At 35.2% G+C, this 72,089-nt stretch overlaps 4 protein-coding genes across 4 annotated transcripts; 2 read left to right on the top strand and 2 right to left on the bottom strand.

Moving 5' to 3' along the window:
• Nucleotides 1-23,886: 23,886 nt before the first annotated feature.
• On the top strand, nt 23,887-29,695 carry LOC148554590 (putative pectinesterase 10). The gene is made up of 5 exons (XM_088490391.1): nt 23,887-24,027; nt 25,784-26,010; nt 26,883-27,042; nt 27,628-28,070; nt 29,308-29,695. The coding sequence occupies exons 1-5, from the start codon at nt 23,887-23,889 to the stop codon at nt 29,693-29,695; spliced, it is 1,359 nt and encodes a 452-aa protein (XP_088346517.1).
• Nucleotides 29,696-35,536: 5,841 nt separating this feature from the next.
• On the bottom strand, nt 35,537-47,747 carry LOC107646066 (Carbohydrate-binding-like fold). The gene is made up of 27 exons (XM_088491471.1): nt 47,344-47,747; nt 47,168-47,233; nt 46,967-47,053; nt 46,823-46,879; nt 46,579-46,643; nt 46,270-46,439; nt 45,699-45,760; nt 45,468-45,551; nt 45,011-45,170; nt 44,465-44,580; nt 43,643-43,771; nt 43,501-43,572; nt 43,227-43,322; nt 42,772-42,849; nt 41,489-41,608; nt 40,838-41,014; nt 40,428-40,631; nt 40,232-40,345; nt 39,892-40,133; nt 39,028-39,073; nt 38,695-38,943; nt 37,652-37,882; nt 37,092-37,183; nt 36,750-36,978; nt 36,313-36,666; nt 36,137-36,210; nt 35,537-36,036 (listed from the first exon to the last, which is right to left on the bottom strand). The coding sequence occupies exons 1-27, from the start codon at nt 47,443-47,445 to the stop codon at nt 35,931-35,933; spliced, it is 3,582 nt and encodes a 1,193-aa protein (XP_088347597.1). The 5' UTR covers nt 47,446-47,747; the 3' UTR covers nt 35,537-35,930.
• A 3,148-nt stretch (nt 47,748-50,895) lies between these two features.
• LOC107646067 (P-loop containing nucleoside triphosphate hydrolases superfamily protein) lies at nt 50,896-54,853 on the bottom strand. The gene is made up of 5 exons (XM_016350258.3): nt 53,948-54,853; nt 52,536-53,764; nt 51,837-51,876; nt 51,193-51,604; nt 50,896-51,085 (listed from the first exon to the last, which is right to left on the bottom strand). The coding sequence occupies exons 1-5, from the start codon at nt 54,558-54,560 to the stop codon at nt 51,040-51,042; spliced, it is 2,340 nt and encodes a 779-aa protein (XP_016205744.1). The 5' UTR covers nt 54,561-54,853; the 3' UTR covers nt 50,896-51,039.
• Nucleotides 54,854-64,969: 10,116 nt separating this feature from the next.
• Nucleotides 64,970-65,584, top strand: LOC148554589 (uncharacterized). The gene has a single exon (XM_088490390.1). It carries the CDS (start codon nt 64,970-64,972, stop codon nt 65,582-65,584), a length of 615 nt encoding a protein of 204 aa, XP_088346516.1.
• Nucleotides 65,585-72,089: the final 6,505 nt, after the last annotated feature.

The raw sequence follows: 72,089 nt of genomic DNA, 5'->3' as shown, positions 1-72,089 counted from the left end.
TTTGATCCCTTCTATTTTTTACTTATTTCTTCAGCTACTCTCTTCTTTATTTTTCTCACCACTGTGTTACTACATATTGAAAATAAAAACCTACAAAAAAATATTGGAAACGATTTTGATTTTCACAAAAATTAATTTAAAATTAAAAATTATTATTAAAAATTTTCTATTTAACACAAATTTTTATGTGTAGAACAGTAAAAGGAATTTATATAATTTTTATTTTATTTTTGTCTTTGAAGGATTGTATTTATTCTTTTATTGGCGGCTACAAGATAAAAAGTAATAGTATATATAAAACATTGGAATTCCATAAACATAGAACATGTCCTTGCTTTCTCATTCCCCCTCCCCTTTTTCTCCCATTTTGTACGTCTATTCCGTTATTTCAGGATTTTAAATGGCACGAAATAAGGTTTGCTATGTTATAAAGTAATAAGAATAACAAAAATTATAAGAATTTCGCATGCATTGAGGATTGTCCTTACCACCGTGGTACGTCATTACCATTGAGGACTGTCCTTACCACCGTGGTACGTCATTACCACTTCTTACAAAACCATCACTATCTCAAATACAGCCACACTCACACTCACTACTCGTACAATACATCCCCAAAAATTTTCCTATAAAATTTTGATCCCTTCTGTACATATAAAGCATTGAAATTCCATAAACGTAGAACGTGCCCTTGCTTCCTCATTCCCCCTCTCCTTTTTCTCCCCTTTTATATGTCTATTCTGTTATTTCAGGATTTTAAATGGCACGACATAAAGTTTGCTATGTTATAAAGTAATAAGAATAACATAAATTATAAGAATTTTGCATGCATTGAGGATTGTCCTTACCACCGTGGTACGTCATTACCACTTCCTACAACACCACCACCATCTAAAATACAGCCACACTCACACTCACTATTCGTACAATACATCCCCAAAAATTTTCATATAAAATTTTGATCCCTTCTGTACATATAAAACAATGGAATTCCATAAACGTATAACGTGCCCTTGCTTCCTCATTTCCTCTCCCATTTTTATCCCCTTTTGTACGTCTATTCGGTTATTTCGGGATTTTAAATGGCACGACATAAATTTTACTATGTTATAAAGTAATAAGTATCACAAAAATTATAAGAATTTTGCATGCATTGAGGATTGTCCTTACCACCGTGGTACGTCATTACCACTTCCTACAACACCACCACTATCTCAAATACAGCCACACTCACATACTCGTATAATACATTCCTGAAAATTTTCCTATAAAATTTTGATCCCTTCTGTACATATAAAACATTAGAATTCCATAAACGTAGCACGTACTCTTGCTTTCTCATTCCCCCTCCCCTTTTTCTCCCCTTTTTCTCCCCTTTTGTACGTCTATTCTGTTATTTCAGAATTTTAAATGGCACGACATAAAGTTTGCTATGCTATAAAGTAATAAGAATAACAGAAATTATAAGAATTTTACATTCATTGAGAATTGTCCTTACCATCGTGGTACGTCATTACCATTGAAAATTGTCCTAACCACCGTGGTACGTCATTACCACTTTCTACAACACCACCACTATCTCAAATACAGCCACTCTCACACTCACTACTTGTACAATACATCCCAAAAATTACCCTTTAGAATTTTGATCCCTTCTGTTTTTTACTTATTTCCTCAGCTACTCTCTTCTTTATTTTTCTCATCACTGTGTTACTACATATTGAATGCAAAAACCTACAAAAAAAAATCTTGGGAACGATTTAGATTTTCACAAAAATTAATTTAAAATTAAAAATTATTATTAAAAATTGTCTATTTAACACAAATTTTTATGTGCAAAACAGTAGAAGGAATTTATATAATTTTTACTTTATTTTTGTTTTTGAAGGATTGTATTTATCCTTTAATTGGCGGCTACAAGATAAAAAGTAATAGTACATATAAAACATTGGAATTCCATAAACGTAGAACGTGCCCTTGCTTCCTCATTCCCCCTCCCATTTTTCTCCCCTTTTGTACGTCTATTCTGTTATTTCAGGATTTTAAATGGCACGACATAAAGTTTGCTATGTTATAAGGTAATAAGAATAACATAAATTATAAGAATTTTGCATCCATTGAGGATTGTCCTTACCACCGTGGTACGTCATTACCACTTCCTACAACACCACCACCATCTAAAATACAGCCACACTCACACTCACTACTCGTACAATACATCCCCAAAAATTTTGATCCCTTCTGTACATATAAAACATTGGAATTCCATAAACGTATAACGTGCCCTTGCTTCCTCATTCCCTCTCCCCTTTTTCTCCCCTTTTGTACGCCTATTCTGTTATTTCAAGATTTTAAATGGCACGACATAAAGTTTGCTATGTTATAAAGTAATAAGAATAACAGAAATTATAAGAATTTTGCATGCATTGAGGATTGTCCTTACCACCGTGGTATGTTAATACCACTTCCTACAACACCACCACTATCTCAAATACAGCCACACTCACATACTCGTACAATACATCCCCAAAAATTTTCCTATAAAATTTTGATCCCTTCTGTACATATAAAACATTGGAATTTCATAAATGTAAAACGTGCCCTTGCTTCCTCATTCTCCCTCCCTTTTTTCTCCCCTTTTGTACGTCTATTTTTTTATTTCAGGATTTTAAATGACACGACATAAAGTTTGCTATGTTATAAAGTAATAAGAATAACAAAAATTATAAGAATTTTGCATGCATTTAGGATTGTCCTTACCATCGTGGTATGTCATTACCATTAAAAATTGTCCTTACCACCGTGGTACGTCATTACCACTTCCTACAACACCACCACTATCTCAAATACAGCCACTCTCTCACTCACTACTCGTACAATACATCCCAAAAATTACCCTTTAAAATTTTGATCCCTTCTGTTTTTTACTTATTTCCTCAGCTACTCTCTTCTTTATTTTTCTCATCACTGTGTTACTACATATTGAATGCAAAAACCTATAAAAAAAAATCTTGGGAACGATTTTGATTTTCACAAAAATTAATTTAAAATTAAAAATTATTATTAAAAATTTTCTATTTAACTCAAATTTTTATGTGCAGAACAGTAGAAGGAATTTATATAATTTTTACTTTATTTTTGTTTTTGAAGGATTGTATTTATCCTTTTATTGGCGGCTACAAGATAAAAAGTTATAGTACATATAAAACATTGGAATTCCATAAACGTAGAACGTGTCCTTGCTTCCTCATTTCGCCTCCCCTTTTTCTCTCCTTTTGTACGTCTATTCTGTTATTTCAGGATTTTAAATGGCATGACATAAAGTTTGCTATGTTGTAAAGTAATAAGAATAACAGAAATTATAAGAATTTTGCTTGCATGGAGGATTGTCCTTACCACCGTGGTACGTCATTACCATTGAGGATTGTCCTTACCACCGTGGTACGTCATTACCACTTCCTACAACACCACCACTATCTCAAATACAGCCACACTCACATACTCGTACAATACATTCCCAAAAATTCTCCTATAAAATTTTGATCCCTTCTGTACGTATAAAACATTGAAATTCCATAAACATAGAACGTGCCCTTGCTTCCTCATTCCCCCTCCCCTTTTTCTCCCCTTTTGTACGTCTATTCTGTTATTTCAGGATTTTAAATGGCACGACATAAAGTTTGCTATGTTATAAAGTAAGAAGAATAACAGAAATTATAAGAATTTTGCATGCATTGAAGATTGTCCTTACCACCGTGGTACGTCGTTACCACTTCCTACAACACCACCACTATCTCAAATACAGCTACTCTCACACTCACTACTCGTATAATACATCCCAAAAATTACATTTTAAAATTTTGATCCCTTCTGTTTTTTACTTATTTCCTCAGCTACTCTCTTCTTTATTTTTCTCATCACTGTGTTACTACATATTGAATGCAAAAACCTACAAAAAAATCTTGGGAACGATTTTGATTTTCACAAAAATTAATTTAAAATAAAAAATTATTATTAAAAATTTTCTATTTAACTCAAATTTTTATGTGCAGAACAGTAGAAGGAATTTATATAATTTTTACTTTATTTTTATTTTTTAAGGATTGTATTTATCCTTTTATTGGCGGCTACAAGATAAAAAGTAATAGTACATATAAAATATTGGAATTCCATAAACGTAGAACGTGCCCTTACTTCCTCATTCCCCCTCCCCTTTTTCTCCCCTTTTCTACGTCTATTCTGTTATTTCAGGATTTTAAATGGCACGACATAAAGTTTGCTATGTTATAAAGTAATAAGAATAACAGAAATTATAATAATTTTGCTTGCATGGAGGATTGTTCTTACCACCGTGGTACATCATTACCATTGAGGATTGTCCTTACCACCGTGGTACGTCATTACCACTTCCTACAACACCACCACTATCTCAAATACAGCCACACTCACATACTCGTATAATACATTCCCAAAAATTATCCTATAAAATTTTGATCCCTTCTGTACGTATAAAACATTGAAATTCCATTAACATAGAACGTGCCATTGCTTCCTCATTCCCCCTCCCCTTTTTCTCCCCTTTTGTATGTCTATTCTGTTATTTTAGGATTTTAAATGGCACGACATAAAGTTTGCTATGTTATAAAGTAAGAAGAATAATAGAAATTATAAGAATTTTGCATGCATTGAGGATTGTCCTTACCATCATGGTACGTCATTACCATTGAAAATTTTTCTTTCCACCGTGGTACGTCATTACCACTTCCTACAATACCACCACTATCTCAAATACAGCCACTCTCACACTCACTACTCGTACAATACATCCCCAAAAATTTTCCTATAAAATTTTGATCCCTTCTGTTTTTTACTTATTTCCTCAGCTACTCTCTTCTTTATTTTTTTCATCACCGTGTTACTACATATTGAATACAAAAACCTACAAAAAAAAATTCTTGGAAATAATTTTGATTTTCACAAAAATTAATTTAAAATTAAAAATTATTATTAATAAATTTTCTATTTAACTCAAATTTTTATGTGTAGAACAGAAGAATGAATTTATATAATTTTTATTTTATTTTTGTCTTTGAAGGATTGTATTTATCCTTTTATTGACGGCTACAAGATAAAAAGTAATAGTATATATAAAACATTGAAATTCCATAAACGTAGAACGTGCCCTTGCTTCTTCATTCCCCCTCCCTTTTTCTCCCCTTTTGTATGTCTATTCTGTTATTTCAGGATTTTAAATGGCACGACATAAAGTTTGCTATGTTGTAAAGTAATAAGAATAACAGAAATTATAAGAATTTTGCTTGCATGGCGGATTGTCCTTACCACCGTGGTACGTCATTACCATTGAGCATTGTCCTTACCACCGTGGTACGTCATTACCACTTCCTACAACACCATCACTATCACAAATACAGCCACACTCACATACTCGTACAATACATCCCCAAAAATTCTCCTATAAAATTTTGATCCCTTCTGAACATATAAAACATTGGAATTTCATAAATGTAAAACGTGCCCTTGCTTCCTCATTCTCCCTCCCCTTTTTCTCCTCTTTTGTACGTCTATTCTTTTATTTCAGGATTTTAAATGACACGACATAAAGTTTGCTATGTTATAAAGTAATAAGAATAAAAAAAATTATAAGAATTTTGCATGCATTTAGGATTGTCCTTACCATCGTGGTATGTCATTACCATTAAAAATTGTCCGTACCACCGTGGTACGTCATTACCACTTCCTACAACACCACCACTATCTCAAATACAGCCACTCTCACACTCACTACTCGTACAATACATCCCAAAAATTACCCTTTAAAATTTTGATCCCTTCTATTTTTTACTTATTTCCTCAACTACTCTCTTCTTTATTTTTCTCATCACTGTGTTACTACATATTAAATGCAAAAACCTACAAAAAAATCTTGGGAACGATTTTGATTTTCACAAAAATTAATTTAAAATTAAAAATTATTATTAAAAATTTTCTATTTAACTCAAATTTTTATGTGCAGAACAGTAGAAGAAATTTATATAATTTTTATTTTATTTTTGTCTTTGAAGGATTGTATTTATCCTTTTATTGGCGGCTACAAGATAAAAAGTAATAGTACATATAAAACATTAAAATTCCATAAACGTAGAACGTGCCCTTGCTTCCTCATTCCCCCTCCCCTTTTTCTCCCCTTTTGTACGTCTATTCTGTTAGTTCAGGATTTTAAATGGTACGACATAAAGTTTGCTATGTTATAAAGTAATAAGAATAACAGAAATTATAAGTATTTTGCATGCATTGAGGATTGTCCTTACCACCGTGGTACGTCATTACCACTTCCTACAACACCACCACTATTTCAAATACAGCCACACTCACACTCACTACTCATACAATACATCCCCAAAAGTTCCCCTATAAAATTTTGATCCCTTCTATACATATAAAACATTGGAATTCCATAAACATATAACGTGCCCTTGCTTCCTCATTCCCTCTCTCCTTTTTCTCCCCTTTTGTACGTCTATTCTGTTATTTCAGGATTTTAAATGGCACGACATAAAGTTTGCTATGTTATAAAGTAATAAGAATAACAGAAATTATAAGAATTTTGCATGCATTGAGGATTGTCCTTACCACCGTGGTACGTCACTACCATTGAGGATTGTCCTTACCACCGTGGTACGTCATTACCACTTCCTACAACACCACCACTATCTCAAATACAGCTACACTCACATACTCGTACAATACATTCCCGAGAATTTCCCTATAAAATTTTGATCCCTTCTGTACATGTAAAACATTAGAATTCCATAAACGTAGAACGTGCCCTTGCTTCCTCATTCCCCCTCCCCTTTTTCTCTCCTTTTGTACATCTATTCTGTTATTTCAGGATTTTAAATGGCACGACATAAAGTTTGCTATGTTATAAAGTAATAAGAATAACAAAAATTATAAGAACTTTGCATTCATTGAGGATTGTCCTTACCATCGTGGTACGTCATTACCATTGAAAATTATCCTTACCACTGTGGTACGTCATTACCACTTCCTACAACACCACCACTATTTCAAATACAGCCACTCTCACACTCACTACTCATACAATACATCCCCAAAAATTACCCTATAAAATTTTGATCCCTTCTATTTTTTAATTATTTCCTCAGCTACTCTCTTCTTTATGTTTCTCATCGCTGTGTTACTACATATTGAATACAAAAACTTACAAAAAAATCTTGGAAGCGATTTATTTTGTTGATGAAACATAAATAAATTGTACTAAAAAATAAAAATAAAACAGAGTGCACTCTCATGATTCATTGTTGCTATTTTTAATTTGTAGATGGAAAATTATCCAATGACATTTGTTTTCCATCATGGTGGAAAGTTTAAGAATGATGAAGGTGGATCAAAAATTTATGAACCAGACAATACAAAGGTGTTAGCGAGAGTTGAAGGGGATACACTAGATGTTTTCTTTGTAAAGGGATATTATAAGGAGTTAGGATATTCAGAGGTGGACGGTTGTTGCTGGAAAGTACCCGGAATGTCGCTTGAAGTTGGGTTGAGGAAGTTAGAAGTAGATGCTGATTTGTTGGAAATGGTGAAGGATTGTAGAAGGAATCACAATTCGATCAATATTTATTTTGTGCATAGAGTCTCAGAGCCACACATGGTGGAGTATATGAGTGAGGATGATGATGAGTTAGTTATATTAGAGAACCAGAGCACCTGTAAACCCAAGGCCACAAATACTTTCCAGTTGAATAAGAGATACTGTTTAAGGCCCAAATCACAGCTACTGTCCCAACCCAAACCACAACCCATGTCTACGCCCAACAATACACCACCACAGCCAAAATCCCAGCCCAAATCCCAACCCAAATCACAGGTCATGTCTCAGCCCAAATCACAGCCTGAAACACAATTTGTTCTTCACAACCAGCCCCTGAAGTCCTTATCTCAGCCATCAAGGTCATCTACATAATCCTTAAAAGCTCAGTCCCAACTATTGAAGACTCACAGCCAACCCTCAAGATCTCAGTCTTTCAAGAAGCATGTTGTTGGAGAAAAAAAGAAAGAACTAGTGAAGGGTACCAATGTGACAAGGAGTGGTAGAGTTATTACTCCAGCTCCACTTCAGGAGGATAGTGACTCTCATGATTCGTACGAGAGTACCGAAGATAGTCTGTATAAGCCTCCGAAGATCTTGGGAGATGGATATGAGAGTTCTGGTGATAGTGATAGTGATAGTGGGGTTGTTGCAGGCAAGAAATCAGGTTCAAAGAAATATGGAAACAAGGAGAAGTCTAGGCCTGCATCTCACAAGACCACTGAAAAGGCAATTGATACGGATGACTCTAGTTATGAGGATATTGAAGATGATGAGATATCGGATTCAGGTGACATGCAATTTACTTTGTTATATTATTTATAGTTTTGTGTTAGAAACTTTATTTATGAAACTCTATAGTGGTGTGTTGTGTTACTTTGTAAATACTATTTGTTATATTATTTATAGTTTTGTGTTAGAAACTTTATTGTTGAAACTCTATAGTGGTGTGTTGTGTTACTTTGTAAATACTATTTGCTATCAATTTTTCAGGATCAGAAAGAGGTGTAGATTCTAACAGTGAATCTGATTGTGGATCCTGGCACTCAGAAGATATGAATCAAGCATTGGATTCTGATGAGGAAGACTGTGCGGTTTATCCACCGTATAACGAGAAAGCCAGGTTTGGAGAGCTGAAGCTTGAGGTAGGTATGATCTTCAAGACAAAGCGTGAGTTTATGAATGCCACTAGGGACTACACTATACAGTGGAGTAGGAATATTATTTTTAAGAAGAATGATAATGTGCGGGTTATGGCTGTTTGTAGGGGACAAAAGTGTCCTTGGGTAGTGTATTGTACTTTGCGTGGTCTAGAAATTTGCAGATAAATCCTCGTTGCAAGTATAGTTTCTAAACCTTCAAAAGTCCTTTCATACAAACATTTTGGTTGTCACAAGTAACAAACCCCTTTTAAAATTGATAACCGAGTATTTAAACCTTGGGTCGTCTTCTCAAGGAATTGCAGGGAGGTATGTTCTTATTATTGGTTATGAGTTTGTAAATTAGGGGTTTTAGAAATTAGGGAGCAGTATGTTGAATGGCAAGTAAAATAAAATAATAATAATAAAATATCTTGGCAAGGTATAAGAAATAAGAGATTCTATCCTAGCTATCCTTATCAAAGATGATGACAATTGAATCTTAATTCCTCTTCGTTAACCTTTACTAAAATAAAGGAATATCAAGGGATTAATTAAGTTGATCTTCGAATCTTATTTATTTCCTAAGAAAATATTGGGATTATTGAAGCTCAAATTAACAAAGATAACAATTATCAATTATGCTGTTGAATTGGATAACTCCTGAGTTACTGATTTCTTAACTAAAACCAAAAGAAGGAAAATAAATCTACTGGAATAAAAATGCCTCCAGATGGGAAGCAATAATCATGTAAATAAAAGAAAGCAATAATAACTGAAATACCTCAAATAATATTAATTCAAAGAAAATCATATGTAACATGGAAGAGTTCATGAATTAAATTGGAAAAATAAATAAAAATAAAGAACCTGGGATTGAGAGTCACTCCTAAAACTAAGAGAAGTCTTAAATCTTAATCCTAAGAGAGAGGAGAGAACCTCTCTCTCTAAAAACTACATCTACTCCTAAAATTGTGAATTGTGAAAGCATGATTATGAATGGATGCATTCCCCCACTTTATAGCCTCTAATCTGTGTTTTCTAGGCCGCAAACTGGGTCGAGAACAGCCCAGAAATCGCTGGAGAAGAATTCAAACACGCTGATTTCCGTCACTGCGATGCGGCCGCATGGAGCACGCGGTCGCGTCGCCCAGCGTCATGGCAACTATGGCATATTATATATCAAATCGAAGCCCCGGACGTTAGCTTTCCAACGCAACTAGAACCGCATCGTTTGGACCTCTGTAGCTAAAGTTATAGCTGTTTGAGTGCAAAGAGGTCAGGCTGGACAGCTTAGCAATTTCTCCAACTTCTTGTATTTCTTCCACTTTTGCATGCTTCTTTTCCATCCTCTGAGCCATTCCTGCCCTGTAATCTCTGAAATCACTTAACACACATATCAAGATATCTAATGGTAATAAGAGAGGATTAATATTAGCAAATATAAGGTCAAAGAAGCATGTTTTCAATCATAGCACAAAATCAGGAAGGAGAATGTAAACCCATGAAAATAGTATGAATAAGTGGGTAAAGAGTTGATAAAAACCACTCAATTGAGCACAAGATAAACCATAAAATAGAGGTTTATCAACCTCCCCACACTTAAACATTAGCATGTCCTCATGCTAAGCTCAAGAGAAGCTATAAGAGAGTGAAGAGGAATGGTAGAATGTATGAAATGCAACCTATGAATGCAACTACATGCAAAATGTTTCTACCTACTTGGTTAAAAGTAAATAAATCTTTTAAGAACAAATATGAACTGGATTTCACTAATTCAAATCACAAAAATAAAGTACAAATAGACTTGCAAGAAGAAAATAGCTCATGAAAGCCGGGAACAAAGAATCGAGTATCGAACCCTCACTGGAAGTGTATACACTCTAATCACTCATGTGTTTAAGGTTCGATTCTCTCAATTCCCTACTATCCTTGCTTTCTAAGGCTTGCTCTTCATCTAACAATCAACATAAATTTAATGCACAGATACACATATCAAGAGGTCTTTTAAGGGTTGTAATGGGGTTAGGGTCAAGGTAGGATTGTATTTGGCCAAGTGGACTAAAATCTGAATCCTTAATTAACTTAAACTTTCCACCTAACTTAAACAATCCATGTAATCAAAATACAAAACCTAACTGTCCATTAACCATATTTTCCACATATTCATGCATTCTAATTTCAAGTACAGTACATATGCATTGCTTTCACTACTTACTTTGGGGTATTTTGTCCCCCTTTATTTGCTCTTTTTCTCTTTTTCTTCTTCTCTCTCTCTTATATATATATATATATATATTTTTTTTTTCTTTTATTTTTTTTCAATGCATATGATTAAATTATTGAATGCATGAACATGTCCTATTTCTTTCACATTTTTAGAAAATTCTAACATACTCAATTCTCAAACCAAATATTTTCAATCCCAATTTTCCCACACTTAAATTATAAGCACTCTCACTAGTCTAAGCTAACCAAGGATTCAAATTAAGGACATTATTGTTTTCCGCTTAGAGTTAGTGATGAGTTAAAGTAAAGAACAAAGGGGTAAAATAGGCTCAAAATTGGTTTGCAATGGATAATAAAAGGGTTAAGGCCATATGGGTATGTAAGCTCAGTGAAATAAGGCCTCAATCATGTAAGTGTATGCATACATTAAATAATAGAAATATAGAATTAAGCAAGACAAAGATCACAATTTTAGAGAGAAAAATACACACTAAAACAGAATTTTGGTTGATAAAATGCAACCAATTCAAATAGGCTCAAAAATCTCACAGGTTTTGTGTGTTCGAGTTCTATACCATGTTCCAGTATAATATTTCTTCAAACAAGTGTAACATTAAATTTTATTCAAATTAGTGAAATGCTCTAAAAGGTTTCTTGAAAAAGAAAATATTACTTTAACAAAGTGGTAAAATATGCAAAAAAATCAAACAAATATGCAAATGCAACAACTAATAAGGAGAATAAATCATTGGTGTTGAGATAGGAAGGTACTAACCCACGGAGATCGGTATCGACCTCCCCACACTTAAAGATTGCACCGTCCTCGGTGCATGCTAAGATGTGCAAGTGGATGGGGGTTGTGGTTCCTCAGCTGGGGCTCTTTTCGTTCCTTTCCTTGCCGGTGGTTTGGGAGTAGCTTTCTCCTTTCCTTTCTTGGTGGCCATCCTGAAAAAGAGAAGAGAAAGTAAAATAAATTTAAAGAGATAGAGCAAGGAAGAGGGTGGTGTAAGTGATAATCGATGCACAATAAAGAAGAATGATGTTAACACATGGTCCGGATGACATGTGAAAAGTTCATCAATGGAGATATAGCAAGTGCATATAGGGACAAGTAAATGCAAGGGGTTTATTGGCATGCAGGCAAAGGCATGAGTAGCATAAATCAAGCATTCAATGTCCAATTGAAATATGTTATCACTCGTAACGAACCATCACGTTTGTATTGACAATTAAATTCAATTAATAAAATAGTAAAGGGAATTTGTGTAAAGTAAGCATTTAGTGTAGTAGAATAAAAGAAATCTAAAAATAGTGCAGAATGTCATACGGGCGTTTTCACAAACACATAGCATGTATGGTAAATAAGCTATTGAAAATAATAAATTGAACATGCAAGCAACCCTTAAAAATTGGTATATAATTGCCAAACAATTCCTTAATAATCCATAAAAATATAGAAAATAATGACCCAAATAAATTTCTAACACCAATGAAAATAATGCAATGAATGAAAGTATGCAAATAAATTAAATGAAATAGAATGGAAGTGAAAGAAAATAAGAAAGGAAGAAGAAAGAAATAAGAAAAGATAAGAAAAATAAGGATTAGAGAAGAAAAAGATAAGAAAATTGGCTGATCTGGATATTCTGTGCGCCGCTTGTGACGCGGACGCGTGAGTGACGCGGTCGCGTGGTGCGTGATAAGGTCAGGTGACGCGGACGCGTGGGTCACGCGATCGCGTGGCCTGTTTTGTGCGATTGGCGCGAGTGTAGCCTCGCGGTCGCGTAACTCTCTGTTCGAAACTCTTTTGCCAAAAATCTGGGAGACGCGATCGCGTGGGGCATGCCATCGCGTGAATGGCCATCTTTTAAAAACGACGCGGACGCGTGGTGCACGCGTTCGCGTGGTGAGGCTTGGGCTTCCAGCACGAGTCCAGCCCAACTCTAGCTCAACTTTCTACCATACACCCATTTACGTCGATTCCACAGAACCACGCGTTCGCGTGGGTGACGCGGACGCGTGGGTGACGCGGACGCGTGGGGAAGCTATTTTTCAAATGACGCGGCCGCATCGGCGACGCGGTCGCGTGGATCAGTTTGTGCCATTAGCGCGCCTCCAGCCACGCTTTCACGTGACTTTCTGTTTACTTTCTTTTCTTCACAATGCACATACGACGCGGACGCGTCGGCGACGCTGTCGCGTCGTGTGCGAAAATCCCCCTTTTTTTTAATATCTGAAAAAAAATGCAGAATGCAGTGTTAATATGAATGTGATGAAAAACTCCAGGTTCAATATAATAAAATAAAATGAAATTCAAAAACAAATAAAACTAAATAAAAATGAAAAAGGAACGATTATACCATGGTGGGTTATTTCCCACCTAGCACTTTTAGTTAGAGTCCTTAAGTTGGACATTTGGTGAGCTCCCTGTTATGGTGGCTTATGCTTGTATTCATCCAGGAATCTCCACCAATTTTTGTGATTCCAATGGCCTCCGGGATCCTAAACTAGGCATGTAAAGCCCTTAAGAAGCTTCAAACAGATTCTTAGGTTCCCGGGGTGACAAATGTCAGAGCAGATTCCAGGATCCCAAATCTTGCTTTTACACCCAGTTTTGTCGGGATCTGTATTTTTCCAGCCGGGTGATAAGTAATTTGAATTCTCATTGCAGTTACCAAACGGCTTCCTAGACCCATTCAATTGAGCTCTATACCAACATTTGCATTTAAACTTAAAGCTTCCAACCATAATGAACCTTGCAGGATAATTCTTACCACTGACCATCTTCCTCTTACTCTTAATACCACAAAGAGCTCTAAGTTGACCATCCGTCTCCAGTAGCCCATATTCAAGTGGAATTAGAAAGCTAAGGGGTATGAATTTTACCCACTTGAATGTTGTGAAGGATGATGGCAACTTAGGGGGAGGTGTTTTTAATGAAATTGCAAGCTCCACTCCCTTGTGCTCTTCTCTGATAATTACCACCTCTTTGCAAGCTTCTTCAATTTCAACCTCTTCCTCTTGGTAGCTTTCTTCCAATTCGATAACCTCTTCATTGCTTTTCAAATGCATGGGAGGTTGTGCTTCTTCTTCTTGAATCTCCATCTCTTGATCAACCTCTTTCAAGTCTTCAACTGTGATATGCCTTGGAGGTTGTACACCCTCCTCAACATCAAATGCAACCGTCTTGGAAGGAGGTTCTATGTCTTGACTTTCCCATGGAGGTTCAGCATCTCCTAAGTCTGCAACCACTTCTTCTTCTTCGATAATTACAGCTTCCTCCACTTGTTCCAGTACAAAGTCATGCTCCGTATTGTCCACTGGAGTTTCTAATATCTCCTTCATGCTACGTTCTTCATTAGATTGCCCACGTGAAGCCATGGGAGCACTTTGAGTGTCCGAGCGTCGGGAACCTAATTGACTTATCGCTTGATTTAGTTGATATAGAGTTGCATGAAATCGATCTGCTGCTTCCTTGAGATGATCCCTTGATTCTTCCTTCACTAATTCTTCAACCACTCCTTCAACTTCAAGGGTTTTTACTACCTTCACCTTTAGGGTCTCCTCTAGCTCCTTATGAAGTGTGGATTCGCAAAGATGATTCCTTCTCTCTTGTTCCATGTCAATAGCATCATTGAGATCATGTTGCTCTTGGATTGATGGATGTGGATGCTCTTCCATGGATAGTGGTGATGGGATGGAGAGATCATTCTGTGGTTGACAAGGAAGTGCACTAGAGCTTGAGGGTTGATTGTTGAAGGCATTTGGTAGTCCGATTTGGGCGAAGAGAGCTTGTATAGTAGAGTTTAGATCGGCAAGTGCTTTCTCCATGGAGGTTTGGGGTGGATAGGAGGGTTCATTTGGTTCATAGGGTGGTTTGTATGGTGGATACGGGTTAGGGTCATATGGAGGTGAATGGTTTTAGGTGGCTTGTGAGTATGGTGGTTCAAAGCTGTGTTGAGGAGAGGCTTTATAGGCATATGGTGGTGGTTGTTGATAGTCCATTGGAGGTGGTTGTTACCATGAGGGTTGATCAAATCCTTGTGGCTCCTCCCATCTTTGATTGTTCCAACCTTGATGCCTGTTCTCATAGTAATTTTTTCTTCCTGCAACATAATTGTAACCAGACTCATAGCCAAAGGGGTGAGAGTTCATAGTAGCAATTAAAAATTAAAAATGAAAATAAAGATTGAAATTAAAAGGTTATTTAAATTTTGAATTTGAAAATTAAATTTTTGAAATTTGAAATTTTGAAATTTTGAATTTTAAATTTTTGAAAATTGAATTTTTAAAATTTGGAATTTGAAAAATTTTTAGATTTGAATTTTGAAATTTGACTTTTAAATTTTGAATTTTTGAATTTAATAAGGAAAGAGAAAAACGATAAAATGACACCAAACTTAAAATTTTTAGATCAAAACGAAGAAAACAACTAAGAACAACTTGAAGGTCAAGATGAACACGAAGAACAACTTGAAGATCAAGATGAACTCCAAGAAAAAAAAATTCTTGAAAATTTTTTTTAATAGTTAAATAAAAACCAATAACCTCTTAATTTATAAAAAAGCAAAAATAAAAACAAAAATAAAAATAAATAAATAGGTAAAAAGCAAATATTTACAATAACCAATAATAAGGCACACGTTTGCAATTCCCCGGCAACGGCGCCATTTTGATGAGAGGAACTTTTGCGTGGTCTAGAAATTTGCAGATAAATCCTCGTTGCAAGTATAGTTTCTAAACCTTCAAAAGTCCTTTCATACAAACGTTTTGGTTGTCACAAGTAACAAACCCCTTTTAAAATTGATAACCGAGTATTTAAACCTCGGGTCGTCTTCTCAAGGAATTGCAGGGAGGTATGTTCTTATTATTGGTTATGAGTTTGTAAATTAGGGGTTTTAGAAATTAGGGAGCAGTATGTTGAATGGCAAGTAAAATAAAATAATAATAATAAAATCTCTTGGCAAGGTATAAGAAATAAGAGATCCTATCCTAGCTATCCTTATCAAAGATGATGACAATTGAATCTTAATTCCTCTTCGTTAACCTTTACTAAAATAAAGGAATATCAAGGGATTAATTAAGTTGATCTTCGAATATTATTTATTTCCTAAGAAAAGATTGGGATTATTGAAGCTCAAATTAACAAAGATAACAATTATCAATTATGCTGTTGAATTGGATAACTCCTGAGTTACTGATTTCTTAACTAAAACCAAAAGAAGGAAAATAAATCTACTGGAATAAAAATGCCTCCAGATGGGAAGCAATAATCATGTAAATAAAAGAAAGCAATAATAACTGAAATACCTCAAATAATATTAATTCAAAGAAAATCATATGTAACATGGAAGAGTTCATGAATTAAATTGAAAAAATAAATAAAAATAAAGAACCTGGGATTGAGAGTCACTCCTAAAACTAAGAGAAGTCTTAAATCCTAATCCTAAGAGAGAGGAGAGAACCTCTCTCTCTAAAAACTACATCTACTCCTAAAATTGTGAATTGTGAAAGCATGATTATGAATGAATATATTCCTCCACTTTATAGCCTCTAATCTGTGTTTTCTAGGCCGCAAACTGGGTCGAGAACAGCCCAGAAATCGCTGGAGAAGAATTCAAACACGCTGATTTCCGTCACTGCGACGTGGCCGCATGGAGCACGCGGTCGCGTCGCCCAGCGTCATGGCAACTATGGCATATTATATATCAAATCGAAGCCACGGACGTTAGCTTTCTAACGCAACTGGAACCGCGTCGTTTGGACCTTTGTAGCTAAAGTTATAGCCGTTTGAGTGCGAAGAGGTCAGGCTGGACAGCTTAGCAATTTCTCCAACTTCTTGTATTCCTTCCACTTTTGCATGCTTCCTTTCCATCCTCTGAGCCATTCCTGCCCTGTAATATCTGAAATCACTTAACACACATATCAAGGCATCTAATGGTAATAAGAGAGGATTAATATTAGCAAATATAAGGTCAAAGAAGCATGTTTTCAATCATAGCACAAAATCAGGAAGGAGAATGTAAACCCATGCAAATAATATGAATAAGTGGGTAAAGAGTTGATAAAAACCACTCAATTGAGCACAAGATAAACCATGAAATAGAGGTTTATCAGAAAGCTAGGAAGGTTGTTGAAGGAGATGAGATTGCACAATATGGTCTGATTTGGGATTATGCCCATCAACTGTATACCACTAATCCAGGTTCAACAATTCAGATTGGAGTGACTCCGATGCCCGAGGGCCCTCATAGTTTCAGAGATTCTATGTGTGCCTCGACGCTTGTAAGAAAGGGTTTAAGGGCCGGTGTAGACCGTTGATCGGATTAGATGGGGCATTTTTGAAGAATCTACATGGGGGGAAGATTTTGACTGCATGTGGGCAGGATGCCAACAATCACGTTTACGTGATTGTTTATGCAATTGTGGGAGTTGAGAACAAAGACAATTGGAGTTGGTTCTTGGAACTTCTCCACAATGACCTCGGTGACACACAGCATGGCTGGGCATTTATCTCAGACATGCAAAAGGTAAGGACTATTCTGATTTTCAAAAAGATTTTTAAGGACTAAATTGATTTAATGATGATCATTTAAGGACTATTTTAACTCATTATCTTTTCGAGTTTTGATGTTTACGCAGGGGCTAATTCCAGCTGTGAAAGAAGTCATGCCAAATGCTCACCACAGATTCTGTGTTTGGCATCTATGGAGGAATTTTTCGAAGCAATGGGGCAGCATCGAATTGAAGGATATGGTATGGGAATGCGCTAGATCAAGAACCGTGTCAGGATTTGAAAGAAACATGAGCAAGGTAAAAAATATTAGTGAGCCAGCTTGGGCATACCTTGATAAATGGCCAAAAGAAGCATAGACGAAGGCACACTTCAAAGAGGAGCCGAAGATGGACACAATATACAACAACGCGTGTGAGTCGTTCAACGCAAAAATAAAGCATTACAGGGCAAAGCCCATCTTGACACTATCTGAAGAAGTCAGGAGGATCATCATGAAGAGCATGATTGAGAATAGGTGAAAGTTATTGCACTATCAGGGAATTCTTACTCCAGTTCAACAAAGCCGGTTAGAGGCAATGACAAAGCTATCTTCTATTATAAATTATAATGTTCCATAATGTGAACATGATTAGTCAATTGACTTTATCCTTCATGATGATAAAATACAGGATAAAGTTAGAGCAAGGCCTCCAAAGCTTCATGTTAAAAAAGGAAAAGCAACAATCCCAGCCTCACCACAATCGGCTGCAGCTACAACAATTCCAATTTCAGCTGAAACAATCAAGGGCACCAGTTCTGCTACTGCGAAGAAACTTGCTAGCTTCATGACTTTTGTACCAACTCCCGGATTCAAACACCCGAGGAAGAAAGACAACGATGTTTGAGTTGTGTTGTTCATTAAGTTATGACTTGTGTATTTTGTAAAGGGCTGCTACTTTACAATCTTTATGCATTATAGACATATTGAAGTATTTTGTACAACCTTGTTCATATTTTGGTATAGCCCAAAATTAGGTAACTTATGTTTGATATTATGAAGACTTCATTAATAGGTTTAGTATTATTGTGAAGACTATGTTAGCATGCTTTTATGGACATGCAAATGCTTTGATTTTAATACATATGGTTAGACTTAATTTATCTTATGCAAAAATGTTTAGACTTATTTTTTATTCACTTGTTTTTAGAATTGTGTAAAAATTTGTTAAGCTAATGTCAAAATATGTAGCTAATGTCAAAATATTCAAACTGATCTATTACATTTCCCCAATGCTCTTAAGAAGATCCAACAAAACAACATCACCAATGCTTTTACAAGTTATTCACTTTCCCACTGATTTGACATAAAATGCTCCAACCACTAATATAAGCATTATTACTAGGACAAACATGAAAAAAAAAAATAACATCTTCACTACTTTGACTTCAGCTTCCAAACTACCCATTCTCTAACCTAGTTTCACTTTCCAATCTTCATAATCACTTTCAACTTCAAACTCTGCTTCTGCCCCACCATTTGTAACTTCAAAAGCTTCATATTCATTATCATCTACCCAACTAAAGTAGTTACAATGGCTGCCTTTCTACACATGTGAAGTGATAAATTTGAATCTCATATTAATGGTGAAAGGGGGGTTCAAGAAACTATGGTTCATACCAATTTAAACTCACCCGATATCTTGGACAAGTATGAAACAACCTTCCTGGGTTTTCTGGTATTCCGGATTTCTTGATCACAGTTTTCAGCCCACAGAAGCAGGTTCTGTCCATCTTCATCCTCCTTTTTTGCATGGAGGAGCTAGGACCGAAGCTACCAACCGATCGCGGTGATAACCCAGCATTTCGTCCTCCCCCGGCGCTCTGCATCTAGCTTCTGAACCTGGGTGATGTCTTTGCACCACTGCAACACCACTCCTTAATGTTTCCGTTCAATTTGGGGTTAGGGTTTATAAAATGGGAATAGGAATTATTTTGACATAATAAGGAGAACATATCTTGTTAGCTTCCAACTAGGTACACACCTGTTAACACACATGTCACTTAACGGTCCACCTGTACTGCCGTTAACGGAATCTGTGAACCCATAAACAGAAGGACAAACGTGATCAATGTCAAATCTTTCGAGGATTAATTTGATTAAAAATTTCTTTCGGAGACTAATTTGACGATCGTGCAATCTTTCGGGGACCAATTTGAACATTAACCCGTTAATCATTCAATTTAACTTTGTTATAAATTTTCATTTATAAACTCTAATACAAATGATTTCCACAAGTATCTATTTTGACTTTTTTTCCTTCCCTGAAATAAGATCTTATCAGGTATTTGAAAATCCCTTCAATTCAATTTCTCTATATATTAAATTTAATTCTAGTGTTTGAAATAAAAATAATTAAATAAATTTAGATAGAATTTAATTTAATTCCATTGTTTTTTTTAAATTAATTTTAATCTAAATAGGTTTGATTTGAAATTTTATTTTATTAGAATTTTACTTAAAATTTAAAATTTAAAATATTCTTATAATCTAATTACTTCTTAATTTTTTTGACTCAATTTTTTTTAATATCTTTCACCTTTCAACGCACACTCTCTCTTCATTAATTCTCTCACCACCTTTACTTCCTTTTCTTCTCTTTTCTTCAACTCACTTAATATAATATATACCTTTATTTTTTGGAAGATCTACTATGTAGATCTAAAAAAAATAAACACACGTATAGATTTTATGTGTTTAACTTAGATTAACGACACCAAACATTTATCAATACGTCTGAACATTTTAAGTGAAGTTGTGTCAATCAAGTGACATAATTTTGTTCCATTTGAACAACATGAATTAATTGCTATAATTTGTTGTAAATAACTAACTTTTTTTTACTTGTTATGTCATTAAACCACTCAATATGTTGGTTCTTGATAGTTCATGTTTGTTTTTTGTTGTTGGTTTGTCATTGGAATTAATTATGGACTTAAATTCTTTTATTAATAAAAATGATTTTAAATTTAATATTTTTAGATTTATCCAATTTTTTATTTTTTAAATACTATAAGAAAAACGCTTAGTAATCATCGGAAAGAATCAGACGGTATAAACCTCACCCGTAAATATTTATCGTCGAATTTTTTTTGTCCGACAGTAATTATCGTTGGATTCTGCGACGGATTACTTGCTCGAAAAATCATTTTTATCGGCGGATTTTCCTATGGTAATGTTGGCACCACAATATGTTATTTTTTTCACACTATTACCGTCAAATTATTTCTTCGATAAATCCGACGGTAATGTCAACTTTTTTTTAAAAAAAAGTTGTGACATAAATGGTCAATTTATAAATACTAGAAACCTATTATTTAAATTAAATTATCAAATGTTTAAATAAATTAAAAGTAAAGTAAATCAAATAAATATAATAAAATAATAAAAGGAAGCACTAATCACTAAAGATCCAGGTAGTCTTCGTCGTCATCATCGTCGTTCCCATGGCGCTGATGAGGCGGTGGTGATGTCTGTGTGCCACCAGCAGCAGTGCTGCCACAAGCAGGGATGATGCCAGCAGCGCGCATCTGAGTCTAATACACCTTCATCTGAGCCTCCATCCGCTGAAACCGCTCCAGTTGCTCCCTCTACTCCAGTCTGAGGTCATCTATATCTGTCAGACGTGTGAGGATCTCCTAATAACTCTCCCGATCATCGTTCAGCTCCTAAGCTATTGGTGAAGGCTGCGAGTGAGATCCTACACTTGCAGCCTCAAATCCATACCTTTTTCGTGTTCGACGGCTCGACTGGTGGCAGAGGCAGACCACGGCCTCAACGTGGAGATGTGGAGGTTACTGGCGAAGAACGACCCCATCCCGTAGACGCAATTCTTGTACGGTGCTGATGCAGTCTCGCACCAAACCGCATCGGGATCGACGACTGAAGCAATAGAGCCATCGGCGTCCTTCCCACTTTGTTGAGATTGCTGAGTCGCGACCTCTAGTTTTTGCGTGTAAGACTCCTGTGTAACACATGTTATTATGATTAGTACAACAACTATACAGTTAATCTCTAATTTTATATCAGAAGATCAGATGTATGTTTACTCACATAATGATCCTGAGACTGCTGATCAGCAAATCTTGCTTTGTTCTCCTTCAACGTGTGGGTGTACTTGAATGTCTCCGCCAATGTCACCTCGCGATCTAACGACTTCAACTATATATGTTGCATTGAAACAATATGATTATGATGCCTAGTAATGATATATAAAAGAATATAAATAAGTTAATAAAAAAATTAAAGAAACTACATACCAACCTAGCCTTAATCTTCATGAAGGTCGCCGAGCCGCCGGTATACTTGGACGACCTGGTCGATGTCCTGTTAGCTCTGTTGGTGAGACGCCGATGCCTGAACCCCTCACCGGTCTCCCAGTGAACTAACAGAGCCTTCTTTATTTTCGCTCGGAGCTAGGTCGTCAGGTGGTCCTGCCCCTCACGAACATCCTCCAGCATCTGCTGGAGCCGTCGACCCATTCGATGGTCGTATATCTTCCTAATGAGGGCATCGTGTTCAGCTTCCCATATAAAGTGCAGCTGCACAAAGAAACTTTATAAAATTAGTTAATCAAAATAGAAGAAATAAACTAGCTAAAAAAGTTTGAACTAAACAAAATAATTACCGTCTATTTCTGAAACTATCTCTCTCTGGTCTCACATGGATCTTCTTGTAGCTGGGCCAGGAATGGTTATACATCATCTTGATGACATTAGTCATCTCCTGAGTACATACATTGTTGTTCGATGCAAACCTATCAACAATCCACAAACAAACCAATATGGCAATATAAATTAAAACTTCAAAAACAAATAACCATAATATATAGAGATTTTTATAGAAATTTTGACAGAGTTTCATCTATAACTGGAATGCACCACAAACTCTATCTATCAACAATTAACTTAAACAACACCAAATGTCAACAATCAATGAACAACAACCAATAAATTTACTAAACTAGAATCAATAATTGGACACTTTATTTTCAGCAATTCAATAATCAGGAAACATGAAACACTTTCAGCCATTCAAACCTACAACCCTAAATCCACTAAACTAGAATCAATAATCAGACACTTTAATTTCAGCAATTCAATAATCAGTAAACATGAATCCTAAATTAAATCCACTAAACTAGAATCAATAATCAGACACTTTTAGTAATTTAATAATCAAGAAATATAGAAGACTTAAAGTGATACTTATCCCGTGCTGCCATCAGACTAAATCGTCAACTGTACGATGGGAGGTGGTGGAGGGACATCAGCTGCCTCACTTCCGTGAGAGGACTCTGGGACTGCGACTTTCATCGCTGGAGGTAGCGTCGTCGTGGCAACGGGCTGCTAAGTAATTGGAGGCGGTGTCATCACCGTAGACAGGGGGACGTAGTTGGGGTTAGGGATCATGATAAACGGCTAGTTTGATAAACCCGCAACCTGTGACGTCACCAGGTAGTTGGAGAGGAATTTATCCCAAGTGTACCAGAAGAAACCTTCTCTCTACCACAACCATGACCATGTCCACGACTAGTATCCTGATTCACAGTACCTCTATCTGTCATCATGTTTGCAAATAGCATACCAATTAACAGAAATTCAGAACAACAAATCAACAATAAATTATAATAATACCAATGTAATTCTTATAACTAATACCACAACATTAAGTTCAACATTTGAAATTTATTCTTAATATAAGTTCAAACACCAATTAAACATACAAAGTTGATATAATTGGGTTAAAAAGGACTAAATTAATTTTGTACTATTAAATAAATGCCTCAATCATGCAAAATCAAGATCAAATATCAATGGATAGCCCCAATTTTAAATCTATAATCAACACTAGCAACAAATAATTCAAAACCAGAAACAACCAAGTATAATCCAAATAATCCATCAATCAAATCTCAGTAAAATCAGCCGTAACACAGTGAATCAACATAATTCAGACAATTTCAAAGAACTCCAACAACAATATTCAGCAATTCAGTTCAATAATCCAAACACTTTTCAACAATTTAAAATCCTAATAACTTAATCTAACATATCCTAACCACCTAAAATTCACTAACAAAAAATTAAATCTAACTAAAGCATAATACTAATTAACAACTAAAACCTAAACTAATAATAATTCTAACTAAAACATAATATGAATTAGCAGTTTGAACAAAAACCTGGAGTGGTGAGCAAAACGAAGAGACAGGAATCGAGCTAGAGTGGCCGAGAGTGAGAAGGAGGGAAGAAGGAGGGAACTAGCCGCGGTGGCACTTGGTAGACGGCGGCGGCAGTGAGATCAAAGGGAGGCAGGGACTGGAGCTTTGATGGTCTCTGGAATAGCAAAGGTGGTTCGACCAGAGGAAGAACAAGAGGAAGGAAAAGAAGAAGAAAATGGGCGACGTCGCAGTGGATCTGTGGTTGCCGGCGACAACAGAGAAGATGGAATAGAGGTGGTGCCAGTGACAGTGGGTGGCTGTTCGTGAGGGCTAGGGTGCGACCAAAGGGAAAGAAGAGAAGAAGGTCTCGGCGGTGGGTTGACGGCGACGGAGAGAGGGGCTGTGATGGTGGTGGTTTTGACGGCGGCAGATGGTGGTGTTGAGGAGAGGGGAGGAAATAGATGAGTGAGAGAGACAGTGAAATTTGAATGAAGGGAAAAGAGGTTTCACACTTTGAATTTACGGCCTAGTTATCGTTGGATTTAATGTCAAAAAAATTCGATGATAAACCATTGCGGGTTACCAAAACACAGGGTTTCACTAAGTGGGTTTACCGTCGAAATGGTAAATCCAACCCAAAAAGATGCGCCAATTTATTTTTGTTTCCCTCCAAATATTACCGGTGAATTTACTATTGGAAACGTAAATCCGCCGGTAATTGCTTAACCTTACGAATTCGATGCCGTTATCGCCAGTAAATCCGCCTCTATTCTTCGATACTAAATCCGATAATACTCAACGTTTTTTTTTGTAGTGAAAAGAGGTGAAAAAGTTTTAGTTGAAAAATACTTTAGTTAAAAAAATAATTTTTTAATTATTTCATATAATTTAATAAATAAGTATATTTATGACTTAAATATATGATGTTATATTAATAAAGGATAAAGTTGTCCAATATAAAACTTTAATTTATTTGATAAATATTCCAAATACTCGAATTCAATTCAATTCTATAATTTTACTAATTCATTCCAAACACTATAATTTAATTCAATTCTAATAGGAATTCAATTCTTGATAAAATTTAATTCAATTCTATATCATTAAAAATTTTTAAACATACTGTAATAAGTTTTTTTAAAATATGTTTTATTTTTTTATTTTTGTAGAGATATAATAATAGTATATAGAATTCTATGTTGTAACATTTATATAATAAGTTAATTAAATGATATATGGATTGGATCAAAATATTTTTGTTACAATATTTCATAACCAAGATTTGATTTTAAGGTGTTTCATTTTTGTTCATATAGCTAAAATGACAAATAAAATGAATTGAACAGATTTCCTTTATTTACCTATTCAGACTTTTGTTTAGATAGGTAAGTTATCCGATCCTTCTCGAGAAACAAATATTTTATTTACATATTCTAGATGCGAATATACGAATCTATTTTCATGAGGCTACTAAATAAGTATATTCTTCTATAATCATATTATTAGGTATATATAAAAAATTAATTATTAATATAAAATATATATTAAAATATAAAATATATATATTTACAATAAATTAAATAATACGTATTTATATATAAATATATAATAACTAATTTAATAATTAATTTTTTTTATGTATATAGAATTTTTTACTTTCCTAAAACACATAAATAAGCACTAAATAGTGCATCAGCAATAACATCCTAAATATATAAAAATAAAAGTATATACCCAATGAATTGTATACTGGATATTGTACCAAAAAATGTAGACTGAATAGAGTAAAAAAAATATAATATCATTAATTTGATATCCGATCTTTATCTGAGCATTAGTAAACACCTTTGGGAGAAAATAGAAAAAATAGACATTGGTAAATCACCTATCAATAATTATTTTTCAACTCTTAATTTGTCGAAGTATTTTGGTATAAATTAAATAAAAAAAAAAAAGTTTACCTTATAATGTTTAAATTTTTATTTTAAAAAATCCGTACTCGCCTTTATTTAAGGATTTGTGGCAGTGCCTAGATTATTAGCACTACATTTATTATTGCATGCAGGAGAAAAAAAAAATGCAGGTTCCTAAATTCTTTTTCTTCAACTTGTCAATGCTAATAATTGGTCTTACAACTGTTTGTAAATGCAAGGATTGTAGCAAACCACCCAAGACGATTACTGTTAGTCAATCAGGAAATGCAAACTTCAAAACAGTTCAAAGTGCCATTGATTCTGTCCCCTCAGGAAACTCTCAATGGGTTCATATCCAAATTTCCCCAGGCGTTTACAGGTCATCTTTTTTTTCTCTTATGATAAGTTCCCTAAATTCGTCTCTCACTCTCTCTAGAATGTGATTACATTATTATATACGTCATTTTGATAAATAAAAAAGTCATTTTATTATGTATATATAAATATCTTAACAATATATTAGGTACACCAATGACCAAACTAAACAATAGATAAAGTTGTAACTTATAGTTGATTTTTCACGGTATCGTTCAACCTAACAATTATGACGTGTAATTTATCTTATATTATGTCTAAAATAATGAGTCAAATGCCTCTTGTATCCTTTTAATCCGTTAATTTTGTTTGAATTTTCTAAAAGACTTCTAGCTTCTAATCACTTTAAACCAGCAAATTTATGTTTATAATTGATAAATAAATATGCAATTTTGTCTCCTTAATTAAATTTCATACATAAATAAAATTAATCATTTATATCATTTTGGACCTCTCAAGTAATTAACATTTTAAATTTTTTCACCGTCTCTTAAATTTGCTATAGTGAATATAATTTTAAATATAATCATTTTACGTATATATAAAAATATCGGCGATTCCATATGAAATGTATTTAATATTCCATAAACAGTTCTATTATACTCATGTAAACATATTTAATTATTATATTATCATAGATTTGATTATTTTAATAACTGATTTTTAGTTAAAAAATAATATAAACTAATATATATATATATACAAATATATAATAATGACTGATCTGATAATTAATTTTTAACGTGGGCTCAATATTTTTGTTTTGAATATTTACTCTCCTACAACAATTTTGGAAGATTAAACTAGTACTTTATTTTTTTTTTATTTGAGAATGTGATAAAAAGAGGAGGATGCATAATATGATTATATATGCAGAGAAAAGGTGCTAATTGAGAGAGACAAACCTTGCATATATCTTAAAGGAGGCGGCGGGGGTTCCACCAGTATTGAATGGAATGACCACGGCAATGCACATTTCACTGCTACTTTCAACATTAAAGCATCTAACATTGTTGCAAAGGGCATTGCCTTCAAGGTAGTTAACTGAACTATCAAATACGGACTTTTTTCTTTTAATTTGTAATGTTCGCATATCCGACATATTTTGATTACAACACATATTAATATTTGTTTGATATACGTATTTTTTGTATTTAATTGTGTTTTAATAAAAAATAAAAAAATTTTCTTCGAATATATTTGAACACACTTAAATATCATATTAAAAATAATTAAAAATTAATTTATATTTTAATATCAATAAAATATTAAAATATCATTACAATTTATCTAAAAAATATTTTATATTTTATATATGTTGTGTTCCTATATCTTATAAAAAATTTAAATTTGTATATCTATATGTTCGTATCGTATCCTGTCCCATGTCTATATTAATATTTATGTATCATAGTAACTAACTAATATATATTTAAAAAAAAGTCCAATACCAAATTAACGTTGATTGCATGAAATTAAATTAAATGAACCATGCCATGCATATGAATCTCAAAGTTTTATGATTACTTATCTGAAACTTATGATGATATAGGACAATACTATGCAAGTATAATGATATAGGTTTAGTAAAATGTTAACACTAAAAGTTTTCATGATGCAGAACACATATAACACTGTAGACACAGGCAAGGTGCTTCAAGCAGTAGCAGCAAGGGTTCATGAAGACAAAATTGCTTTCTACGATTGTGAATTTATAGGGGTACAAGATACCCTGTTCGATTCATATGGCCGCCATTACTATAAGGGTTGTTACATTCAGGGTGGAGTTGACTTCATCTTTGGGAGTGCTCAATCAATGTTTGAGGGAAGCACGCTATTTTTCTCAATGGGACTTGGTCCCAAAGTAGATGGGGTTTTCACAGCAAGCGAAAGGGAAGAAGATGACAACAGCGGCTATGTGTTTAAGAATTGCAACATAACTGGAACTGGAGGAAAAGCCATTCTTGGAAGATCTTTGAATGCTTATGGCAGAGTTATTGTTGCCAATTCTGTGCTTTCAGATGTCGTTAGACCCGAAGGTTGGGAATCTTTGCACCACAATGTGTAAGATTCATGCATCCCTCATACATACTTTTATTTATTAAAGGAAACACTAGTTTCTTTGCAAGTCTGGAAAATAAAAATCTTTAAAAATTACATCTTTTATTTTCGTATTGTAGATTATAATATAAAAAGTTTATAAAATTAAACAATTGTAAAAGACAAAATTTTTTATCCATTATAAATTTTATAATGGATAAAAATTAAATAATAAATTTTAGTTATTATTTTTATGTTAAAGAGTTTAATTTTTTACTAATAATTAATTTTAGTATTTATTGTCTAAAATTTGAAATAATTTAATATGTATATTATTTTTATATTTGATCAGGTATTAATTTTGTTGCACAAATAAAAATAATTAATTATTATATTTATTATTTAAAAATAAATTTTTTTCTTTATATATATAATATATAATTAGATATTGGTATAAAAAAAATTTATCTTGATAATTATAAAATTAACTCAACATCAATTGTTTTTGAAACAATTGAATCTTAATTCTAATTATTAATCACAACATTAGTATTTTCTATAAATTAAAAAAATAACCGGTAAAAATTTAAAATTAAATAAAAAATTAAAAAATATATATAATAATATATTTATTATGTGAATAATATTACGAATTTTTTTTAATTATATTTAATTATAAATTTAATGTATTTTTTTATAATTTTATGAATTTATTTAAATTATTTTATTTTATTAATTTTATTTTTATAAAATAGAAAGGTAGAGAGAGGTAGAGAATGAAAAGAAAGATAAAAAAAATGAGAGAAAGAGTTTGTTAACTTTAGAGAAAAAAAATTTATTTTAATTGTAACGAAAGAATATTTTTTAATACATTTTTGTTTGTCAAATTAGTAATATAAAATATAAATTATAAGTTATATACAGAGTGTGAAGGAGAGAGAGAAATAGAGAAAGAGAGAGAGGTAGATAAGAAAATAGAAAAATGGAGTTTATTAATTTTGGAGAGAAATATTTCATCTCAATTTTAATGCAAGAGTGTCATATGACACATTTTAATTGTTAAATTAGTAAAATAATATAGGGTTAAGTACGATTTTGGTCCCTAACATAAAGGTCGAAAATTTATTTCGTCTCCGGCCTTTTATCGCAACAAAATGGTCCCAAATGTTTCAGTTTGTTTTAAAATCGTTTTTTTTACCAAATTTTTTATTTATATTACCAAATTACCCTTAATAAAAAAATTTAAAAAAAATAAAAAAAGAAAGAAAACGTGTAAAGGAAAAAGGGGGAAGGGAAAACGCGAAGGGAGAAGGGCGGGGGGATTCGAGAAAAAGAGGGGGAAGGGAAGGGGAGGGGTCCTCGCCGCGACAGTCGCCGCTCTTCACTGCCACTGCCGCCGCCGCCGTTGCTCCTCATCGTTCGGTCCTCGTCGTCGTCTCCTCTGGATCTCACCGCCAGATCTTGCCACTGCTCCTCTTCCTGACTCGACGTCGACGGCAGCAGATCCCCGAGGGTGGACGTCGCGCGCCGCTCGCCGTTTCTGCTCCTCCTCGCTCGGTCATCGGTTGTCGTTGCTCCTCGCCGGTTTCTGGTTTCTTATGGTTTCTTCTGATTCTGCTGCTTCTGCTTCTGATTATCAATTCTTCTAGTTTCTGTTCTTTTGTTGTTATTCTTTTGATTCCATGCATTATTCATTATTTTTTTGAGTTCTGAGTTCTGATTGTTTTTCTAAGTTATGGGTTCTAAGGTTCTGAGTTTTGACGATGATGATGATTTTTTGAGTTATGCGTTCTTGTTGTTTTTGTTGTTGTTGTTCTTGTGCTTGTAGCTGCTTTTGTTGTTGTTGTTCTTTTGATTCCATTGTTGTTCTTTGTTTCTGGTCATTGGTGTTGCTTCTGTTCTGCTTCAGCTTCTGGTTCAGCTTCTGCATTTGGTTGATTTTGGAGAAAAAGGGGGAAAGTTATTTTCGTCCGAAGGACGATTTTAAAATAAACTGAAATTTTCGGGATCATTTTGTTACGAAAAAAGGCCGGAAATAAAATAAATTTTCGACCTTTGCGTTAGAAACTAAAATCGTACTTAATCCTATAATATAACTATATTTTAATATTTTAATTTTAATTTTAGTTTAATTTTAATTATAATTAAAAATATCATGTTATATATTTTAAATGTCAAATTTATAATTAGTAATTATAAATAATAATATATAAGAGAGATATAATGTGTAAAAGGTAAAAAGATAGAGAAATGAATAATAGAGACTATAGAACCAAAAAAGAGGAGAAAAATTTTTAATTTAAAAAAATTAATTTTAATTATAAAAAAATAATAAATAACATAGTTTAATTATAAAATTAGTAATATATAATAGATATTCACCGTTATAATCCAAATCGCACTTAATCTTAGCAATGAATTTGATTAGTTTAATAACACATAAAATCCTTTACTAAAAATGACATCGCTAACTGTTACTGTTAAATTTTATAATTTTCTGCTAATTCAGGGTGAACGGTATTAACGAATTTTTTAGTCATATTTGTTGCTAATGAGATGTTGAAGGCGCTAATAATATGAAAAATTTTAGTAATGATTACTGAATCATAAATTATCAATTATATTTAGATATATATTAAAATTAATTATTAATATAAAATACATATTAAATTATAAAATATAATTAAAAATGAGTTAAAATTAATTTTAATAACTGATTTTAGTATACACCTAATATTTATGATGAATCATAAACCCTGAAATAAATATGATTATTATTACAGATCAAAGATAACGTTTGTAGAAGAGGGAAACGCAGGACCAGGAGCAAACACATGGCATCGTGTGCCATGGACGAAACATCTAAGCGGCTCTGGGCTTCATCAATTCTTGGACATGTCTTATATTGACAAAGAAGGCTGGATTGCTAATATTCCCTCATTATGATGATTTATGATTTAGTGATTGTTATAAACTTATAATGTATAAAAAGTAATATCTAACTTATTAAAAAAAAGTTAAAAATTGTTATTTAATTTAAAAAATATAAAAATATATCATCTTTTAAAATTTAAAATATATTATAAAAAATAAATTAAATAAAAATTATTTATAAACTTAGGCTTTTATATATATTATCTCAATATAATACATGCACGCACGTAACAAAAACGATTCAAATGAATGGAGCAATAAGTATGAAAATGTAAACTTAACTAGAAGACATCATGAAACTTAGATCACGTATAACAAAAGGAGGATCAGCATAATGGACTAGTTAGTTCTTCTATTCATTTATAATCGATTATGTCATGTATATATTAAAATTAAAAAAATTATTTAAATAAAAATGTTTAAAATATTATTTTTAAGATATTTTTTAATTTAATAATTAAAATTTAATATAATATTAAAATTAATCATTTATATAAAATATATGTTAATATATAAATACACATTAAATATAATTAATAATTAATTTTAATATATAAATATCTTTTTAGTAATCGATTAGATAATAAAAATATTAAATAATATATGCAACCAAATTAATAACGCATGCATGCATAACAACGTAGCAATGGAAGAATTGTCGTTATTTATTACAATCCATCGAGAAACTGAGGATAAACATACAAAAAGATAACCAATTTTAATTTTTATGGTCTCATAATCAATTCTGTAAGATACGACAAACATAACATTTCTACAACAATATTAATACATGATCATGGGCCATGTTTTATTCATTAACAATACAATAATGTTCCCGTCATTTATATATATATTACATCAATGGACCATTTTACTAAGCTTTCTTTTGTTTAAAATTTTCCATCGTTTCCTTCGATTCTGTTATTTCTTCTGCCATTTGTACCGGCACCACCCCCGGCACCGGCACCGGCTCCGGCTCCGGCACCACCTCCGGCGCCAACACCAGCCCCTGCTCCTACACCAACACCTGCGCTAACCCCAGCACCTCCACCTGCCCCAACACCTGCTCCTCCACCAGCCCCTGCACCTCCACCGGCGCCTCCGCCTGCACCAAGACCAGCACCTCCGCCTGCACCGACACCAACTCCAACACTTCCACCAACCCCAACACCTCCCCCTGCACCTAGACCGGCACCTCCACCTCCACCGCCACCAGCCCCAGCTCCTGCACCTCCACCAGCCCCTCCTCCAACTCCAGCGCCACCACCTCCTCCTACACCTACACCGCCGCCAGCACCGGCACCGGCACCACCACCAACGCCAGCACCTGCCCCTGCACCCGCACCCACACCTCCTCCACCACCACCTCTTCCACCTCCACCTCCCCCGCCACCCCCTCGACCACCTCCACCAGCACCACCACCACCTCGACCACCTCCACCTCCACCACCTCTTCCTCCTGCACCAGCTCCTCCTCCTGCACCTGCACCTACACCAACCCCAGCACCACCACCTGCTCCAATCCCAGCACCACCTCCTCCACCAGCTCCAATCCCAGCACCTCCTCCTCCACCGCCACCAACTCTGCCGCCGCCGCCACCACCACCACCTGCACCTGCACCTCCTCCTCCACCTACACCAGCACCAACTCCAACACCTCCACCTACACCTGCACCAAGACCTGCACCTCCCCCGCCACCTACACCAGCCCCAGCACCTCCACCTCCACCACCACCAACTCGACCACCTCCACCTCCACCTCCGCCAACACCAGCACCTCCTCCTCCACCTGCACCAACTCCAGCACCTCCACCTGCACCAACACCGGCCCCAGCACCTCCACCTCCACCACCACCACCAACTCGTCCACCTCCACCTCCACCTCCGCCAACACCGGCACCTCCTCCTCCACCTACACCAACTCCAGCACCTCCACCTGCACCAACACCAGCTCCAGCACCACCACCTCCACCTCCACCAACTCGACCACCTCCTCCTCCACCTGCACCACCTCCACCCCCAACACCAGCACCACCTCCTGCACCTACACCAACTCCCACGCTTCCCCCACCACCTGCACCACCACCACCACCTCCTCTTCCTCCTCCTCCTCCACTTGCACCACCTCCACCACCAACACCAGCACCACCTCCTGCACCTACACCAACTCCCACACTTCCCCCACCACCTGCACCACCATCACCACCTCCTCTTCCTCCTCCTCCTCCACCAAAACTTCCACCTCCACCTCCACCTACACCACCACCTCCACCTCCACTAAATCCACCTCCTCCTCCTCCACCAAATTGACCACCACCACCTCCTCCTCCTCCTTTGTCACTACCACCACCACCAAAACTTCCACCTTCTTCACCACCACCTTTTCCATAGCCACCACAAAAATATTGGATATTCCGCGCTTCTATTCCAATGACCATAACAATCAACAATAAGAAAACATGCAATTTGAAGTTGCGTGAGAATGTGGCCATATTTGCTACGAAGTGAAAGAATCTAACTAAAAGCTGATAAGAGAATATGTTCGGGGAAGAGGGAAAATCAAGTAGATTGGAAAATGCTTGCAGTTCGATGATGGGATTTGATTTGATGAGCAACGGTATTTATAGTAGAGAGGTTCCAATGGAAGGTAATGATGTAGTGACTGGCACTTAGGTCCCGAGAATTTTCTACTAGCTTTGTTTTACGTATAGCTGATTATCCATTGGCCCCAGCTGCAACCTGTAATTGCACTTGAAATCTCGACCACAGTTAGTGCCTCTGCCGCCATGATTTTATATACACTAAAATATACGTGTCGTTACACCTTCAATTTATGTAGAATTTGGCTGTCACATTTACTTGCAGGCAAGTTTGTAACTCCGATCCTAAGCACTACATGTAATTCTCCATTAACTTGCCCAATAAAGCGTGTTACGTGCCCTTAATACACGCTATGCTATTGACACATCGTAACACTATCCCTCAATTATGGCAAGTTCGTCAACGCATGCATATACTTTCACATACACTTCGCCACACTTCGCACATCTGGTTATCAATGCAATGTTGTGTGTGCTTCAGTGACAGTGAATTGCAACGTAAAGGGTCAAGTCATGCTCTTTGTAGTTAGTGGGGTGTGTTTAAATGTGAAAGCACCAACGAATACATTACCCAAAATAAGCACTTAGTTTATTCTATGCATGACGAGCTTTATTAAAAGAGCAAGCTTGCCTTTCACTTCATTTGCAAGTTCCGAATGCTACTCACAATTAAAATTGACAATGAAGGATAAAAATATAATATTAATTGATTAAACCCTACATTTCATATCAGAGACCAACAAAATGTATGTAAAATGTGACAACGTTGGGAAGTATTCCTTCTCTTAATCATCTCTTGAAGCAACATCTCACGGCAGTTTTTATAAGGGAAAAGAGAACTGTTAGTCCGCAAAACCAAACGAAAGTTAAACCTTATCATGGCTGAATTTCTGATGCATAATGAGAAAAAAGGTAAAAATTTAAATCAGCTAATAATCAACCAATATTTTCTCTTTTTTAACATTTTCCCCCTCCTTTAACCTTTATTCACCCACTACTTTGTTGATTAAAAAAAAAATTGACTTCCTAAAAGAATCACAAAGAAAATAAGAAAAAGGGAGTGAGCTGTGCTTATCTTATTTTAATTGAGTCATAGCTTAAGAACTAATATAAAAGTAAGTTTTAGCTTGTATGTATTTAAACAAGGGGAGTGTTATTAGGTAAACAACGAGCATTTTGAACAACATGAATAACCATCAATTAAATAAAAATATATTACACCCTAATTTAATACTACTAATTAAATTACTCTTTTAATCTTATTAATTCACATTGTTCACGTATTGTTTAAAAATGTTGTTAGTTACCTATACTTTTCTTTTAACAAGCATCATCATATAATACCGGAAAAAAATTACAATATTTTTAAAATAAACTATATTAGATATACACAAAAATTAACTACTAAAATTAGTCATTACATATTTATATATAAATATATATTGTTTAATTCATTTTTCACATATTCTTTATATTCTAATATATATTTTATTTATATTCTAATATATATTTTATATTAATAGTTAATTTGATAACTAATTTTAACGTATAAATAATATTTTTATTTTAAAATTTAATAAAAATTGAATAAGCTTAGCTTAACCTCAAAATTTACAATTATATTAAATGTATATAAAAAATTAACTACTAAATCAATTATTCATATAAAATACATATTAAAATATAAAATATATATTTCTAAATAAATTAAAAATCTCTATTAGTTAAAATTCCCTTATATACTATAAAAACTATATCCTTAATAGATTTGCAGCTTGTAATAAATTTTTGTGATCATATATATTTGTGTTATAAATTTTATAAAAAGCATTTCAAACTAATTTGTGTATAATACGATACCATATAAATTAAATGTTCACTCAAAAAGAAATTCAATGATATGACAGTAAAATCCTTGTTTCCAGCAGAAGAGCTCGATATAGATAGAAATCAATGTTAAACTAACTTGAATAATTTAATTTCCCATTAAATGCAGAAAATACATGATGCATGTAATGAGCAGCATCGATTCATTAGTAACAAAATTGGAAAACCTAATTCTTTGGTCAAAACGTTGAAGCATAACACCTTTGCCTTACTGCAAAAAAAAAATCCCAAGCAACAAATACATATGGCTTCTATATGCATTTGCTCCTTGAATGACAAGTTAGAAATAACGTACTACCATGTAACAAAAAATTAATAATTACATTCTTCTATTTCCCTGTTGCCTCTCCAGAATAATAAAAACAGACATCTCAACCTACCAGAGAACGTGAACGCAGAAAAACTAACTCTACCAAGTGCAGTTATAACTACCATGCATGCCATCTGCAGTAGGAAAGGGAATCTAATATGTCTTCTTCCGCATCGTTGTCTTCCTTGTGTCTTTTCTTGAAGTAGCAGTGAGTCCTGGTGTGGGTATATCTACAGTTGCTTGATACAGATCCTTCAATCTTCATAGACAATAAGGATAAGGAGATCAATAAAGATAAATCACCATAGAATCCAAGTCCAAAACTAGTTACCCAGTGAAAAAGAATACAGGAAACCTACCTTGGAATGCTGAGGAATAGTGCAATGAAAAATAATCCAGCTATAAGAGGGAATACTGGTGCGGGCGTCAGCTCCTGCATTGCAGAAGAGGAAAGAATGAAACAATAAGTGCCAAAGCAACAGAAGGTAAATGATGAATTTTTAAAAATAAGGAAAAGGTGGTGACAAGAGGAAACCTGCTTCATCTGATCGTCGATCTTGTATCTCAGTGGGCCTACATGGATTTGAGTATCTTTCTCCAAATCTACCTCAATGATATCGGATTCAAATTTAAGGGAACCCAAAGGGAGGCCAGACCGGAGTTGCAGAAGGTGTCTGCCTTTAGATAAACCCTTCACTTGAAAGTAGTTAGAAATTGGTAGGGGGAAGACAGACTCTATCTTATTTGGGTCACTAGCTGACTTAATTTCTACCATCAGGTGTTTATGCAGTTCCTTCGTACCATTTCCTTCAACATGGCAACTAACAATTGTAATTTCTGGCTCCTCAAAAACTACGAAATCTAAACCCCCGATATCCTCAGTTCCAACCTGGAAACATCAACCAACAAGTTGGCATTATAGGATATTCACATTGACGGAAACGCCAAGAAAGATAGCTACAAATGACTAACCTTGACAGGAATAGAATTAGGAGATGCACGCTCTATGTTTGAACTGCCTAGAACATCCCTTTTAGCTACTTTAACAGCATAGACTGTATCAGGCAGTAGTCCTCTGAGACGGTAATTCCCAGAAGAATCTGTCACAGCTTCCTCGAAATAACCTTTTGACTCTGCCCGAGCTTCAACTGACACTCCTCCTTTGGGCTGGCCAGACAACAGTGTGACGAAGCCAGTAGCACTGCAGGAGTGGATATAACTCAGCATCTTCCAGAATAGAAGTATGCCCAAATTGGAAAGTGAAAAGAATGGGAATAGAAGGAAAGTTTATAGGGTGAAATAATGCATTCAAACCTGTAAGCTACACGAGTCGCCTGAAAAACAACTTCTTTAAATTCCCCTCCTCCAAGCTCTATTGCCTGTGCTGAAGGTGAGAAAGCATACTCCTAGGAAATGTGATTAAACAAAGCTGAATAAGGCAGTTGATCACTACACAGAGACGAGCACCCAAAAATTCTCAATAATCATAAACTTTTTACGAAAGTCCTTATATTTTACAAACACAAGGATGCCAGAAAACAGCAACAACTTAGTACAAGCCTAGAGATACAACTTATTGAGCTGCACAAGAACACATGAAGATGCTCTACAAGAAAGCAACACAACATGGCTGAAAACAATCTTCAGCTATCCATTTCTTTTTCTCATTTTGTTTCTTTGGTCAAGCATAATCAGGCTCCTACTCCCTTTTGGAAGGTTAGAGATGATTTTGATCGTGAACGAAACAAATTACATTGTTAATTGCAAGTGCAGAAGCACATGAACCAGAACATACTGATAGCAAAGTCATGTAATCAAGTATAACAGAATGGCAGTAAAATGAAATGCCATAAGAGTTATGTTCAGAGAAGTACCTTCAAAACAGGACGCAAATAGAATGTTCCAGGAAACAAATTATCAAACAGGAATGACCCTCCATCACCAGATACCGAGTTGTTTCTATAACCATTGTCACCACTCAAAGATAGCAGAACAGAAGGAATGGGTTCTCTAACATCATCTTTGTGATGTATACGCACTGAAATTTGACTAAGCTTCTGACAACTAAAGGAATAAGGTCCAACTTGTTTTAAATGATAGCCAGGCTGCATATTAAAAAAAAAAAAAAAAAAAAAAAAAAAAAAAAAAAAAAAACTAAGCCTTTTCCCAGGAATAAATGTAAGAAAACATAATGGCAATAATGGGAAAAACAAAATATAACAACATGCCTTGTACATTTAGTGCAAAGTATAACAATAAGTATTAATAAAAGGGAAGCTGATTGGTATTAATATAATAAGAAAATTGTACAGTACAAATTATGATATGAAAATGTTTATTTATGTGATTTTCCTCCATTTTTGAGCACACACCATGCTTTCAGATGAAATTGGAAACTATTGACAATCTGTTTGGGCAAGAACGAGAACTATCAACACAAACATCATGGAAATGCATAGAAACAGCCAACACCACTTAAAATGGTGAAAACTCAGGTGAAGTCGACTTCACGTGAAGTTGATACCTGAGAGCCGTTGGATGAAAATTTAGTCAAATCAGTCAAATCATCTAACGGCTCTCAGGTATCAACTTCACGTGAAGTCGACTTCACCTGAGTTTCCACCATATTATTTCTAATTTGACCGTTATTGTAGGTAGTTTGACATAGCTTTGGTGTTGTAGTATAAATTTCATATTTGGCTTCTATTTGGCCTAAAGCTCATGATTTTTTTGGAGGGATTTCCGTAGCAAATATGTTGAGAGATTGGAAACCTTAAATTTATTGATAAATTATCTTTTGTTGTAAAAAAAAAAAAAAAATCCCTTTTACTCTCTCCTTTCTTTTTTATTTTATTCTTTTGAATTCTTCATGTATATATCCTGAAAAAAGGTATAATAATGATAATAATATAACTACCTTTGAGGCTTCAACATTGTAACCAACATCATCATACAGAGGACCTGCCACAAAGTTGCCATCAGCCCCAGTTGATGTTTCAAGTACTATTTCACCACTTTTAAGTGCAGTAATGCTACTATCTCCAGCTGCAACAAGCCTGATATGGACTCCAGAAAGAGGAGGAGAAACTGATCCTTCAATATATACTCCCGGTCGAGAAGAAAATGTAGGAATATAAGTTTGACAATTATCATCTGCCACTGATATCTGAGGAAATGGAATTTTCAAATGAAAATTTTAGTGATTGTCCCAAGGAATGGTGTTTACACATATTTATCTTTTAATACTTACATGATGCTCTCTAGGGTAAAACAGAAGTTTTTTCTCCCCATCATTCCTGTAAACAAACCAAAAGAATAAGTCAACAATACAAATTTGGCACATGCAGTCAACTTTGTTTGACCTCAAGACTGAGGAGGGGAAGGAATGAAGAAAGGGAATAACTAGTTACAACATCAGCAGATGCAGTCGAGCATACATCATGTGGGGTTGGCTGCATAAATCAAACTAGACCAATAGACCATCCTATCTTATCATAACTCATGTCTATAGATAAGGTGTTTAGATTAAAGTCATTCTTATTGGTTTCATATATTCTTGATAAATTTCGACCTCTAGATTAATGAGGTGTTCTCCATCCGATCACCTCTTATCGCAGGGTTTTCTCTAAGTATTCTCTAAGTATTCTCTTCATGTATTCAAATAACCTAAGGTAAGCCTTTACCATCTTCTTCAATGCATGTATTGCTTAATGCAATATATCGTGCATATATTGCTAGTTCTATCTTATCTAGTGTTCTCACTTATATAATGAAGCATTCTAATCTCCACGACATTGCCTTATAAGGTTTTTACTGTCAACATTCGATAACATAGGAGCACAAATGGAAAGTATTCAATCCCATAAGACCTTAATGTTGTATGGAATTGAAGGATGTAAATGTCAAACTGCAATTTCATGAACTCATTTATTAAAGGCTGTATGCAGTCCGTCCTCTCTCAATAAATAGACAGATGTCATGAGATAGTTAGAATCTCTAGTGTGTATTCACACAAATAATCTTGTTTTGATCCTACCTCTTTCTATTGAAAGCCTTCTAACTAAAATAGATATTTAATCAAATACCATTTGAACAACCAACCAGAAAGTTGTACCTTGAGTCCCGAGGAATAAAGGTAAGCTTTTCTCCAAGATTGGCCCAAACAGAGTACTCGTAGATAGCAGTATTTGTTTGATCTTTTTCATGGGATTTAAGTTTGGCTGTAGCAGAATCAACACCACCAGCTCCACCATTTTTAATGTCCACAACTATGTTCTTGGGTAATGAATCAAGTGAGCTGGGCTGCACATTTATTTGTCCTTTAAGAAGATACTTCTCTCCTTTTAGATGGACAGGCTACAAAAAATTAATTCAAACACATTGGAATAAAATACCACAAAGAAACAATCCACATCAATCAACCAAAAATATAGCTGTGTCTGAGTTGTCCATACCGACAGAACAGATGTATCAATTTTCACAGATGAGCTCCCAAAGAAGACACACGAGTCTACATATTTAAATTCATGTACTCCTGGATATTCTACACATATATTCTGGGAACCTTTCTGCAAAGAATAGAAAATGAACTTTGTGAAGCTGCAATTTCATGACATAACTAATATGGACTATAATTGTCAGACACTGTACCTTGATCTTCAAATTCACATTTGACCCATCGGGTTGAGTCAAGTAACCATCAACATTATGAGTTGAGATAATATTGACCCAGTAGCCTTTCTGAACAAATGTAATTCCTTCTAAGTCCTCGGCTCCAAGATTTACATCAATGAAGCTCTGCTCCCAGCACCAATCATCCTTTGAAGTCACTGCTTCAGGAGAACTATGTTTGACCTAAAACAACAATTATCAAACAGCAAGAGACGGGGGGTAACACCACATGAATCAGAACAGTTCAACAAACAACTTATGTTGAAACCAAAGTAGAAAATTATTTGAAAAGATAAGTCTTCATGCAATAGAATTTTAAAAGCCAATAAGAATGCTAATTGGGTTAGATAAAATACACAAGTAAAATGGAAATGTAAAAGAGGACAAACCTCAAGCCTATACTTTCCAGGAATAACATCTGAAAACAGAAATTCACTACTCTCGGTGGTCAATTTAATTGTCTTTCTATCTTCATTATGTTTGTCAACCTTTCTGACAAGAGTAACAGATACGGATGGACCACATTTCTCCTTGCAGGATACAGCACCGCGAATATTGACCAGAGCCTACAATCATCCAGCAACAAATCAGAATAAAACATGTTTATCAGGAAAAGGAAAAAAAATGATATTATACTGAATCAGGGCCTAAATCACGGTCCCTGTGAGAAGAAGGAAAAAGGATTCTCAAAGGAAAAGAAAAAAATTTTAAGGAATCAAATAAAAGTCAACAATATAGGGAATTATATTGACATTTGTAATGCATTCAAAATCACAACATTCTATTTTCCCTTATAAGCAGTGGGCCTTTGGCTCAGAATAACCACACAAATATTAGTTATATAATCCCATGAGTAACACAACCAGATGATGGATGATTCATGCTTAAGTATGTTGACAAAGGACTAATTTATAGATTTTGAGCATCAGATTGCAGTATGCAATTAATAGAATAGAGATTATAAAATAAAAAATAAATTAAAAAAAAAAGAACTAACAAGTTCGTAAGACACCCTATAGTTAGTATCTACGAAAAATTACCTGTGAAAATTCTACATTTAACAATGGACTTTTGACCACAACATCAATATATGACGGCATAAACATGAGCCCAGGTGCATTCTCAGCAATAGCTGATAACCGATATTCACCAGGCACAACCTAAAAAATAAACAAACATGTTACATGTCAGTATTAAGGCTGGAAAAATAACAATTCAGCAAATACAATTAGGGAATCAGATATTTGACTACACGATGTAGGAATAATTCCGAGCAAATCACAGAAGAAAACTTCCTCTCACTCAGTCAGAGAAAATACCCAATAAATAAAGAAGCAGAAAAAATGATAGAGACAATGCAGAGGCTCTATGGATCTGATCCCTTCCCACCCACAGGCCCCAAGATTCGCAAGGGATTGCCTACCAGCCATTCCTCTTCTCTTCATTCTCTTTGCATTTATTCCCATTCACCTATAAATGAATTTTCCCCCTCGCTCATTTTCCATTAGTGTTGCCATTCTGTTATGCTATAGGTTAGCCTTGAAACTTCCCGTCTTACCCTTACCAGAAGTTGTGAGCAAATCCTTACCATACCCCATCTTTCTAACCTTCCTCAAACACACCCCTCAATACCAGCGGTCTATCAACGCTCTAAAAGCATAAATAAAGAAACAATAAAACAATTTTTATCACCTAGTTGATATTTTATAAGGTAAACATAATTTGGACACCTATTCACAGAACATTGTTGTTTAACAAACTGCAAGCACTGAAAATTAGCTGCTGTTTTTTAATTATTATTTTAACATTTGAACAATGTTTGATATAAGATTGCACTATCTAGCCAGAATCCCTTCAAAACTTATCACTTTTTATATTCTATTTGTTCAAACAAAGAACTATATAACAAATTAGAAGAACAAATAAAAAGTAGTAAGCTCAAGTCTGCAACCACAAATTCTCAGGTTTCTCTTATACATGGTTATTGCTTTCTGTCATCCCCTGTATAGCTCATTTAAAAAGATAGTTATCACAAATTGCATAGTCCTAAATTTCAGAAAATTCCTTATCAAAGCTTGTGACCACAGGATACAAAAATACAACAAATTGAGACATATCGAAGGCAACATGCTGCTTCCTAAACTAATTAACTGGCAATAAAACCTAAAACACTCAAACCATACTGTAGAAACTCTCATTTGCCATCCTAAGCCACTGCTTCCTTTCGCCTTTAGTTAAACATACCACATATCCATGATAACTTGAGGAACTCTACAAAGGGAGGGGGGAAATGACTAAACCATTGCTCTTTGAGCAAACATACCTCAAAGCAGAATCTTCCATTTCCATCTGTTTGCTTCTTTTGTGGTTTCACATTCTCGGGTCCATGAGTCAAAGCCACCTATTACAATTAACAAAAGATCAGCTTTCATTAATACAGGCTGAGTTAGGAGCTAGTTTCACTGTATTCTTGACTCTCTTTTCGCTCTTTCGTTTATTTATATTTTTAACCTTCAGGTTTCTTAGCACGCAAGTAATTCCAGTTCTTGAGCGTTGCGCTTTTCATTTTGCGATTTTGATTTACCCATTTTTCAAGACTCCTAGTTTATTATATCATTTTTATTAATATATGTATGTATTTTATTTTTAGAGGTCGTAGCGCCTCGCCACCTCTATTTTACATCCTAGGTGTGAAGCTCTGTGTGGTAGGGTGTTACATTGTGGTATCATTTAACATGCGAATATCACTGTAATAAATAAATGAGAGCAGAAGCATACCTTGGCTTTCGGACCACCACTAACTGACCTAACTAAGCCACAAAGGTCATATGAAATGGCATTAATGTCTTCTATTGAAGCCATATTTGGCAAAACCTGATCATGAAAGCAATCCTTAAGAAAAGTGCTATAATAGCAACGGTATTCATTACACAAAGTATCAATGCTAAATTTCATGCTTTTATCAACAATTGAGAATTTATTTATCATGTTACCACTAGAGCAATCTATTGAACTCAAATAAATCTAATATGATGTTAATGCTATAATTTACCATATAATTCTCCAACTTCCTGAATTTGTAATGCTCCTTTTTGGCTTCAATGGTATAATGCTTGGATGTCACCTAAGAAGTGCAAAAACATAGATAAGAGGAGGAAATACACACACACACACATAAGACTCTACTTTGATACCTGATCAAGCTTATAATATCCTTGATTATCCGTAATAGACCTTTCATGACCATCCACTATGATTTTAACACCCTCCACTCCCATTTCATTTCCATCAACCACACGGCCTCCAAGAGAAAACCCAGTTACCTGTATAATAATTGACATAAACAGATAATTGAAAAAACCAGAACACAAAAAACACTGAATAAAAATTCAAATACGCTCATTGTTACCACAAACTTGTGACAACATACTAAGTATTTTTATTTATTTATTTATTTATTGATAAAAGAAGAATTCATTAAGGTGAAGAGAAGGATAATACAAATTGGGGGATAAGGAACCCGTACACAAAAGCAAAAGCAAAAAACAAAGATTTATCTATAAAGCATAGCTTTCCAATCTATCAACATGACCAAGAGGGCAAGTCCCCTATGAAGATCACGAGCTTTACACCAACTAGATGCTAGGCGTCTAATTCTATCCCATAAAACATGCTTGTCAAAAAATCTGTCGTTGAAGTTGCATGCATTACACTCCAACCAAATAGTCCAAGTAGTCATATATATATTTGACACCTAGATGTTTAGCAATTCAAAATTTTCATTTGCAATTCTTTTCCAGTTTGGTTTCTCTTATATTTTTTCATATCTTCTCAGAGGCAATATGAACTTTTGAAACTGATAGCAAGCAAATTTTTTCATCAGCATTTTCAGTGATGCATCATTAAATAACTAGTTTTACCACACAGTGATAGACCTTTTGTTTACTTTTTGAATGCCAAAGAAAGAAACTAAAAAGATGGTATGTACATGCTACATTTTCATCTATATATTTTACCTGGAATTTCTGAGGCACCGTTACATGTTGATGCTTAACATTAACCGAGACGCTGGACGGTGAAACATCAAATACTGTATTTTCACCCTTATAGTAAGGTACAAGTTCATAACTTCCTGTAGATTAATAACAAGGGTGAGCACCCATTTAAGCAATAGGTTATAGTAGAAGGTGATAATAACAAGAAATTTTCATACAATACAAAATGACAAATAATCAATACAAGAAAAAGAAGAAAAAATTGAAGTGAAGTTTCATTCTATCATTACCCAAGAGAGAAAATGGCAACAGACAGGTGCATTGTGAAGTTTCCAAAAGCTTGAAAAACTAAGTTATATCTTTCCACATACATAATTATAGATTGTCATTGGTTCAAAAATTTAAATGCACAAACTAAAAAACATGATGGAAATAATACTGGGAAATGATATACGTGTGTCAGAAATTCTAAAGAGTGCTCCAACTAGAGCAGAAAAAAAATTAAAATCCACAATGGCACACACCAAAGGAGGAGAAAAGAGAATAAGCATTTAAAAAGCGAGTTACCACAAGGTACAGAATTGAATGTGAACTTTCCATCAGCATCTGACACAGCATGACAGAGAGCTACCCCTTCTCGTGGACCATTTGGAGAACCTTGTAAACATTCTATCTCAGAAACATCATCTGAATATAGGAAAACATGTACCCCTAATATTGGATTTCCCTGTAAAAGGAAGAACCAAAATAAAAGAAACCATTACAAGAGAAATGATTCAATTAAACCGTCAAGTAGAAAAAACAAAGCCACAACATTGGTTTGGAAGTTCAAGTTGATTGAGAGCTACCCTCAACTCACTCATAGATATATGTATAATTGAATATATGAAGCATTTGAGGTAATCAATAATTTAGTCTTGATTCTATATGTAACAGGCATTCTTCACTAAATTATCATATAGGATTAATAGCTCAAGTGATAATACAGAAATCAACATACATAAGTCCCTTTAGAAAACATTACCTGAGCAACAACAAAACCACTGATACTATAGCCAGGGACAAAGAACACATCATCAACTACACCATTTCCAAAGCCCAACTCCACCTGCAAGAAGCACATTATTAGAAACATTGCAAGCAGCATATCGAAGCTCATTAAATGCATTATGAAACTAAATTTAACACAGGGAAAGCATGGGTATTAACACAAATAACATGCCAAAATATAGCAACATAAAATAATGATTCAGACCTGGGTTGAACCTTTAACTTCAACTTTCATATTAGGACTTGAAGCTCGTAGTTCATATTTTCCTGCACATCAGATGTATTTCCCATATGTTGGAACCACAACTAGAAGGAGAATTGGAAATAATACAAATAATGACAGAAATGAATAGTTTTACGAACAAATCCTCTGGACCAATGATAATACCTTTAGAACACATTGGTACTATCACAGGATGTGCACAATGTATTTTTTATATCCAATCAGCTGAATTTCCATTTCAACTTATTCAATCTAAACATCCTGATTAGCATGCTATATGACTTAGGTCCCCCCCCCCCCCCCCTCTTCTCTCTTTTCTCTGGCCATTATCCTTATCTAACTCAATTCACAAATCTCAACCAATTAATCTTGTTTAACTACAGTAACATCATATTTTATGATGTCGAATCTCGGAATCAATTTTACCCAACCGTAAAATATCAAAAAAAATTTCATGACTTCTTTATAACTTTGTACAAAGAGTTCCCCCCCTACAAGATATTAGAATTTAAACACAAAGATCTCAGCATAAGTAAAGAAAAAACTTCCCTACCTGGAATTATATTTTTAAACAAGTAATTCCCTGATGGAGAAGTTAAGACAGCAGAGACAACATCCCCAGCAGGGGACAATAGCTCAACTTTTACATTTGAAGGACCACCATTTTTAACTGAACAGCTTCCTCCACCTACAGCTCCAACAACTCTACCAGATATAGTAAACCTACAGAACAGAAACTTATGCAGGTAATTTAAAAAGGCAGAGTATCATCAAGTTAAGAAAATAGAAACTTTAAACTTAAAAACAAAAATTAAGAAAAGAAAAAGAAAAAGAGTGAATGAAAAATAGAACAATAACCCACCCTGTGAAATGAAAATTGATATCTTCATTACCATTACAACCTTTATCATCAACCACCACTGGAACCTACAGGGATGGGGGGAAACAGAGTGACATAGACCACAAGCATGCATCAAATATTAATTTTATCAAGATTCAGAAAATATAATAGATAAACATATCATGCATACAGATGAAGCATTAAAAAGAAAATAAACAAACAGATCCCCATAAGAAAATTCCATAATAAGCAAGAAATAACTAACCTTCTCTGGATCCCATGCCCATCCTTCAGGTCCATTAATTTTAATTACAAAGGAACCCTACAGTGAACACACTTGCATTGAGAAGAACAGACTAATGCATCGAATATATAAAGACTTTGAGCACGAAGATCATGCAAGTTTTACCTTGTCATAAACTGGAATAAAGTAGTATCCATTTGGAGCACACTGTGTTCTATCCTTTACAAGTCCATCCACTGTTTGAAGCTCAACCTATAACAAATATATATTGTTGAAACAACTAATATGCATAATTTTTATGTTTCCACTTCGTTTTAGGTTTGCAACATAGTCATTCAGTAAAAACCAAAGTTTACAAGCACTCACCGTGACATGAGAATAATCCAATTTGGAATCACTTTGCCTCCTCGATTTTACCAGCGATGAGCTCGCCTATAAGAAAACAAAATAACATTCAGCTGATATAAAGAAAAGCAGAGATTCAGATCCATGTATTGCATCTACAAGTAAAAAAAGAAGCAGAGGTAGATTGCTTTGTTTACCTCGACGAAGCCGCCGCAGCCATAGATGGAATCAGCAGAAGCAGCTGAAATAGAATGAAGTGCGATGAAGAACGATAAGCATAGGGCGAATCTGATCGACATATCGGATCTGAGATGAATTCAATCAAAACAGATCTCCACGATCATGTGATTTTTCTTTTTTAATCCTATCTTATTATAATACTAATAAACAGTGCTTGAATCAAAGTGTGAAGTGTTACTGTTAAGTGAAGATGGATGGAGGAGGGTTTATGGGTTTAGTAGGACGGAAGAATCACAGCAACAAGAACGGGCGGCTGCTAACTCTACCGCGCAGTAGCTGTGATTCTAATATTTTGTTTACTGGACTCGGCTATCAGTTTAGCCTTAAAGATTTCTTTTTCATTTTAATTTTATTTTTTACTGATATATCAATATCAGAGTTGTTTAATTATTGAAACATTTTTTTTTATTTTGATTATTCCATATTTTTTATTTTCAACTTAATTAATGTCACATATATTTAAAAGCCAAAATAATACAATATGACCTAAATATTGGATTTTTTCAAATAAATAAAATAAATATTAAAATTACTGTGAGATACGTAATTTGTGAAATTTTTACCTGTTTTCATTTTTATCCTTATCTCGTTTACCATGTAAATGAATAAGACTTAGTTTGGTAAAATTTTTATTTTTCAGAAGTAGCTTATAAAAGTTAACTTTTAAAAGATGACTTTTTAAAGTGGAAAAACTATCAAAAGTACCTATGAAGTTTATGAACGCTGACAAAAGTACTCATAAACTAAGGAAATTAATGATGTATCCACGAAAGATGGATTCTATATGACAAAAGTATCCAAACCCTAATTTTTTGTTAATTTTTTAATAAAATTTTCAAACTATCCCACCATCAACCTCAACTCACTTTTTCAATCTTCTATAACTCAACATGCACCTTTAAAACCCTTACTATGGATTCCAAAATTACTCATACAACAGACGAAATGAACCTTTATGGTGTGAGTTTTGGATAGTAATGCAACAGAGGATTGCACGCCGAGATTAACAAAAGAATCAATCAATACCGATGAAGAGAAAGAATCATAAAGGAACAATTTTTAATCGTTTTAGTTGTTTTCTCCTTTTTTTTTTTTTTTAATTGGGGACTTTCTTTGTGTGAAAACATGTGGTGAAAAAAATGGAAAAGAACTTACCATACTAAATTTATTTGTTAGGAACCGGTCGAAGTCCTCTACCACCACCACCACCATTGATTGTCTATTATAGAAGTAGTTTTGGACTCCATGACAAAGGTTTTAAAGGTGCATGTTAGGTTATGCAAGGTTGTAAAGTGAGTTGAGATTGAGAGTGGAGGTAGTTTGAGAATTTTATTAAAAAATAAACAAAAAATTAGGGTTTGGATACTTTTGTCATACGAAACCCATCTTCCATGGGTACATCGTTAATTTCCTTAGTTTATGGGTACTTTTGTCAGCGTTCGTAAACTTCATGGGTACTTTTAGTAGTTTTTCCTTTTAAAGTTGTAGCATTTATATTTGGTAAATCAAATCAAAAATAACTTTTAATAAATACAAGCAACATTATAAGGAACTTGAGCTTTTAAAAAGCACAAACACCTCTTCAAAAAGCTTTACCAAACCAAGTCTAAGGCTTAGTTTGGTAAAGCTTTTACTTTTTAAAAATAGCTTATAAAAGCTAACTTTTAAAAGATGGCTTTTTAAAAGTTGTAGCATTTATGTTTGGTAAATTAAATTAAAAATTGCTTTTAATAAATACAAGCAACAATAACTGCATTTGGTAAAATAGCTTTTAAAATTTAAAAATACTATAATAGACATAAATGCAAGTATTAAATTTAAAAATTAGTTAACATGTGAGGTTATATTAGACTTTTAAATTTTGAAAAGCACAAGCTAACTTTGAAAAGCTCTATCTTAGGTGCTTTCAAAAGTACCTCGATCTTTTAAAAGCTGCAAGCACAAGCACATGATCTTTTTTATTTACCAAATATAAAATGAGATGCTTGAGCTTTTAAAAAGCACAAGCACCTCTTCGAAAAGCTTTACCAAACCAAGCCTAAATATCACCGTTTATAAACGCGTTGTGATACATGCTTTATGGCAGTAAACAATATACAGTCATAATTATCTCCTTTACAGTGTAAACGAGATAAGGTTAAAAATAGAAAACAACACAAATGCGTATTTTAATCATTTTAATATTTATTTTATTTATTTAAAAAAATTCCTAAAATTCAAAAATTTTAGCTAAATTATATCTAGACTCTACTACTACGAATCAGTTAATTTTGATTGAATTTTGTAGTTCTCTCTCTCAATACAAATTTTTCCCTTTTTTGCTACTCTTCTTGGGCTAAAAAATCTCATTTATCTCACATGAGGAAGACAATATTATACTTCTAATAAATACTCCTTTTCAAACGAGGGTTTTGATACCAAAGAATAAATAAAAGAATAATTTTAGAATAATACTACACATTCAAATTTTTTTGTTAATTAAATTTAACTAAATTAAACAATAAAATTTAAAATAATACTAGCCATAACTAATAAACTTAGAATAATGCTAATCATAACTAATTTTTATTATGTTAGACTAACTCAATTAAATTTGATTAACAAAAAAAATTAAATATGTAGCATTACTCATCATTTTAACATGCAAAATATGGCATATGGCATAGTTAAAAAATGGTAACCAATCACTTAACAAGAATTCAATTCTGCACGGGTTTTATTAATTTATTTATTTAAAAAATTAAAACACTTTGTCCCTATTTTATTTTGGAAAATGTTTTTGGTACAAGTAAGACATTAACTTTCTTTCTGGTTTGGCCAAAAAGAATAAATATAGAACCTAGGAATTTTTTTTCTTTATTATCAAAATACTGTTTAGAAATAAATTTTTATACTTGATTCTAAAAAGCTTTTCTTTTATTCGTTTGGCCAAAAAATGCAAAGATAAGTTTTATCAAAAATAAGGTTTATTCTAATTTTTTTTATATGCATTTTTTTTGTCTTTCTTTTTATGAATTTTTTATTTAAATTAAATAAATACAATATTTATTAAAATATATAACATCCAGACAATTTATAATTTTAAATACACGTACACATCTGACAAAAAAACTTTAAAATTATAAATTATCCAAGTATTATACATTTCGATAAATATTATATTTATTTAATTTAAATTAAAAATCCTTTACGTCTGTCGTTGTTTATTAATCACTTCTAATTTTTTTTTTGTTTTTACCAAAGATAGGAGACTCGAACCGCAACCTCTTAATTGAGTATGGAGAGACTATGCCATTTGAGCTATTACTCATTGGCATTAATCACTTCTAATTAAAAAATAAAAAACGTGGTGCATAATTGTGGTGTATCGTACAAAACTTCCCTTCCTAGTTCCTAGTAGTAGTAGCTAGTAGCCTAGTAGCATTAATTGATCAATGTAATCGTTGACATGCATTCGGCTCTCTCGCTCTGCAAAACTCTCGTCTAAAATAGAAAATTGAAAACGACAATAAAACCGAACAGAGCAACCTTTCTATAATTTAGGCTAAAAGCATTGAGAAATTATTATTTATACAAATAAAATCATATCAAGACTCGACCTACAAATATAGAAACATTGATACACTTGAGAGTGATGTCACTCAAATAAGAAACTACCTATCCCAGCCTGATGGCCTCCTCCTTTCTCTGGGTTTAGAGCTGCAGCACAAGTTATACAAGAGCTCTATCAGCAACCAAATCGTTTCAACATGTTGCAATTCAGAGAAAGATAAAAATTCAAAAACTTAGCTTCGAAAACTACTAACCTGTTTGAGTTGTTCTGAGCAGGGTTTACACCGGAATTTGGGCCACCGGAGTTTACTGCTGCTATAGCAGGACTGGGTGAAGCAGCATTATTATGAGAAGTTATATCCCCGCCAATTGATCCACCAGATACAAAACCGCGAAGTGCAGGTCTCTTATTTGCAGCCATACTTGTATTGTTAGTATATCCTTGATTTTGGGAGTTAGAGGAAGCAGCAACAAAGCTACTCCGAAACTGTGACATCATTCCTGTTCGTAAAGAATTTACAGCAGCAGAGCGGCTCGGAGGGGTGTTAGATGAAGCACTGTTGGACTCGGGATTATATCCAATACCAAGGCCAAAATCAACTCCACGCACACCCCGGCCACCGCCACCACCACCACCACCTCCTCTCCCTTTGCCTTTTTTCCCACCTGTGCACAATACACAACACGTTCAGATAATATAGATTATTTAATCAAACAACTACCGACATCAAGGTCCTACTGTGTTAAGGTGGAAAATAATGCAGCTTATGACAAGTGCATAGAGTGGTACGTTGCAAGAAAATCACATCACCAATTTTTTTTTTTTAATAATTTTGTCTGCTCAGCAAATCTGTTATTGTCCCATAGACATAATATAATGCAAAGTATTATCTCATACCTCCTTTTCTTGCATCACGTTTTGACCTGAACCTCCCATCCTATTAAAATACAAGACAACAGCTATCAAATAAAATCATGACACAGGTGCAATCTGAACTTTTAAACAGCATCTTCAACATTAAGAACCAGATTAAAAGGTTTCAAACAGAGAGTTTAAAAACAAAGAACAATAATATGAGAAAAAATAAATATATTACTATAGGAGCCAAGCACTTCCAAGATTACTAGAGTATCTCCATAGAGTTAATAAGTAATAAATATGGCTAAGAGAATTGATATATTCTTCTCCACATGTTCAATATTTAAGTAAGACAGTTTTTCAGGATTCAAATTTCAATATAACAATCCAAGTAGCTGCAATGAAGAAGTTATAATGAGAAAATTAACAATATATATTTTACTACACATTTGTTAACTCCTTAACCTCTTAACAAAATACTCCAAGAAGAATCACTCGTAGAACTCTGTTAGTTAAAATTAATTATGGGCATCAAAGTAGTGGTATTATATCAAAAACACATGCAGTGAACCAACAAAATATACAAGAATGTCATAAATAGGAGAGCCTACAGAATCTTTCAATGATATGAACCAACAGCAAAATTACAAACTATTGGCAAAATATTTGAACAGCATGACAAATTGTATAAACACCAAGGTATAAAATATTGTTGAAACAATTAAGGGATATAATAACCTTCATAGCAAGATCCATCAACTCCATGGATACATTCTGACCAGCAGCAATCAAGCTATTAACCAGTTCGCCAGCAAAGCGTGCTTCTTTTTGAGTTATAAGAGTGTATGCAACCCCATCCTTGTCACCAGCACGGCCTGTTCTCCCAATCCGATGGACATGCATATCCATATCTTTTGCAATATCAAAGTTCACCACAGATTTAATTGACTTGATATCAAGACCACGAGCAGCAACATCAGTTGCAATAAGCACATGGTAGACACCAGCTTTAAACTTCTGCAAAGTTTCCATGCGAGACGCTTGATCTTTATCACCATGCAGGGCAGCAACTTTAAAGCCTCTCTGAGCCAATTGTGATTCAATTTCATCCACAGTAGCCTTCTTGGAAGCAAATACTAGGACATCACCTTGATCGATCATCTCGGGCAACTTCTCCAAAAGCCAAGGCAATTTTTCAGCATCAGAAGGAATTACATGGACAACTTGAGTAATGTCTTCATTTGCCATTCCCACCTCCCCAACTGTTACTCTAACAGGATCACTAAGGATCTCTCTAGCCAACTTTTCAACTTTACGAGGCATTGTCGCAGAAAAAAGTAAAGTCTGGCGATCCGGCCTAATCTGACCAACAATGGACCTTACTTGTGGCTCAAATCCAAGATCAAACATCCGGTCAGCCTCATCAAGCACCAGGTAAGTTGCTCTAGTCATTGTCAATGCCTTCATTTTTAGCATGTCTATCAACCTCCCAGGGGTGGCAACTACTATCTCACAACCTGCCTTGAGTTCTTTGAACTGTTCAAGTTTTGACATTCCACCATAGACAGCAGACACACGTATACCATATGCTTTTGCAAATTTCTTGGACTCAAGATATATCTGATGTGCCAATTCTCTTGTAGGTGCGCATATAACTCCTATAGGACCCTCTTCCTTCTGAAGCTCAGGCTGATCCATGATATGCACAATCATAGGAAGCACAAAAGCAGCAGTTTTTCCAGAACCAGTTTTTGCAATGCCAATGATATCTCTACCGGAAAGAATAACTGGTAAAGCTTGGCACTGTATAGACGTTGGTTTCTCATAACCTTGTTTCTTTATAGCACCCATAATTTGCTGAGAGAACCCACAGTCCTCAAATGTCTTTATTGGCTTAGGCACATCAAATCCCGACACACGAATAGCCAAACTCTTCCGGTATTCAGTGACATCTTGCTCACTCATACCTGAAGGGGAAAATCTCAGTTAACTCGCAGGACACACCTCAATGCCACCCTCTTCCGTTATAATTATTACTACTTTTTAACATTAACAATTATGCAAATAGAGTTTGGTTTTAGCCATTAAAGCATCATAAAATATAAGCTAACAAGTAATACATTATCGATATAATTAGGGTCCGGAATTACCTGAAATTGAAGGTGCCTCCTCATAGAAATCCTTATTGAAGGGCTCATAATCAATAGAACTGTGATCAAGTGCAGGAATGGGTTCGATCTTCTTCTTGTCAAGAACTATAGGATTATCATCAGAATCATACTCTATCATACCGGCATCCACAGCCTTAGCAGCAGCATAAACCTCTTCATCAGAATCGTAGCCAGCGTGCAGAGCCTCCGAGGCCAACGTCAACCCTAGGTCCTTCTTCGCCCTCAAGAAGCTCTCCATTGGATCATCCTCCTCATCGTCCTTGTACCTGTCCTCCGCCTTCTCCTTTGGCTTCGGAGGCACCGCCGTCCTCATCTCTTCGTGAATCCCTTCCATGAAGGCGTCGAGCGGATCGATTTCCTCGTCGCCACCATTATTGCCACCTCCGCCATCGCCGGCAGCTTTGTTGTCGTTTCCGGCGGCGTCGTTGTCGTCGTAATCGATGTTGTCGAGGTCGGTGTCCTCGTAATTGTCGTGGCCGTGGCGTGAAGAGGGAGGGACGTAGAGGCGCTGAGGAGCTTGGGATCGCTCGAAGTTGTAGGTGGATTGGCGGTTTATGCCGAAACCGTCAAATCCGAACTTCCTCTTCGACATGGTTTCGATTTGTTGCAGAAAAGAAACGCAGAGGATGACAAAACCCTAGCTGAGCTTCCGGGAAGCTGAAGAAGATGATGCAGGAAAAAAAATAATAATAAATAGTGTATAATAATAATGAGAAGAAAATTAGGTTTGTGAGAAATGGAATTTGGCGGGTTCGAGTGTTTGCATAGTGAGTATTGAAGCAGCGAGGAGTGAAGGGTCGGTGTGTGGGGTGGAAGTTGGAACCAGCAATTTGGGGCACCAATTCCTGGTTAAGGAAAAGAGGTGATGATTGAATAGGGGTCGACAGTTTGGTTGGTTTGTACCCGAAATAATTGAAGCCCAAACAAAACTTGGCAGGCCTAGACCAGGACAAAGTAGGCCCATATCAAAGAATTGCTACTCACATCCAAAGAATCGAGGCGAGTGTTGCAATATGGATAACGATCTAATAAACACCCATGATTTATTCCTCCAATCAAAATTATTTCGGCGGTTCAATCTTTAATGATACACGGTATAAATTTTTTAAAACTTCAAAAAATTAACTTTATACGTGTATAAATAGGCACATATATGTTGTAAAATAAATAAATAAAGAAGAGAAATAATTATAAAATATAAAAATATAAATATACTTGTATCTCACTATAATGTAAGAAATTTATCTATTTATTTAATATTATATAATGTAATGTATATAAAATAAAAGCGAAACTAGAAAATACAAGTATTAATATTAGCCAATAATAATCTCATTATAATAGGAATAATTAATGTATTTATATATTAAAGGCCAGAGAAATGTTAGCAGTGTAAAAGAAGAGTATTATAGTAAAAGAGGAGAGGAATACTTTATTGCTGTGTAATATCAACGAAGGTTTAACCTCCTTTTATAGGCATATAGAAGGAATATTTTTCAACCTTCATTAATTTTATTCTCTCTTGAGAATGTAATCCTCATATAGGAAATGGGCATCCACGTGCCATACTTATCACAACACTCCCCCTTGGATGAGCATTTAGGATTATTGCCTCGTTAAAACCTTACTAAAGAAAAATCTAGTGGGAAAAAATCTTAGTGAAGAAAAAAGAGTACAATATCCTTTGTGATGGGGTTGCCTCATTAAAAACCTTATCAAGAAAAACCCAATAGGAAAAAAACCTGACCAAGGAAAAAAGAGTATAGTCTCCCCCTCTTGCCGACATCATTTAATGTCTCGAAATCGGCGCATCCCAATCTCATGTACCAATCTTTCAAAGGAGGATTTTGGGAGTGACTTTGTGAATAAATCTGCCAGATTGTCACTTGAACGGATCTCTTGGATATCAATTGTCCCTTGATTTTGAAGATCATGAGTAAAGAAGAATTTTGGAGAAATATGCTTTGTTCTATCACCTTTGATGTATCCACCCTTAAGTTGAGCAATGCATGCTGTATTATCTTCAAACAGGACAGTTGGAGCTATCTTATGATCAATCAGTCCACATGATGACAAAATATATTGAATCAAACTCCTCAGCCAAAAACACTCGCGACTAGCTTCATGAATCGCCAGTATTTCAGCATGATTAGAGGAGGTTGCTGCTATCGTTTGTTTTGTGGACCTCCATGATATAGCTGTATCACCATATGTGAATACGTATCCTGTTTGTGATCTTCCTTTATGTGGATCAGACAAGTATCCGGCATCTGCATAGCCAACTAGTTGTGACTTGGATCTATATGGATAAAACAATCCCATATCAACCGTTTCATGAAGATATCGAAAGATTTGCTTGATTCCACTCCAATGTCTTCTAGTTGGAGAGGAACTATACCTTGCTAGTAAATTCACCACGAATGATATGTCAGGTCGCGTATTATTAGCAAGATACATTAGTGCTCCAATGGAACTAAGATATGGTACTTCAGGACCAAGGATATCTTCATTTTCTTCTTTAGGACGAAATTGATCCTTCTCCACATCCAAAGATCTTACGATCATTGGGGTACTCAAGGGATGTGACTTATCCATATAAAATCTCTTCAAGATCTTTTCTGTGTATGTTGTTTGATGAATAAAGATCCCATTTTTTATATGCTCGATCTGCAGGTCGAGACAAAATTTAGTCCTTCCAAGATCTTTCATCTCAAACTCTTCTTTTAGAGTTTTTATTATTGTTGGAATCTCTTCAGGAGTCCCAATGATATTTAAATCATCAACGTACACAGCAATAATAATGAATCCAAATGTAGTTTTCTTTATGAAAATACATGGACAGATATCATCATTCTTCAATCCATTTTTGGCCAGATAATCAGTAAGACGATTATACAACATTCGTCCAGATTGATTCAGACCATATAAAGATCTTTGCAATTTGACTGAGTATAACCCTTGCGAATATTCATTGGATGGTTTAGATATCTTTAGTCCTTCAGGGACTTTCATATAGATATCCCGATCTAATGAGCCGTATAAATAGGCTATTACCACATCCATTAAATGCATATGCAGTTTATGATATGCAGATAAACTGACCAAATAACGTAATGTTATCACATCCACTACAGGGGAATACGTTTCTTCATAATCTATACCGGGCCTTTGTGAAAAACCTTGTGCCACAAGTCGGGCTTTATAGCGCACAACTTCATTTTTCTCATTTCGTTTTCTCACAAATACCCATCGGTATCCAACAGGTTTTACATCTTCTGGTGTACGGACTACAGGTCTAAAGACTTCACGTTTTGCAAGTGAGTCTAATTCAGCCTTCATGCCTTCTTTCCATTTTGGCCAATCATTCCTTTGTCGACATTCTTCGACTGATCTTGGCTCAAGATCCTTACTTTCATGCATGATATTTAATGCCACATTATATGCAAATATTTCATTGACAATTGTCTTATTTCGGTCCCATTTCTCTCCTGTAAAGACATAATTTATCGAGATCTCATCATTTTCACAATTTTCAAGTACCTGAACGTCTTCTGGCGTTAAAATTATATCAGAATTTTGGACAACTGCTGGTGTCTTTACTGTGTCTTTTTCAACAGGAATAGTATTTACCTCTTTTCTCTTTCGAGGATTTTTATCTTTGGAATCGACAGGCCTGCCACGCTTCTGGCGTGTATTTGCTTCAGTGGCTATTTGTCCTACTGGGACATCAATTCGAATTGGGGCATTTTTTGCCCTGCCACGCTTCTGGCGTGAATTTTCTTTAGTGGCTACTTGTCCTACTGGATATCAATTCGAATTGGGGCATTTTCCACTGGTATATAAGATTTGGTTATCCTCTTTGTATCAAAAATGCATCAGGCAATTCATTTGCTATTCTTTGCAAATGTATAATCTTTTGAACTTCTAGTTCACATTGCCCTGATCGAGGATCTAAATGCATCAACGATGATGCATTCCAATTAAGTTCCTTTTCAGGAAGCTTATTCTCTCCTCCTAATGTTGAAAATTTTGATTCATCAAAATGACTATCTGCAAATCTAACTTTAAATACATTTCCAGTTTGTATCTCAAGATATCTCACTATAGAGGGAGAATCATATCCAACATATATCCCCAATTTTTTTGGGGTCCCATTTTGGTGCGATTAGGTGGTGCAATGGGAACATATATCGCACACCCAAATATTCTTAAATGGGAAACATTTGGCTGCTGGCCAAAAGCTAGTTGCATAGGAGAGAACTGATGGTAACTCGTTAGCTTCAAATGAATAAGTGCTGCGGCATGTAAAATAGCATGCCCCAAACCGAAGTTGGGAGATTCGTTCTCATAAGTAAGGGTCTAGCAATCAATTGGAGGCGTTTAATAAGTGATTCTGCTAACCCATTTTGTGTGTGAACATAAGCTACTGGATGTTCAACACTTATTCCATTAGCCATACAATAAGCATCAAAAGCTTGGGAAGTAAATTCACCAGCATTATCAAGACGAATTGCTTTGATTGTATTTTATAGAAATTGTACTTTTAATTGAATAATTTGAGCCAGTAATCTCGCAAACGCTAGGTTGCGAGAAGATAATAAGTACACATGTGACCATCTCGAAGATGCGTCTATTAGGATCATAAGATATCTAAAAGATCCACATGGTGGATGAATAGGTCCACATATATAACCTTGAATCCTTTCTAGGAATTCAGGAAACTCAAATCCAATCTTTACTGGTGATGACCTCAAAAATAACTTCCCTTGAGAACATGCAGCACAACAAAATTCACTAGATTTAAGAATCTTCTGGTTCTTTAGTGATTGTCCATGAGAGTTTTCAATAATTCTCCTCATCATAGTTGTTCGCGGATGACCCAATCTATCATGCCAAGTTATGAATTCATTTGGGCTAGTAAACTTCTGGTTTACAATGGCATGTGGTTCAATTGCACTAATCTTGGTATAATACAATCCAGATGAAAGTGAGGGTAACTTTTCTAATATAACCTTTTTATTTAAATCATGAGTTGTAATACATAAATACTCATGATTTTTCTTATTCATTATCTCAACATGATATCCATTTCGACGAATATATTTGAAACTCAACAAGTTCCTCAGGGACTTGGTAGATAATAGTGCATTATTTATTATAAATTTTGTTCCTCCAGGAAATAAAATTATAGCTCTTCCGGAGCCTTCTATCACATTGCTCGAGCCAATAATAGTATTAACATACTCTTCTTTTGGCACAAGATGGGTAAAATATATATCACTTTTAAGAATAGTGTGCGAACTTGCACTATCCGCAAGGCAAATATCTTCAGAATATGTCCTTGCCATTTTTCTTCAAAAAAAAAATAATAATAATAATAAAATGAGTAAAAATACATGCACAGTAAAATTATTCACATGAATTCTTAACAAACACACATATTAAACTATTTCATCATTGATCAAATGGCCAATATTTCCTTCAAGATCCTCAAAGAAATTAGATACATCATAATGAGTGGTGGAATTTTCATAATTTGAAACAAAATTTGTTTCCTTTTCTTTGTTATCCTTTTTCAAGGATGCTTAATAAAGATCAAACAAGGTGCCTTGGGGTACGACAGGTACGTAACCAATGACCATTTCCACCACAACGGAAGCATTTATCCTCAATTGGTATACTTTGCCCATTATTTCTTTCTTTATCCCACTTCTGGTGAGATCTTTCTTGTGAACATAATTTCTTTTCCTTCCATAATTTTTCTTGTTATCAAAATCTTGTCATTTACTTCTTCTGGGGTTAATTGCCGCATTTACTTCAGGAAATGGGGCGGCGCCAACTGGGCGCACTTCATGATTCCTTAAAAGTAACTCATTGTTGCGTTCAGCAACAAAAAAGTAAGAAATTAACTTAGAATATTTTTAAATTTTTTTTCTCGATACTGCTGCTGCAGGAGCACATTCGAGACATGGAAGGTCAAGAAAGTTTTCCGTAACATATCGGGCTTGAGGAAGTATCATATAATTGTACCTTTTTTCAAAGTCTTTCCACAGATCTGCAGGATCTTTTAATGTGGGATATTCATTTTTTAATCATACGTCAACATGACGACGAAGAAAAATCATGGCTTTGGCTTAATGGTATCTTCAAGATCCATTAAATCAAGATGGATTTTAACATCTAGTATCCATGCTAAATAATTATTTCCAGATATATCAAGAGCATTAAATTCAAGATGAGAGAGCTTCAACATAATAAAATTTTGTTACCTGGAGTCTTCCTAAAATTTCGTTAGAGCTTCGTGCTGATAACGTGTTGTAAAATAAATAAATAAATAAGAGAAATAATTATAAAATATAGAAATATAAATATGCTCGTATCTCACTATAATGTAAGAAATTTATCTATTCACTTAATATTATATGATGTAATGTATATAAAATAAAAGTGAAAGTAGAAAACACAAGTATTAATATTAGCCAATAATAATCTAATTATAATAAGAATAATTAATGTATCTATATATTAAAGGAGAGAGAAATGTTAGCAGTGTAGAAGAAAAGTATTATAGTAAAAGAGAAGAGGAATGCTTTATTGCTGTGTAATATCAACGAAGGCTTAACCTCCTTTTATAGGCATATAGAAGAAATATTTTTCAACCTTCATTAATTTCATTCTCTCTTGAGAATGTAATCCTCATATAGGAAATGGGCATCCACATCCCATACTTATCACAACAATATACAGATATATAATATGTGTTGTTCTTTTTTATTTATTTATTAAGACTTAAATATATTGATTCTAATATAGTTATAAATTAAAGTGGCATTATTTAAATTTAAAATTGACAGTAAAAATTTTTATTTTAACCCATTCAAAAGGTTATACATAATATGTAACAATTTTAAATTAAATTATTAGGTATAGTTTTAAAAGATAAATAATACTACAATTTCTATTTTTGATAATAATGTCATTTCATATATAATTTACATTGTATATTTGTATGAATTCATAAAAAAAGAGCAATAATATCAAAATAGAAATGATGATATTTATTCTTTAATTTTAACAGGTAATCAAATATTTATATATTATCTTATTTTAGAAAAGAAAAAGAACAAGATCAATTCAAAATAAATAAACAATTGTTAATATGCTATTGAAACAATAGTTCATTACTAATTATAATTTAAATAATTTTTTGATTAATAAAATAAAAAATAATCCATAATTATTAAAAAATACTAATATCAAAATAATGTTTATTATAAAAATATACAAAAATAGAATTTTTTTTAACTTGATTAATAGTTTGAGCAGCTTATAAGCATAAAATCTTTTGAATTAATTTATTTTTAAATGTGATTACTATTAGCAAGCTTATTTCTTAAACAAAAGTTTACTTATAATTTTTTATTTAATATACAAATATTTAAAAATTATATATATTTGTTCAATTAATTTAAAATTACATTTGAACATCTAATTAAGCTCCTTGTTCTGAAATTTTTAATATATTTTATTTACAAAAATATTGTTCTTTATACAATAAATCAATTTTTTCTGAACTTTAATTAATATTCCAACATCAAATCGAAATAATTTTTTAGCTTTTAGAAAAAAATATAATTATTTTTTGAACAAATAAAAAAATATCGTTTTTCAAATTTGTTTTCTATGGGTATTACATTAAGTAAATTTTTTATTAATTTAAATGAATATGTGAGTATGAGTGTGAGGGTAGTGGTTTGTGCATGTAGCATTAGTAAAGGATAGTAGTGCATGCAGCATGCGTTGGTAGATAATATGTACCCCAGCAGTGAAGGACAATCTTTCAAATTTTTTGTTTTTGTTTTTTTTTCAAGCAATATGTTCTAGAAGAAGTTGAACCATATTAACTTTAAAGTCATCTTTTTTAATGACTTTTTCAAATAAAAATAAATATACAACTAATATAAAAATAAAAAAGAATATTTGATTATTTGGACAATGTATTAGTATTCAGTTTTGATAAATATCATTTACTGATCTTTAGTCATATTAAAAAATATATTGTAAGTGTAAAAAATATATATATTGATATTATTTTAATAAAAAATATTAAAAGATCATCAAAATTTATTACTTTTTATTATCAATTAACTATTAATATTTAAAAGTATAGATTAAAATATATTATTCGATTATTAAACAAAAGAAATTTAGTTAATGGCTAAAAATAATAACAAAAAATAATAAATTCTGATGATTCTCTATTATTTTTTCTAATAATTATTTCCATATTTTTAAAATAACTATCAATTATACGTATGTGTGTATCCACCAAAAAGAACAAATGCTACGATATTTCGGTTTAATTAACAAGTATAGGTTATTATATGCTGTTAGAAATAATAATAATAATAATAATAATAATAATAATAATAATAACCAATGGCGACTTTGGGATCTCTGCTGATGGAAGTAACTTCGTCTCTGCTGCAGTTTCAGGATCTCTATTACTGGCTGTTGTGGAATGACCGATAGCGACCATGGGCCTGGTGGTGTGGGCAACGAGGGGGTGCCGGAGCTGGGGTTGGCGTGACTGGTGGCAACTAGGGGACTGGTGGCGACGAGGGGGTGAAAGTGCTGGGATTGGTGGTTCGACTGCGAGTGAGGGTGCGGGGGTTGGCGGATATCACTGGTAAGGATCGACTGCGGGCGAGTGGTGGTGGAATGGAGGCGGTGATGGGGTAGAAGTGGCTTCGGCGGTGTGGGTGGGAATGGGTGGTGGGAATGATTCAGCTTGTAAAGTGGTGGGGGTGGCAAGGGCGGTGGGGTGGCAGTGATGGGGTGGAAGTAGCTTCCGTCTCTGCTGCAGTTTCAGGATCTCTATTACTGGCTGTTGTGGAATAATCGATGGCGACTATGAGCCTGGTGGTGTGGGCAACAAGGGGGTGCCGGAGCTGGGTTGGCGTGACTGGTGGCGACGAGGGGGTGAAAGTGTTGGGGTTGGTGGTTCGATTGCGGGTGAGGGTGCGGGGGTTGGCGGATATCGGATCGACTGCGGGCGAGTGGTGGTGGAATGGAGGCGGTGATGGGGTAGAAGTGGTTTCGGCGGTAGGGGTGGGGCTGGGTGGTGGGGATAATTCATTCTGTAAAGTCTGGGGGTGGCAAGGGCGGTGGGAGTGGCGGTGATGGGGTGGAAGTGGCTTGTGGGGGTGGGGCTGGGTGGTGGGGATGATTCAGCCTGTAAAGTGGTTGGGGTGGCAGGGGCGGTGGAGGTGGTGGTGATGTGGGTGGAAGTGGCTTCGGCGGAAATGGCAGCGATAACGACGGTGGTGACGACTTCGGCGGCGGAAATGACGGCAGCAGCGAAAATGACGGCGGCCGTAGAGGGGCTGGCGGCAATGGTGGTGGCGGCTGTGCTAGTGGCGGTGGCAGTGTCGGGGATGGGAGCAGCGGCGGCAGTGCTGGAGGCTGCGGTGCTGGTGGCAGTGGCGGCGGCGGTGCTGGCGGTGGTAGTGGAAGCGGCGATGGAGGTGGGGCTGGGTGGTGGAGATGATTTTGTAAAAAAAATAAAGTAGAAAAAAAAAGTATTGGATCAGTTAAATGTCCAATTCTAAAATAAAGAGGAAATCAATTATTGTAGATTATGGTCCTTTATGGATTTTCTATCTTTTTTGTTAAATTTAAAAGTATTAAGAGAATCTGACCCCAAAAAAAGAGTATTTCCATTATTCTTTTAATAAAATTAAAGTTTGTCTTAAAATTTACAAAAAATAATTTCTGTCAAAATAAAATATTATAAATTTTTAAAATATACTCATCACTCTTTACAAATTATATTTTGCACTATAATCAATACTAAAAATATTTTTTTAATATAAAGTTATAAATTTCTAAATAATATTAATACTTTCTAAACTTCTAAATTCTTAAAGTAATAACTTACTTTTTTTTATCAGCCATGAAGAGAGGAGTGGAATCAAATTGTGTGGAGAGAAACAATGAAAAATGAAGAGAGGAGAGTTCCTTTTATAAGGTAAACTATGAGAAACAATGAAAAATAAAGAGAGGAGAGTTCTTTTTATAAGGTAATTTTACAATGAAATAATGCATTAAGGAAGAGTAATTGGTCTGTTTCTGTTGCTGGAGGGGTGATACAGTGAGGAGTGTCCTTTGTGAATATGTGAGTATGAGTGTGAGGGTAGTGATTTGTGCATGCAGCATTGGTAAATGATAGTCCTTTGTGAATATGTGAGTGTGAGTGTGAGTGTAGTGGTTTGTACATGTGAATATGTGAGTGTGAGTGTGAGAGTAGTGGTTTGTGCAAGCAGCATTGGTAAAGGATAGTCCTTTGTGAATATGTGAGTGTGAGTGTGAGGATAGTGATTTGTGCATGCAGCTGATATGTACCGGTGAAGGACAATCCTTACAACTTTTGCTTTTTTTTTTTCCCAAGCAATATATTAAATTTATCTCTTACTTCGCCTTCATGTTGCTACTTTTTAGTGATGGGTTTGTTAGTAATTGTTACAATTCTGGAATACAATTTTAAGTATATGAAAGATTGTCTTCTTGAGTTAAGCTTCATAACAAATGAATATTACCAAGGAACTAGAGCCAAAATTTGACACATATACAAAATTCAACACAAAGAGGGAAGATATTATCAAGGAGATTCTGCACAACAAATTGATCAAACCGCCGGTCCGAGCAGGATCGTACCAAGATCAGAAATACGTAGATAAAAGCAAGTACTGTGCTTTTCACCAAAAGTTCGGCCATACAACAGACGAGTGCATCGTGGCAAAAGATCTACTGGAGAAACTGGCTAGGCAAGGACTCCTAGACAAATATATCTCATCAAGAAAGCAACGAGAAACAGAAAGAGAAAGTAGACACAAACAAGTTGAAACACCCCCTTCAAAAGGGATTATCAACTACATCTCGGGAGGCTTTGCTGGTGGGGGGACTACTACCTCGGCAAGGAAGAGAAGTTACTGAGCAATGATGACGATGGAAGGGTCTCGGCTAGAACGACAAGCACCAATTCCGACCTCTCGTATCGATTTCAGCACGGCCGACTTTAAAACAACTTGCCCAAACTTAGATGATCTAGTTGTTATCTCGATTCACATGGGAGAGTTAACAGTAAAAAAGGTCCTGCTCGACCCAGGAAGCAGCGCCGATGTCTTGTTCTACTCAACTTTCAAAAAAATGCACTTCAGTGACAACGCATTACAGCCATCACCCGGAGAATTGGTAGGGTTCTCTGGGGAAAAGGTATCAGTATCTGGGTATATTTGGCTAAGAACAACAATTGGAGAACCTCCAAATAGCAAAACAATAGATATCCAATTTCTAGTAGTTGATTGTCCCAGCCCTTATAACATCATTCTAGGGCGTCCATCATTAAACGCCTTTGGAGCCATTGTTTCAACTGTTTATCTTTGTGTAAAATTTCCTTTGCAGGATAACATAGTAGGGATGGTATATGCCGACCACAAGGAAGCAAGGCAATGCTACAATGCAAGCCTCAAAGCAGTAAAAAAGGAGGAAACACCTCGGATTCACACGGTGTATAACTTGGAGAACATACCAACTCTGGCCGAACTGGACCCCTGAAGTGACAACAGTCGTCCCATGCCAACGGACGACCTTGAGAAGGTAAAACTAGGTCAGGATGAGCAATTCACTAACACAGGATCCGCATTCATTGCAGAACAGAAGGCCGACCTTATCACAATACTACAGACAAATGCCGATCTTTTTGCGTGGACGCCAGCAGACATGCCCGGTATCGACCCTAACTTTATCTGCCACAAACTGGCCGTCAACCCCAACGCCCGACCTATACGACAAAAGAAGAGAAACCTGGGAGACGAGAGAAGAAAAGCAGCAGAGACAGAGACCAAAAAACTCCTGGAAGCAGGGTTTATCCGGGAACTTCGATTCTCGGCATGGTTAGCAAACGTCGTAATGGTGCGGAAAAGCTCGGGCAAGTGGCGCATGTGCGTGGACTTCACCGACTTAAACAAAGCATGCCCCAAGGATGGCTACCCACTCCCCAACATAGACATATTGGTGGACGACACCTCGGGTTTTCTAGTGCTCAGCTTCATGGATGCCTATTCAGGCTATAATCAGATTCTCATGGATCCAAGAGACGAAGAAAAAACAGCATTCATCACAGATCAAGGAAGTTTCTGTTACAAAGTCATGCCCTTCGGGTTAAAGAACGCAGGGGCGACATATCAACGGCTAGTGGACAAAGTCTTCAAAAAACAGATCGGAAGAAACATTGAAATATATATAGATGACATGGTCGTAAAGTCAACCTCAGAGAAACAGCACAAACACGACCTGAACGAGATATTCGAACAGCTTAGAAAACATAATATGAGATTGAATCCAGAGAAGTGCGCGTTCGGAGTCAAAGGGGGAAAATTCCTCGGCTTCTTGCTAACAAATAGGGGGATAGAGGCAAACCCCGACAAATGTCTTGCAGTAATCAACATGCAATCTCCTCGAAGCAAGAAAGAAGTCCAACAGCTCACAGGTCGATTAGCAGCTCTTTCTCGCTTCTTGCCAGTAGTAGCAGAAAAGTCGTATCACTTCTTTAATACCTTAAGGAAATCGAACCAATTTGCTTGGACGGAAGAATGTGAAGAAGCTTTCACAAAATTTAAAAACACCTTAGGGTCACCGCCTATATTGAAAAAGCCAGAACAAGGTAAACTCCTGCACCTATTCCTTTCAATTTCAACTAACACAATCAGTTCAGTACTTGTAACAGATAATAACAAAGAACAACACCCAATATACTTCATCAGCAAGGTCCTACAGGGTGCTGAAACAAGATACCCGATGATAGAAAAATTAGCATTTGGGTTAATTATCACAGCTCGGAGACTGCGGCACTACTTTCAAGGATACCGAATTATAGTTCAGACCAATCAACCGCTACGACAAGTCCTAGCCAAACCCGGCCTAGCAGGAAGGCTAACAAAATGGTCAGTCGAACTCTCAGAATTCGACATCACTTATCAATCCAGGGGATCCCCCAAGGCCCAATCTCTGGCCGATTTCATCTCAGAATTTACAAACGAAGTAGAAGAACCAAAACCATGGGAATTGTACATAGATGGAGCATCCAATGACAATGGTTGCGGTGCAGGAATACTACTAAGGGACAAATAAGGCGTATACGCAGAGCAATCAATAAAATTCCAGTTTCAAGCAACAAATAACCAAGCCGAGTATGAGGCATTATTGGCAGGACTAAAGCTTGCAAAAGATATCCAAGTGTCGAGCTTACAAGTATATTGCGACTCTTTACTTGTAGTCCAACAAGTAACTGGTAATTTTCAAACTAAAGATCCCCTCTTGGAAAAATACTTACATATTGCTAAAAACATGATAAAAAACTTTAAAAAGTTTGAAATAACACACATACCACGAGAACAAAACTGTAGAGCAGATATACTATCAAAATTAGCAACATACAGAGAAGACCAACAATCAGAAAATTTGGTACACCTCACACTAACAAGGCCTAGCCTAGATGTGCAGTATGTCTTAAATTTGTCACAGGGAGAAGATTGGCGAACCCCAATAATACACTACCTGAAGACAGGGGTCGTACCAGAAGGAGATCCGAGGTCTTTCAAAAGGAAAGCAACCCAGTTTACCTTAATTGGGGACGAGCTATACAAACGTGGCTTCTTCCGACCACTGCTCAAATGCCTTGCAGGAGATGACACCAGAATAACAGTGGACGAAGTCCACAAAGGCATCTGTGGACACCACATCGGAAGCAGAAGCCTGACAGCAAAAATCTTATGCGCGGGGTATTATTGGCCGACCTTAAGATCGGACTGCGTAAACAAGGTCAGAAAATGCGAATCATGTCAAAAATGCTCGCCATTAATACACAACCCAGCCGAGGAGTTACACACGTCTGACGCAGCCTGGCCATTTCACAAGTGGGGCATGGACATCCTCGGACCATTTCCAATATCGCCAGGACAGGTAAAGTTCCTTTTGGTAGCCATCGATTACTTCACAAAGTGGATAGAAGCATAACCACTTGTGAAAATAACCTCGGACAAGGTACAAAAGTTTATTTGGAAATCTATTATTTGTAGATATGGTCTGCCAAGAGAAATTATTTCTGATAATGGTAGGCAGTTTAGTGACAAAAGAATCACATCATTTTTAACTAACATGAACATCAGGCACCACTTTTCCTCTGTTGAGCACCCACAGACCAACGGGCTCGCAGAGGCAGCTAATAAAGTAATTTTGCAGGCCCTTAAGAAAAAACTGACCGAAGACAAAGGTCGCTGGGCCAAGCTTATACCAGAGATACTATGGAGCTATAACACAACTCCCCAGACAACAACAAAAGAGAGCCCTTTCCGCTTAGAATACGGATCAGAATGCATGATCCCTTTGGAACTCAACCAAGGATCAACAAGGACCGAGCACTTCAACGAAAATTCTAATGAACAAACTCAGCGCGCCGAGCTAGACGTCATCGATGAAGAGCGCGATTTCACACAATTAAGACAAAAATCAATGCAGCTAGCTTTGAAGCATCAATATGACAAGAAAGTAAAGCCAAGAACCCTTAAAGAGGGAGACCTAGTGCTCAGACAATTAGAAGATGTTCGAAAGCTACCAGGCCATGAAAAGTTGGCAGCAACATGGGAAGGACCTTTTTGGGTCACTAAAGTAGTCGGAAAAGGGGCTTATCGCCTAGAGACATTGAACGGAATAGCATTGCCAAACACGTGGAATATCTCGTCACTCAAATACTATTATAGTTGATCATGACATTGTAAAAGGCAGGACGGTCAGGTACTCTTTTTCCTAGCCACGAGGTTTTTCTCTAAGGAGGGTTTACTCGGGTAGGTTTTAACGAGGCTAACCATCATGCACACCTCGAACATGAGGAACAGTTCTATCTAAATAAAATCATACATTTGCCTTATCACACAATTGCAAACCAGCAATAAACGCTGGGATCATAACATATTAGCAAAAGCAAATTCCGAAGTCATAAGTCGGATAAACAGTTGATAGTTGGAATAAAAACCAACAAAGTCGTTCAAAAAACATACAAGTCCAAACTACTTTCTAAAACAACAATAAAAATTTCAAACAGGAGGAGGCACATTCTCATCATGATCTTCGCCAGCCTCATCTTGAACCAACTCTCCATTGACAACTATCTTTGTCACGTCAAGTCGACGAACATCAAATCCAGGATCAAACAGTGACACCTGAGAAACAGCTTGGTCGAATCCCGAGGTAAACATCTCTATACCTTGGTCTTCCAACTCATGAATTCGAGCAGTCATCTCGCCTTTCGTCTTATCATTATCCCTGATCTCGGCCTGAAAAGACCGAATTTGATCCTGAAGACGAGCAACTTCTTGTTCTTTTTCCTCCAGCTTGGCAGCAAAATCGGAAACGGACTTTTCTTTCTCCTTCATTTTTTCTGTGATATCGGTAACAGTTTCTTCTTTCTCCTTCACCAAGCGCTCCAAAGTAGCAAATTTATCAGCCTCACTTTGCCTCTCGGCCCCAAGTAGTTCGGTGGTACAGCCAACACACAGCAAATAAGCAGTAACAACCTAACCAGATATCATTAGCACAAATTAAACTAAAGAAAAACAACAAAACAGATAAGAATAAGACAAAGGCAAATTTACCTGAACATATTTGGCTAAAGCTTCCAACCCAGTGTGCTGGGTAAGTGCCATGTCTCTGGGAAATCGAGAAGCCCTATCAGAAATCTCGGCCAGAGAAAATTGATCACTCCAAAGGGAATGAGCATTTGCCCCAGGAATAAAACCATGAAGCTTGCGCTGGCGATAAAAAACAGCAGTAGAAACCTCGACAGCCACCTTACCTCCCTCAGATAGCACCTCCAAAGAGTCATCAGACATCCCCCTTTTCCTTTTTGAAGAAACCGGTTGCGCAGTAGAAAAAGCAGCACCCTCTTCATCAACCTTCTGAAAAGCAGAAGAACTCACACCTTTTTCCCTTTTTCTATCCAGGAAAGATTGAAGCCTGGATGAACTCAGATGCGGTACTCGTCCACCTGCAAACAAGCAATACGAAAAACATCAGTCTCGAGACAGAAAACTAATACCAAGGACGAACATGTGCATTACCTATATAGGTCCGCAACCCCTCCCTATCATTATCTTTTCCAAAACTTAACATCTCAGAGATCGAAAGGCACTCGCCGGAAGCAAAGTTTTTCACCAAAAAGTCAATAACCAAATTCTCCTCTTCACTCCTATACGCCTCAAGTACTTGCATAGGTTCGGAACACCAATACAGTGGGTACTTCTCTATCAGTTCATCATCAAGATAAAAAGGGTACTCCGTTTCTACAGATCGGACCTTCACGAACAAAGATTTGAAATTCTTAAAAGAAGACTTGTAGAGGAAAAACAAAGAACGACCGGAAAAACTACTCAAACAAACCCATAAACCCTTCCGAACCCCTTTCGACTGGAATAGAGAAAAGAAAACACCAAGAGAGGGAGGATATTCTAGAAAGGTCATCAAACACTGATAAGCTTTTAGAAACGCCCAGGAATTTGGATGCAACTGGGATGAGGCACAATTTAGTTGAGTCAATACGTCGCATTCAAAGGGAGAAAAAGGAAACCTAACATGCAGTTCAGAAAAACATGGGGTATACATATAAAAATACCCCCAATCACCCCTATGCTCACAAACCCTATCCTCACTCGAGCAGGGGAGAAGTTCGACAGCGACATTAGAGGCATCCTTAGTCAACTTCGTAGCACGAAACTCCTGGAGAGAATTGGAACTACAGTACGAAGAGGCACGGGTCTTAACATCGTTATGGACCCAGTGATAAAAGTCATCTTTTTTAACCTTAACAACTTTCTGCTTCTCCTTCAACTTTTCCTTTTTCATTACAGACTAAAATTATGACAAGATACAGAGAAAGATTAGAAGATGGAGGAAACAAAAAATCTAACCTTTGGAAGTCATTTTCATTCAAAATCAGAGTAAAAAGGAGTGACTTTTCGAAGAATACCCAAGAGACAGAAACAATAAACAGCCTATTACAACCCACTAACAAAGTGGGAACGCAAAACCGAGAATCGCAGAGAAACCAAGGGTCAAAACCGGTTCAGTTACAGTCATTAAGTGAAATAATGGCAGCACGTTTTCCTAAAAACATGGGAAAACACCCCTCGTAAACCAATCATTCCAATAATCTTTTTTCAAAATAAAGTTTACATCTCAGGCTTAAAACGCGTGCAATGTTGAGCTTGGGGGCTGGCAAGACTAAACAAAAAACCGAGATATAGGTCGTCTTGAAAGCTCAACTTGCTAAAAACTAAATACCCAAGCAAGTTAAGCTTGGGGGCTATGTACTGTACCCTATAACTCGGAACTGCTACCCTATATCTCGGCCACGTCAGCCACGTTAAACAAGCAAGCAACAGATAATCACGTCACGATAACGATCACCAAGAATCTCGACTAAAACCGAAATCCACTCTAACAAACCATCAAATGAAATCAGCCTACAGATCTATAAAACAGCAGCTACCAAATCAAATCAGCAAGACAATTCCGAAACACACCGATATACACATTTTATGCTTGTACTCGAATATTGATAATTATTCTCCACTAACTTGAACGTCGGAGTCCTTTTTGCAGGTTCTCTGCTCGGTTCGTGTTCAAGCTAGGCGCTTCCCCGCTGCAAAACAGGTCTTCTTATCAGCAACGACTGGAGTCCGACCTATAGCGTGGAGACATGTATCCTTGACCGAACAACTTACAAATAACTTTTGTTAAGATAATATAACAACAGATTAAGAGGCATCCAAGAATGAAGGAGCAGAGAAGAGACAAAAAGTAAAAAAAACTATAAAGATCACTCCTCAGTTCTCACAAATTTATGATAAGTAAAGAAATTATTTTTTATTTTAAATTTTAAATTTTACATTCTTCAAAATAATAAAGATTAATAAATAATTTATAATAAAAAATTAGTTATATTGACTAATTAAAAATTAATTAGTTATATTGACTAATTAAAAATTATTTTTACATATTTATTTCA

Source organism: Arachis ipaensis, chromosome B6 (assembly GCF_059453495.1).
Source record: "Arachis ipaensis isolate K30076 ecotype BB chromosome B6, ASM5945349v1, whole genome shotgun sequence".
NCBI lineage: Eukaryota > Viridiplantae > Streptophyta > Magnoliopsida > Fabales > Fabaceae > Arachis > Arachis ipaensis.
This window is presented reverse-complemented; position numbering and strand designations above follow the sequence as displayed.

Excerpts from the sequence above, each read along its gene's own strand:
- LOC148554590 (XM_088490391.1), top strand. The coding sequence starts at position 23,887 with ATGGTCTCTGGAATAGCAAAGGTGGTTCGACCAGAGGAAGAACAAGAG. Across the intron at positions 24,028-25,783 it reads TAGAGGTGGTGCCAGTGACA|GAGAAAAAAAAAATGCAGGT; the intron begins GTGGGTGGCTGT and ends TATTGCATGCAG. Across the intron at positions 26,011-26,882 it reads ATTTCCCCAGGCGTTTACAG|AGAAAAGGTGCTAATTGAGA; the intron begins GTCATCTTTTTT and ends TTATATATGCAG.
- LOC107646066 (XM_088491471.1), bottom strand. The coding sequence starts at position 47,445 with ATGTCGATCAGATTCGCCCTATGCTTATCGTTCTTCATCGCACTTCAT. Across the intron at positions 36,667-36,749 it reads CTAATTCTATTCCTGTCAAG|GTTGGAACTGAGGATATCGG; the intron begins GTTAGTCATTTG and ends TGATGTTTCCAG. Across the intron at positions 36,037-36,136 it reads CTATTCCTCAGCATTCCAAG|ATTGAAGGATCTGTATCAAG; the intron begins GTAGGTTTCCTG and ends TTGTCTATGAAG.
- LOC107646067 (XM_016350258.3), bottom strand. The coding sequence starts at position 54,560 with ATGTCGAAGAGGAAGTTCGGATTTGACGGTTTCGGCATAAACCGCCAA. Across the intron at positions 53,765-53,947 it reads GGAGGCACCTTCAATTTCAG|GTATGAGTGAGCAAGATGTC; the intron begins GTAATTCCGGAC and ends TTTCCCCTTCAG. Across the intron at positions 51,086-51,192 it reads GCTCAGAACAACTCAAACAG|CTCTAAACCCAGAGAAAGGA; the intron begins GTTAGTAGTTTT and ends CTTGTGCTGCAG.
- LOC148554589 (XM_088490390.1), top strand. The coding sequence starts at position 64,970 with ATGACGATGGAAGGGTCTCGGCTAGAACGACAAGCACCAATTCCGACC.